The sequence below is a fragment of the Ambystoma mexicanum genome, chromosome 7p (assembly GCF_040938575.1).
Source record: "Ambystoma mexicanum isolate Mex_15411 chromosome 7p, UKY_AmexF1_1, whole genome shotgun sequence".
Classification (NCBI taxonomy): Eukaryota; Metazoa; Chordata; class Amphibia; order Caudata; family Ambystomatidae; genus Ambystoma; species Ambystoma mexicanum.
This window is the reverse complement of record NC_090939.1, coordinates 959,594,723-959,666,811: the sequence shown is the minus strand read 5'-3', so window position 1 is coordinate 959,666,811 and position 72,089 is coordinate 959,594,723.

The window sequence follows — 72,089 nt, the reverse complement described above, 5'->3', positions numbered from 1 at the left end:
CCCAAGAGTCAGCAGAGGCGGGAGTCTGTAAGTGTGTATTTCTGCACTATCGCGAATGAGGGGCACCTTCTAGTTGTTATAAACGAGTTCAGAAGATACCCTGAGGTGGAGCCTGTCAGATCCACTGATGCAGGATCAACCATAAGAGCCCTAGAGAATATCTTCACCACTAATGGCCTGCAAAGGAGTCTCAAAAGCGACAATGGGTCCAGCAGAGAACTGTGGACCTTCCTGGGAAATCTAAACATACTGCACCAGAAAATCACCCTGTGTTGTCCATAAGCCAATGAGGATGCAAATAGATTTATGGGGTTCCTCAAAAAAACAATACGGATTGCCAAAGACCAGCAGCAACCCTGGCTACCAGCGGTATATCGTTTTCTGCAGTCCCATCATCATACCCCAAACACAGCAACGCAAGTGAGACAGCAGTGCTAAGATTCGGAGTGCCAATCCAGACTGAACTTCCACTACATCCCAAATGGATAGCACCCAAAGTGAACAGTGAACAAATCGAACAGCATTGTTGACAAGACAACGAGAAAGAGGGTCATGCCCGAAAGGCCCAACAACAAGAGCTCCAGATGGGGGACACTGTGCTTGTGAAAGACAGATCGCCCCTGAAAAAAATGACAATGCCCTATGTGTCCCGTCCTTGGAACAGTGGTCAAAACCAACCGCTGCATGGTGACGGCAACCAGGGGGACAGAAACAGTCACCCACAATATATCCCACTTCCACAAAGTGCCACCACAAATGTGGAAGGAAAAGACAGCAGAGCAGCCAGAGCAAAACACACCCGGGGTCCACCAGCCAGGAGACCCTGAAAGAGAAAATGGAACCCCTGAAGATGCAAGTGAAACAACTGCTGCTGGTGAACCCTGCAACCTGAGAGAAAGTCCACGTTGCAAAGCAAGTTCACCAGGAACGCCAGGGAGAATGAGGAGACACAATACACACTGACCACAACCCTCGCCCTGACTGAGAGGATCAGGTGAGCCGTGCCCTGATTCCTAAGTATCCTGATATTTGATTTGGCGCATTGTCCTCGTGAGTACAATTACTGCCAGGTAACACCAGAAATCTGATATGCCTGAGAAATTGTCTGCCTGTTTCAGGGCATTATTCCGCAGAGACAGACAATCTTTGGAATTTGGCCGTCCGACACCACAGGAGGGGTCGCCGGCATGTACTCTGTACTGTAAGTACGGCATTGGTAGTATAGTGTTTAGTGATATTTGGCACAGACAAACTAGACATGCTTCCGAACTTCAGTGGCCAATCAATGGTAGCTTTGAGATTTCTCGCATAGAATATTTAGAATCTATATTGTTAAAGAAAAAAGCTAGACCTTCAGCATTTGATGTATTACATAATTGGAAAAAATAAGTTATGCAGCAGCTTAAAAGTAGAGAGAAACAGGCGCGCCAACATATGTCGAACGCCGAGAAAGTGTTATTTTATGATCAACAAAAACAGTCAGAGTCTGCTAGAAACATGGATAGGGCTTTTCAATTTAGCATCCAGAAAATATACTCGTCTAAAGATTTTCATGCATCAGATGAACTGATTGACAAACTTTTAAATGAACGAAGGCCTGGTGCCACTGCGCCACCTCCTTATGTACCTATTCCTGTTGCTTTACCTCTTCCTGCTGCTGTTCCTCCTCCCGTAGTAATTCCTGCACCTCTTATTACTCCTCCACCACTAGCTAGTGCTCCTCTTCCTATTGTTGCTCCTCCACCTGTACCTCCACGTTTGCCTGCTGCCATGGGTCCGGTAGATTTGTCTTTTACACCAGTGATAGCACCTTCGTTACCTATTGTACAAGATGTGTCTACTATTTCTCTTCCAAGTAGTTCTTTTCCGCTTACAGTTGATAAAGGAGCGGGATCAAAAATTGTAACTCGTAATACAGTTTCTAAAGAAAGAAAGCGAGATCTGAATGCATGGGCTAGACAGTGCATGGAGAAAGGTGAACAATCTGATGTTTTTGCTACACTCTCTAATCTAGAAGGTTTTCCTGAGAAAACTGTTTTTATTGAAGGACTGGGAATTCATTTATTTTCAATGTGGAACAAACTGAATGATGAAGATATCCCACAAGGTTTGAGCGATCTGAATGTTTTAGCATATTCAAGAGATACTGTGGAGAAAGTATATGAGCTCGTCGAGAGGCTTTTTGAGTATACAAGGGAGTTGGAAAGGTTACGGAATGATGAAAGAGATGGTGATAGTTTGGGCGCTATGTTTGTACAGAAATGGTTCCTTCCTTTTTGTAAATCGATGAGTGAAGAAACACGAAATTGCACAAGAGATGAACTTAGATGGATTTCAGACAAGTCGATATCTCCCGTAGAATTATATGACACGTACAGTCAGTATACGCCAGAAATGCAGAGGAAAGTGATACAGGTACCTGCGGGATAAATGTATAAAAAGAAAGATTTGTTGTCCTGCAGAATTATTGAATGTCTATAAGAGAGCTTTTTCGTCTGATACTTCTTCAGCTGCTTTAGCGCTCAATTTGGCTCTGTTGCTCAGTAAGCGTTCGGAGTTGCCTTCTTCTCAGTTGCCTATGAGAGAGGTTCCTCCGACATTTGTCCCTAAAGTTGAGGTTCCGGCTAATGCTGCAACGGGTGTAGCCGCCTATGACATTGATGCACATTATGTATCACAGTTTGTTCACGTCCCGTTATCAAGACAGGAGGTGAATACCATTAGACAATCTATCCCAGATATTAGGAAGAATCCAACAGGGTTTTATAAAGAAATGGAATCTGTCTTGCAGTCATCAGTGTTCACTCTGGGTGATATAGACTTGTTATTTCCTGTGCTCCTACCTGCTGATTTGTGTAGACAGATTAGGACAGTAGACCATGTACCAGGGTTAGGGGACACATGGGATAATTTGGCTAGGCAAGATAGAGAAAGGAAAGCTGGTGAGAGACCACCACAGATGATACTGACTTTGCCGGATAGAATAGTGACAAAACTGAAAGCCTTAATTCCTGAGAGAAGGATTGTCTGGGACAAACTTACTGCTTGTATCCAAGGAAAATCTGAGGGTGCTACTGAATTCTTTAATCTGTTTGAAGAAGCATTTTCAGATTTTAGTAGACAAGATTTAAGCACAGACTCTGGAAAATGATTATTTGTAGACACATTTGTGCGTGGATTGTTACCTGACATCCAGTCGCAAATTATGACTTCTGAGAGCGCTTGGCAAGCTAAGTCTCAGTCTGAAGTGTTGCATATGGCTCAGTACTATGAAAACCAAGTCAATAATGAGAAGGAAAGGATTGAAAAGAAAAAGGGAGACTTGAAAACTGAGGTGTTGTCGCAACAGATTGTTAGAGGTCCTAGAGGGGGTAGTACACAGTTTCGGGGACAGTATGTTCCACAGGGTAATGTGCCATTGGGTCCTGTACACGCGAACCAATGTGCTTATTGCAGACAAGAGGGTCATTGGCGAGCACAATGCCCGACCCTCCAGCAGAGGTCGAATAACACATTTGGTATCATGGGTAGACGATCCAGAGGCCGCCCTGGGGTGGAGGGTCTTGGTAGAAGCAAGTCTTCTCAGAATTCTCAGTCTTTTTCACAAGACAATCAGCCACCGAGTATGGATAATAGAAACATTTTTGATCATCCTTCTACTGCTTATCTCTCTGAAGACCTTCCCTTTGACGATATATTGTTTCGCTAGGATTGCCCGAAGCAGGGTTTGGAACCGACGCATATTCCCGTTAATCAGAAAGGTCCCTACGTTGAAATGATAGTCGGAAATAGGAAACATCTACTTTTGATAGATACAGGAGCACAGAAGTGTTCCATTGACCATTCACGGGTTCCAGACATTCCACTGTCCGGGCAAACTAATGTTTCTGTAGGGGTTTCCGGTACGCCAGTGGTTAGTCCAGTTTCTTCACCGGTACCAATTTCACTGGGTCCATTCACGGATCATTGTCAGTTTCTTTTGACATCAAACTGTGGTGAGAATTTGTTGGGGTTGAATCTGTTGAAGGAATTAAATGCATTAATTCATTGTTCTTCGGATGGAGTGCGTTTGACGATTTCACCACAGCAATTTTCTGCCTCACACTTTCTGACTAGACCTTTGAGCCGGAATTTAGTGACGTTCCGGAATCTTTATGGGCGATTCATGACAATTATGTCAGTGTTTTACAGATTGACCCTGTTAAAAAAAATTTGAAACCAGGAGTAAAGCTGCCACGTATTCCACAGTATAAGATTTTGGTTGATGGTGAGCAAGCTTTGAAGTGTATAGTTTCCGATTTTGTACACCGTGGGGTAATTTGTGCAATAGTCCGATTTTACCGGTGTATAAGAAAGGAGATAATGCAATTCCTTTTCGTTTTATTATTGTTTTACGCGCTATCAACAAGATTGTTGCTCCACAATTTCCTATTGTACCTGATGTAACGACGATATTAACGATGATCCGAGCTTCTGCTACTCATTTTAGTGTCGTAGATCTTAAGAATGCCTTCTTTAGCATTCCTATACACAAGGATAGATACTTCTTCGCGTTCACCCTAGGGGGACGCTCGTTTACATTCACCCGTGCGCCACAGGGGTACATGGAAAGTCCGAGCATCTACAGTAGGGCTCTGAAAGAACAGCTTGATACACTTGAGTTGCCTGCTACTTGTACATTGCTTCAATATGTCGACAACCTTCTTTTAGCTGCAGACTCAGAAAGTGCTTGCAAGGAGGGCACCGTGTTGTTGCTTATTCACCTAGCAAAGCATGGACATACAGCTTCACTGAAAAAGTTTCTATATTGTCGACAGGCGGTCGCCTATTTAGGCTATCTCGTGTCAAAGGAGGGAAGAAGATTGACACCTGAACGGATTAAAATCATTTCTAGCAGTTCTGTCCCAAAAACACAGAAGGAAGTCAGAGCCTTGATAGGAATGGCTTCTTACTGTAGGCAGTGGATCCCGAACTTTTCACTAGTGATCAAACCAATGTTGCGTTGACAAAGAAGGGCATTTCTTTGCCATTGCCATGGAACTTGGAACACCAGAAAGCTTTTGATTTGCTCAAGACCGCGTTGTGTTCAACACCGGTTTTGGGCACACCAAATTACGAAAAGGCCTTTGAGTAGTATGTGCATGAACGTGATGGATGTGCTTTGGCTGTGTTAACGCAGCAACATGGGGGGAAGAATAGGCAGTGCGGTTACTTTTCCTCCACCCTTGATCCTGTTGCATGCACTTTGCTGAGATGTCTGAGAGCTGTCGCTGCTGCTGCTGCGTCTGTAAAACAGAGCGAGGGTATGGTCCTAGGCCATGCTTTAACCTTGTTGGTACCTCACTCCGTAGATGTTCTATTAAATAGAACGCAAACACAACATCTAACTTCTGCACGATTAATATGAATTGATCTTGTTTGCACCGCATATCAAAATTAAGATATGTTGTGTATTGAATCCGGCTGAATTATTACATCTTCCGCAAGACACTGCTTGCAGTGATGAAATGTCACATGAGTGCCTTTATACCACAGGGCAAGAAACTAAAGGCAGGATTGATTTGAGAGACACACCTTTGAACGATCCACAAGGGGAGCTGTTTTGCGATGGCTCCTGTTTCAAACTTCCGGATGGTACATCCACTGCTGCTTATGCCATCACTACACTAAGCACGATTGTGGAAACTAAAAGAATTTCACATAACTCCGCGCAGGCCGCAGAGATTATTGCATTGACTCGAGCTTGTGAACTTTCAGAAGGGCTTAGAGTAAACATATATACTGATAGTCAGTATGCTTTTGGGGTAGTTCACAACTTCGGTAGACTTTGGGCAGAACGAGGTTTCTTGACCTCACACGGAACGAAGATCCAATATGGCACCTTGATAGTTCAGCTACTCTCAGTGCTTGCACTTCCCACTCAGTTAGCAATTATGAAGTGCGCGTCACATCAGAAAATTACAGAGGATGTAGGTAAAGGGAACGCTTTCGCTGAGCAGATAGCCAAACAAACTGCTACTGATCTCTATTCAGATATGTACACTACAAGGGAAGCCACAAATGTCTGTACTATAGATGAAGGAATTGATTCTATAAAAAATATCCAAGCAGATGCCACTCTAGAGGAAACTAAGCAATGGGCTGAGGGCTTGGCTGAGGATGGGTGTTGGGTGGATAATTTGGAGGGAAAATGGATGCTGCCAGACGCGTACATCACTATGATGGTTTCAATGGCTCATGGTCCCACTCACATATGAGCTAGGAAAATGTGCAAAATGTTAGAAACTGTCTGGGTAAATGTTAACATCCCAAAAACTGCTGAGCGTTTTGTCCAGAGTTGCATAGTCTGTCTACAGCACAATATGGGGAAGGGTACATCAACATCAAGGGGTAGTTTTGGTCCACCTTCTGTCCCTTTTGAGGTGATTCACTTTGACTTTATTGAAATGGAGGGTTGCAATAATCTGAAATAATCTGAAATACTTCCTGGTTGTTATTTGTGCTTTTAGTAAATGGGTTGAAGCCTTCCCTGTAAAAGATGCCAAAGCAATGACAACGGTGAAAACCATGCTTAAGGAATATTTTCCTAGGTTTGGTTTGCCAAGGGTCATCTGGTCGGACAATGATCCACATTTTATCGCTGCTGTAATTCTACAAATATGTGCAGGATTACAGATCGATAAACGGTTCCATTCGGCCAGACATGCTCAGAGTGCTGGATTGGTAGAACAACACAATGGAATCTTGAAGAACAAACTCGCTAAGACGTGTGCCGGCACCAATTTGAAATGGCCGGACGCCTTACCGATAGTGTTACTCTCCATGCGCACAACCCCACAGACTAAGACTGGGCTCTCCCCTTACGAGGTGGTGATGGGGAGGCCAGCCAACATCTGGAATCTTCCTAAACCTAGGGCTTTGAGGGATATAGAGCACGTACTTCTTTCTGAATATTGTGAACAGTTAACTCAAAATTTGTATTTCATTCATCAACAGGTGCGACAAGCCCTCCCAGCCAAATACGAGGGGCCAGGTCACAGCATCCGACCTGGTGACTGGGTGCTGACCAAATCATTCGAGAGAGCATCCTGTTTCGTACCGATTGGAGAGGGCCCCATCAGGTCCTATTGGCCACACAGACTGCTGTACGAGTAGCGGCGAAGCGCCACTGGATCCACGATTCGCATGTCAAGAGGATACCTTTCCCTTTGCCACATGACGAAGAAGATAAGGAGAAACTTACTTGCTCTGTTTCCAGTGATCATTCAGCATTGAGCAGCACTGAGGGTGCTTCGGAGACACTCCCTGAGCCCGCAGGGCATCCGGAAACGGCTGTTTCGTCTCCACACTCTTCTGCAGATCCTTTTGCATCTTTTTCTGATTCTGCTACAGATTCATCACTTCGATCAGGAAGCAACGACAAACTGTTCACAGATCATACGGTACCAGGAGTCACAAGGTACAATCTGCACCCGCGGCACTAATCACACTGCATGGATACGACTGTGCCCACAGGAAAATAATTACTGAGCATGTCCTTTTTCACTTTCTGCACTGAAGGAAAGTAGGTGGCTGGGGATTGGGAAAGACTAAGAAAACATGTGATCAGGAGATCACCAGCAAACAGACTACAGAGTTTTTTGCAGGAACTTATCAGAGAAGAGCTTTAAGGAACAATGCCTGTTATCGACCCTACTCGTGCGGCACATACAGTCCCGTGTGTGGCCTACAATGACAATGGGCGATCAAATACATGGTCCTTCAAGACGTGTTGTCTTCTTGTAATTGAGTTAACCAGTTTCATAGTATTAGCTGCCTTAGGATTTTGGTATATGGAAGAGGTACGCCCACTTGAAACATTCTTGCCTACTGAGAATGTTCCTACTGTGTCTACACCTTTTGTGCACCTGCACATTCTATCTCTTAGAGACTCTCAACATAGACAGAGCTATCATAATAATACACTACTGCTAATAATGAATGCAACTCATGCCATTTTGAACAGGAAAAACTGCTGGATTCGCTCCCATTTACCGCAACATGGGGAAAAAGGGTTGGGCTGGTATATTCATCCTTTGCCTTTAACTACTGCATGTTATGCTTCTCTATGGGCACTATTATTTGGTCGATGGAATGATAGCATCTCAGGGAACTTTGATGGGACAAATTTGAACAAATTTGAAAGGTGAGTTCTAATGCCTCTGGGATGCTCACTCTTCGCAAATAGGAGCAAGCTCAATGTCGCTTCTATTAGGCCTTCTGATAGATTGTCCCAACCTTTTCAATCTTTGATTTCTTTTAAGATGGCTCCTATAGGCAATAGGGATGCCACACCACCTTCTTACGCTGTTAACCATAGCCCAACTCAGTTTCTTTCTGCATACAAAGGAATGCTACTCAGTCAATGGGCGATTTCAAGGGTTTCACTAGTGTTGCAAACTTGACCAGTGAGGACAGACCTTTGTATGTAGGCGAACCTGTCTACTTCGTTTGCGGAAATGAAGCTTATCCATGGCTACCTAGGGATTGGCTGGGAACTTGGTATTTGGGAATTCTGCTACCTGGGGTATATGTAGCCAGTACCACTGAAATCTCTAGGGCTTGTCCTCGGCGGGACGGGAATGGCGGTACTTCGTCACAAGTTCTGGGTGATGTAGCGAAATCCTTTGTACCCTTTTGGGGGCAGATTATGAATTCCGAGGATATAAGGAGACTAGCAAGAGTACTGGAGAAAACCATCAACCGGACCACTGACATACTCTATAACATGACTCTAGAGCAAAAGGCAATCATATTAGTGGCGCTACAAAACCGAATGGTATTAGACGTCATCTTGGCTGAGCGTGGTGGAGTGTGCAAATTAGTGGGGTCCGCTTGCTGTGTTTTCATACCAGATTCTTCCCCAACTATCTTTAAGGCAATACAAAATCTGCACGTCCTGAGTTCAGAAGTACATGTTCCCGAGGGAAACTGGGATCTTGGTACTTGGTTCTGGGACTTCTTATGATCTTGGGGATGGAAGCTTCTCTCAGTCTTATTGATAATTCTGGGTATTCTGTTGTTCTGATGTTGCTGTATATAATGCCTTCCTGCCATGTGTTCAATGTTAGAGGGATGTTGTGCACAGACTATGGGAACGTTAGGGCCAAAGGTACACGCACCGGAAAGAATGACCAACGGATTTGTGATGAAGGAAATTTCCGCCGCAGATCTTATGGTGATTGATGTATCTGATGAATGTGATTCAGGATGTATGGACATTGAGACGTGGAGTTACTCGTAAAGTGACTCGTTTTTAGTTTAGCACTTGGCTTAGGCCAAAAGGAGGGTTTGTTAAACGGGAAATCATATAGTGCCTCCTTTAGATTTATATTGGTCTAAGCCTAGTCGCTCTATGGGGAAAACCGCGTTGCAAAGTTCTGATTTTGGATCGACTTTGCCGCCGTTTTAGAATCACCTGCCATTTTTATTTCCGTTTGTACATTCTCTGTTCTAAAATGGTGGACTGTTTTTTCAACTTGCAACCAAGCCTCCTGACCTTTGAGTTCTGTTAATGGTTAGACTGTCCAAGGGCTGACTGTTTAGACTAGGTAATGAGACCTTGTATTATACAGGAACTGTTGTCCTAACATTGTTTGCGCACATAAGAGTCATCCCTGTGTAAACGTTGGGACAATGTAGAGTAAATCTCAAGCGTGGACACAGGCCAAACTACATTGTGAAGGGATATAGACTAAGGCTTAACACAGATCCGAGAATATACATCACCATTGTAACATTGATGGAAATGCAAACTCATGTAATCCTTCTGCATATTATTGTATAAGCTGGATATGAACTAGGCACAAACTCTAGACCGCAGATTATTAACATGTAGAGGGGCTGGACAATTTCTGAAAATTGTATAAAAGCTCGAATGTCTAGATGTCAGCCACTCTCTCTCCTCTCTTTGACGGGCTGGTACTCATTGCGGGTGTTGAGAGCCAGATAGCGATCTGTGTTTCTTTGTAACTGTACAGAATAAAGATATGTGAATCTTTCTAGCCCGTGATTGGTGTATTTCCTTTTGTGATACTCAGCCTCGATATTTCCTTGTTTTTACAGTTGCACCCCTGGTGAAGAACCACCTGTGGTTGTTTCATAAATGAAAGTTTGGTAGGAATGTGGTGTTGTGCCTGACTCGCCAGGTCACGTATGAGAAGGGGGAGCCCGACCTCAAGTGACAGGACAAGGAAGACTTGGATAGAGGAAAAATAAAGGCATGCACGCTCCTGAATCAGGGTAGTGCTCTGCAGAACACCAAGCCAGTTACCTTTGTTTCATTCATGCTCCCCCACTGCAGCTGAGGCCTTCCACCATCCCTCAGCCTCTCTCTGCATGACATCAAACTTGGGAGATGCTGTAACACTCCCCATATCATCGAATCCACCATGTTTTTTTTCTTATTTAGTTGATTTAATTAAATTAATGATTTTTACAAACGTAATCGAAATCAAAACGAAGTGAAGAACAAAGAATAAAGCTGAAAAGGGAAGACAAACCAAAGTGAAACCGAAGTGAAACCGAAGAAGAAAGAAAAAAAAAAATCAGCAACAAAGATGAGAAAATAATTCCAAAGAGGCATATAATGTTGGTGGAATTTGGATGTTAAGTAGAACTTAAGTTTTCAAAGAGATAGAATAAACTTAAGAGTCTGTGTGGTAGCGATAGTCCAGGTATTTCTTTCTCCGCTCATCAGGCGTGTCCACCACGTTTCCTCTTCCCTGGTATGTGATGCAGAAAGGTGTGGTAGCAGAAATTTCTCACCTACGGCTCTGGTTCCTGGGCAATTTAAAAGGAGATGGCGTATGGTTTCTACGTGTGTCTCGTTTTTACAAAAACGACACGTGTTCGAGTTACTTTGTCCTCTGAGTTTTAGGATCTCATTTGTCGGCAGTAGATTCAGACGCGCTTTCAAGAACACGTTTCTGGCAGCTTTATTTGGGAACTTGCTCAAGTAGTTCGGAACAATGTTTAGTTTGCTCTGATATGGAGGCAAATGGCTGACTGATTTTGCTTTAGATGCGTTGTTCAAGGTTTCAATCCAGTCGAGCTCACTGATTTTCCTTTTTATTTTTAACGAATAAATCCACCATGTAAATTATTTCTGTGCCAACATTATTTGGCACCATATCTCTTTATATATGGTTTCGTGGAAGGGGCCTGGTGGTCGTTTAGGGCTTCACTAGTTCTGGCGAGATGCAGCAACTCTCCAGAGAGAACACAGAATCGGAAGATTTGTTGACATTCCCCGGTTTTAGCACACTGGTGCAAGCAGACTTGTCCCTTGTGGGCAAATGGCTGAGGAAGCAGGTCGTGGGAAATGTGCTCTCTCCCTTTATTCAGTAGCCTCTGTGGACAGAATGGAGGAGAATGTATTTATAGAGCTTTCCGGCAATTTTAATTCATTTTCTTCTGAATTATTTTGATCTTCGTACCAAATGTTTGATGATTTAGAAGAGAGATTTGAAATTGAAGAAGCACCTGCTAATGAAAATGTTCAACATGACTACAGTCCCACATTGAATATCACTTTAATGAAAAGAAAAACGACGTTTAAATGTATTTGACTAATCATAAAAATGGTGTTGTATTTCTCGAAATACTAATGGTATAAGAAACAGTCCAGAAATAGAGACATTACGTCACCTTTTCATTAAATCAGTACATACATATTTGTTTAAGCAGTGTACATTTTGAAGTTATGTATGAGCAGACATACTGATCAGTGACTGCAATGTGTACAAGTCAATGTCAGTATCTGCGCACACTGATATACTAGCATTGATTTGTAGCACATAAATGAACACATGATTACTTAAATGTAGCTTTAAACTAACTGAAGATGTGTTTTCAGACATGCGTCTTCACCCCTTACGTGTATATGCTTTTTCCGTCCTAATATAATCTACTGCATCTGCAAGCTCAGTGATAGGTAATAACTATGTGCCAACAACAAATGACACAAGATACGTACTCGAGCTGAGAGGATTATTTTTGGATTCGGCACGAGAGCTTGTTACGGGTCATGTAATTACTAGGCAGTTGCCAACAATTATTCACCCTGCTTGTTATTTGAGAAGGAAAAATATCACCCTTTTCCAAAGCGTAGAATAACTGTAAATTAAGCTCAACACGCGTATATTTATTTGTGCACGTGTTCCTTAAAACTGACGCATTTGAAGCATTGGGAGGGATTTATCTGAACAGCATATTTTTGATAATTCCCATTTCATAGCTTTATTTCCATTTCTGAATTCTATAGGAGTCATGCTGTGCTGCATGCAATAATATGGTTTGAAGTATGCTTCCTCTTTCTATTCTCCAGTTAAATTGCAACAAAATCATTGAATTGATGTTAGGAATGTGCCAGATAGATTCGTACTTTGTAAACAGGTTCTTGGGGAACTTAAGCCATCTAGCTTCCCAAGCAGAATATGAGTGAATGCATAATGTCTTCTCCTAATAGATGTATTAAGTAACCACAAATTACAATGCAGTCTATCCTATTTAAATTGAATGGTGTTCTTTCAATAATACAAAGAGATAGGGAATTGTGGGTACACTACAAACACTCTTAAGGTGTACTGCTTCTGTGAAAATGTTTCCACTGAATACAAATGATCATCCTCATGTATATATGTCATTGGGACAGCTATTATAAAACAAGAAGCAATACAAATGATCATCCTAACATTACATTTCTGTCACTGACAAGATAAAATAGAAAGTGTAAAAGTGTAGCCAATTAAAAAGAATACAACTGAAAATTCAAACTCCAAGGCGCTGAAATGCCAAGAGGTTTAATGGTCAAGTACTAAACCCATTCCATTCATCCAGTGATTTTTGTACATTTATCACAGCTTAGTACAAAGTAAAGATAAAAAAAGGAAACCAGTCAACATGCTGCAATGCCAAATGAAGTCTAAGAACAGAGTGTGCAATTCTGCACTTGTACTATTTAATAAATAAAATAATAACTGATAACTGCTGATATCTTTTCATGACAAATAGTCATGCTCTGTTGCCTTTTGCATTCTTGCTTGTTTGTGAAAACTCATTTGTGTATAACCCAGACAATTCTTTCTGTTTTAGTCACCATCTTTTGTAGCCCTCAGTACCCTGTGTGAATCATTTTGTAAGACCTAATTAGTTACTGGTCTTTGTTGGTATTGTTGGGGTGGTGAGGAAAGGTTGCAATGATGAAGAGGGGTTCACGTTGCACGTGTCATATTTGTGACTAGGGGTTCATCAAAGTTGACGCAATGTTACAATTTGATATTTATCCAGTGTAGTTAAATGTGAATGTGATGTGCTACTTCAATTGTTGCATTGTGTTCAAGATGATTAGATTTGCACACGCATAGAAAGATACATTGCCAAAACCGCCAAATGAAATATAAAACACAATCAGATATGGTGTGCAGTGAAGTTCCTAGAGGTTGGGTGGTGAGGAGTTTCTTAATGTGCATGCAAGGGAGGCACCTGGAGGGGGAAAGGTCACAGAGGATCCACTGTAAAGAAGAGACAATGTTCATTAAACATGCAATCACACTGAGATACATACATAGGGAATGTATAACACTATACGTAGTGGGCTTTTATACAATTATTAAACTCTGCAGTAACAAGTTCACAAGGTGAATTTTAAGTGACTGGGAAAATCTAGTTACCTGTTATGGTTAAACTACGATTTGTCCCAAGTATGCACAGGGAAGAAACATAAGACCACTTACCTGGGCTTGAGGTATGAAAGAGACTGGAGTCGGAAGTTTGCATGGTGTTTCTGAGAGCTCCGTGTAGTCCCTTGAAGAGAATAGGAATATCCCTGAGAACCCCTCGATGGGCCGGCTCTAGGCTTGCCCTTCGAGAAGCTCCGAGGGAAACCCTTGTGGGGAATAAAACCCTTGGATGAGCTGCTAGTGTACGTTGTCTTCCTGAGTTGACCAGGTGTGGGAGGCTGGTCTACTTATTCTTCGGGCTGGTTTAAATATTTGGCCTCAGGACTGAACTGTAGCAAGTAGAAAGTAAATAAAGTTAATCCTGGTAAGCCTGCCGGAGTACAAGGAATCCTAAGCTAAGACTCTTGGGTCTTACCATGCGTGAGCATGAAGAATGTGGAATGATAAGGAATCTCCCTTGGGTTTCGCAGAAGGTAAAATTGTACTAAAGAAACGGAATAAGACAGAGAGGATAAGTGGTAGAAAATTAGACTCAACTCTAAGATGGGAGTAATAGCATTAGCCAAGGGAAAAGCCTACCCTTTTACTTTCAAGCCTTTTTGAGCCAGCTTGGAAGGATGAGGTGGCTTGCCTGAGATGTTCCAGAGAAGGGATCTAGCTGTAATGAAAGATTATCTGTAAACAGTGGGCCTCCGACAACCGCGAGGTTGCCGTGAGGAATAGATAGTAGACAGTTAATTACCTAGAGATTCCCTGGAGGGGAGCGCAAACTGTGCTTTCAAAGCACGGGGCTTGCACACGCACTGGCGTAGTTTGCCCAGATTTGCCTTCGGGAATGAACATGAAAGGTACCCAGCTGATTCCTATGATGCAAGAAAGGAATATATGAATGAGGCGCAAGAAATGAATAGAGGGATATTTCGCAGTCCTAACAAAAACGAACTTACGAAGCGTCTGCTGGCTCTTACGAGAGTAGCAACACGTCTTCCTTCTGGAGTTGCCGGGCAATAAGAGAGTAAACAGGAAGTGATGACAGAGGCTTGCGAAGCTTCCTTGGAATGAACAACTATCCTGTGTAATATGATCGGGTTAGGTGCCGAAGCGGCGGCCATCTTGGAATCAGGAACAATTAGATTGCACCGTAGGTTATTTCTAAGTGCAAAAGCGACCGCCATGTTGGAATTAGGCCGAAATGTGAAATTCGTATTGGTGACCATCACATTACCACGGATAGGTGTGCAGGTAGGTGACCAAATGTTTTAATTCATGATCGAAATGGGGAGCAAAACATATTGCATCAAGGAAGGTGCGTTCCCTCTATCAGGTAAAACAACAAACATACAGGAATTCTCTGGGGCTATCCTGTCAGTTCGCTATACTGAAGATCTACGTATTAAGGTAGGTACACAAAATGTATCTGCTCCGTTGTTGTGTTTTACAGATAACATCAGCAAATCTCTTGGGTAGAGATCTCTTAAGCCAGTTTTTAATTTTGATTGCTTCGACAGAGGATGGTATAGTATGCTCGATTACAGGTTTGTATCCGGTAAGAGAAGCAGCGCGTTTGCGTTCATATTATAGTGACAGAACGATAAGGGGTGTGCCTGTACATTCAACTTTGTTTCTTTATTGGGTAATGGTTTTGTTGGGTTCTGGGGATCAGAAACCAGACATGGCGAGTACCGATTGAGTTCTTGTTTCAGCCTGATGTGCCGCAGGAGGTAACACCAGGGACCATTGTTATGATTCTCCTAGAGGCAGAAGTTATCAAGAAGAACATGGTGGTTCTCTCAGAAACAAATGAGCAAGGCAGAGAGTGGTGCACAGTTTTGTGCATCGATCCGACCTTGTCGCTAAGGAATGCATCTGATGGGCACTTGTTCAAAGACACTGAAGACACAGGAGAGATGGGTTTTGAGATTGGGGTGCCTTGCCAGATATCAATAAAGCAACGGGAAGTACGAGTGACCATGCTCATCATTAAATACATATTGCCACTTGGAGGGAGGATTTGGAAAAAGAGACAGACCATTTATGGACCAGCAATCCTCATAATATGAGGCTGCTAAGGAGTGTTGGAGCAGTGCAGATGAAATTGAAACCTGGTGTGATATTACCATGGGTTAAGCAGTACCCCATGTCTAGAGAAGTAGATGCAGGAATTTATGAGACCATTATGGCGTTGTTGAAGCAAGGCATAATACAGCCTTCTGTGTCCCCATGTAACACAGCCATCTACCCTGTGCAGAAAGCAAAGTGGTCCAGTTGGAGCATGGTCCAGGATTTGCACCCCCTCAATGATATTGTTGAGGCAGAATTTCCAGTGGTACCGAATCCTGCCACCATTCTCTGTAATATCCCTACTGGGCAGACCCACTTCATGGTGATTGAGTTAGAAAAATGCATTTTCTCTGTCCCCTTAAACCCTTATTCTCAGTACCTCACAGCATTTACGTATCGTGGTCAGAGATTTGAGCACACAAGGTTGCCCCACGGGTACTGTGAATCTCTGAGTGACGTCAATAGGGTGGTTCAAATGGATTCGGGAATTTACATGTGTCCAGTACAGTAATCCAGTACGTAGATGATTTGCTAGTCTGTAGCATTTCAGAAGAGCAGTGTTGAGGAGATTAGATAATGCTTCTCACCCTGCTTGTGGAGAAGGGGTACAAAGTCAACAAAGAAAAATTGCAGTACTGCCAGACAGAGGTAGTATATTTGGGGCAAGTGATATCACCTGCAGGAAGAAAGGTAATGCCGTAGAGAGCCACCGCATTTCAGAATACGCCTCAGCCAGTCACGGTTAAACAATTGCAGCAGTTTTTGGGACTCTGTAACTATTGTAGATCTTGGATCTTTGACTACTATAGTTACTTGAGGCCCTTACTGCAGGGTCTTAAGGAAGCACAGAATGTGAAAGGTGCTATAGAATGGTCTGAAGAAAGGGTGACTTGCTTCCGGGAACTCAAAGCTGCGATCCGTAATGCTTCGGTCGTGGCGACCCCAAATTACAAGATGACAGCGGTCCTGACTCAGAAAACGTCACTGTGCCATAAACCTTTAGCATATTATATCAGACTCCTAGACCCATTGATACAGAGACAGTTCTCTTATGAGCAAGATTTAATGGCAGCAGCTTTTGCAATTCATAAGTCTTCCACCATTACCATGGGTTGCCCGGAGGCATTGTACGTGGAGCATGCAGTCTTTGCGGTATTGGAAAAGTTCAAGTCGAATTTGAAGACTCAAAGAGTTTTGGGATTCAAGGTTATTTTATCAACTGCATCGATACATCCCATATGGTGCCACCTCGTCAATCCTGCAACATTTGCAGTCGAGCCAGCGAAACCTGATGACTTTGTCTATGATTGTGCAATATATGAGGGAGAAGAGGAAGAGAGGACGAGTGTTAAGGAGGATGCTTTGGTGGGAGGTGAGGGACTTTTTGTTGATGGGTCCTCGATCATCAATCAGGACACTGGTGAGAGGCATACGGATGCAGCCATCATGGGTCTTGTGGATGAGGAATAGCAGGTCAGACTGAAGAAATGGTTTTCTTCACAGAACTCTGTGCCAGCAGTGGAACTAGTGGCACTTCAAGAGGTGCTAGAAATGAGTAGGAGGATGGCGGTCACTATTTATTCTGACTCAGGGCTATGAAGGTGGCAAAGAAAATGGTTTAGGAGATCTGACGGGACCCCTGTCCAGCGTGCTGCATTGCATTGCTATCCCAACTCATTGAAGCTTTAACCCTGTCCACAGAGGTAGGCATTGTAAAATGTGCTGCGCATACTAATCATACTAACTCCATGGCACTTGGAAATGATGCCACAGACAGGGTGGCAAAAGAAGGCGCATATTTGCCATTTACAGATTCCCAGACAATGGAAACTGTGCCCCTGGAGGTACAGTTGCCAGCTCCATTTCCTGGTGCTTCAAATAAAAAAAATGCAAGGAAAGGCACTGAAGGGGAACAGGAGTTTTGGGTAAGGGGAGTGTTGCCTAGGCCCTCTGAGCCATTTCAGGAGCTCCACATAGATTTTGTTGACATGATCGTCAAATGTAATAATTACTGGCACCTTATAAATATAGCTTGTCCATTCTCCGGGTGGCTTGAGGTTTATCCCTGCATATACCCTGATGCTAAGTCTGCAGCAACATTTCCTGGTGAGGGAGATATTTCCACGGTGGGGAATTTGTGAGGTCTTGAAATCCGACAATGGAACCCACTTTTTCAATGCCTTGTTTTCAGAAATATCTTTGCTCTTGAGAACCAAGCATAGGTTGTGTTCGGTGTACCACCCACAGTCCAACGGGATTGTGGAACATCTAGCTGGGGTTGTTAAGGTCAGTTTGGCTAAGATGTGCAACAAATTAAGGAAATCATGGCTGCACTCTATGACCTTGGTGCTATTTTATTTGAAGAATCAGCCAGGGAAAGTACATCACCTCAGCCCTCACAAGATCATGAGGGGGCATGGATTACACACACAGCTCTCACCTGCATGCATTGCATCAGAAGCACATAAGACCGCAGAGGTCCTGGGTGAGGAGTTTACGGCTCTAACCAAAAGTGTCAAGATTATATTTTCACAAGTTGTGTCTTCTCACCAACAGTCTACAGGCGGAAGTGGCAAGGAAACCGATGATCAGCACAAGCACCTACTACTCCCCGGAGACTGGATTTATGTCCGGACCTTCGTACGATGCTGGAATGAGCAGTGTTTCCATGGGATATACCCTATGTTTTACGTGACTCCTACTGCTGTGAAGGTGGAGGGCAACAAGAGCTGGGCTCACATCAGCAATATACGAAGCAATACCAGTCCCCCTCCACTTGCACCAGAGCAGGCTCAAACTTTAGTATGTCCTAAGGATTCACAGTTCATTGAAGTGGAAATAGGGGGTATGGATAGAAAGAAGAAAGAGGAAGAGGAAGAAAACTTTGAATTTATAATGTATATTACAATGATTGTTTATTTGGTTTCTGTGTTTCTTTTGTCATCATGTTCAGAGATGGCAAACAATGTGGATGTGAATGATTTAAATTAAACCAGTCTCATAAAATTTGAGCACATATTATTGCGGGCAAAAGGGAATATTAATGTTGATTTCATGAATAATGAGGATAATGAAAATGGGAACCCAATAGTACTGCACATGTTTTTGCAGCAGATAATGTGTGATACAGCTACATGAGGACGGTTGGGAGAGAGAGGTCTGTAGGATTTTGCAATATCTGCTCTCTCATCCCCCATGCTACTGATGTCACAAGTGTGTTTATCCCAAACGAAATTGAGTTAGCAGATGCAATGTGTCTAGGGCATCTAGCTTTATGCAGGGTACGAGGGCAGTTCATAGCGCAATCAGTCACATCATCTATTTTACCTGTTGACAAAGAATGTTCAGCTACAGATCATACAGAGCAGAAGAAAGTTCGGTGTACGCAAAGAGTCCAATTGAGTTTAGAAGGGGCTATTGTTACCAATAACTGATGGGAGCAAAGGGTGAAGACTTTCAGAGCTGGAGGAATGACACGATTCTCAGAAGAAGGGGTGGCATGGGTAAACCAAGAATGTGGAAATGTGTGGCAAAACTACCTACAACATCTGAAATGGCTCAAGGAGCCATACAAACCTGTTATGGTACAGACACTTCTCTGTGCTTTAAGGGCAATGGCACAGTGCCTGTTGGCTCAAATGGGAACTGCAACTGCATGCTTTGCGTTGCCGACCTGGCTGGAGGTGCAGCTGCTCTTCCAGACATTTTGTGGACTTGCGGTTTGCATGCCTACAGGCAGTTTCTTCCAGCCTGGTGAGATATGTGCAGTTACACCATGTTACATGTGCCTGTCTTTGTCATTCCTGAGGATCATTTGATCCTCGGCTGTCAATTGCTCAAAGCCACATCTGTGCCCCTTTTGTCCCCTGTGCCCCTTGCGTCCCCTTCAACAAAACACATGGACATACCAATGACTCTGTCTGACAATGAAAATGAGGGATTACTGCGACGGACCAAGCAATCTAACTACGTTCCACGGGCATCATCAAAAGACTTAATGAACATCCCTGAACAGTACCGACTATTTAGTCAAACAGATACTTTTTTCTTATCCCTCCTGGCATCTGGTGTCCAACCTGCAGCAAATGCCAAGAGGCTCCAAGTGACCCGGTGTGAACTTTTGCTGTTTGTAAATTGTCTGAATCAGCTTTCAGTGCCATGTAGAAAGAACTGTGTACCCTGAGGCTTATAACTCTACAAAATAGGTATATCCTCAACCTCTTAACAGCCATGGAGGAAGTGATCTGCCAGAAAATAGAGAGCACCTGTTGCACGTTTGTGCCTCACATACTGAGACTGTTGCCACGTTGCATAGTCTCAGACTAATCATGTAGAATGAGACAGAAGTCACAATTTACCCCTGGTTGGACTCTCTTTTTTCTTGGGTCCCGTCTTGGATGCGCCTAGCGTTAAGAAATCTGGGGCCTATTTTTGTCTTTCTTATTATTATTTTTTGCACTTGTCAAATGCACTTAAGATGTTGTTCTGTCCAGTTATCGAAAGCAGTTGACATGATGACTGTGACCTTTCCCAAAGCTAGAACTAGAACGAGTTCCTATCACATGGATACTCAGACTGAAGCTGCCTTGTGTCCTCCACCAAGTTGTGATGATTGTGTAGAACAGTGGGCAGATTACGAAAATGGTGGAGGTATGAGTTGGGTTTTTCCAGCGAAGGAGTATGACTATATTGGGACCAACATGAGAGATTATTGTAGAGTTTCTCCCAGAGAAGATGGTTTTAAAGTCAGGAATATGATTTTTTAGTTTAAGCATTCATTAAAGGAGGGAATGTTGGGGTGGTCAGGAAAGGTCCCAATGATGAAGAGGAGTTCACGTTGCGCGTGCAATATTTGTGACTGGTGCGGCAAAGTTGATGCAATGTCACAATTTTATATGTATCCAGTGTAGTTAAATGTGAATGGGATGTGCTACTTCAAGTGTTACTTTGTGTTCAAAATTGATAAATATTAGATTTACATGCACGTAGAAAGATAAATGCCAAAACCGCCAAATGAAATATAAAACACAATCCAGATGTGGTGTGCGAAAAATTGCCTAGAGGTTGGGTGGCAAGGAGTTTCATAATGCGCATGCGAGGAAGGAGACTGGTCACAGAAAAGAACTGTAAAGAAGAGACAATATTTATTAAACATGCATGCAAACTGAGATACATACACAGGGAATTTATGAATCTATATATAGTGGACTTTTAAACATGTATTAAACACTGCAGTCAGGTGTTTGTGAGGTGAATTTTAAGTGGTTGGGAAAATCTAGATCTGCAAGGTTGGAGGCCGGAAGAGGAGTAAAGATTAACTGAGAAGATGGTCAGCTAGCAAACTGGCCAAGGGTTTATGGTAGTTTCGCAGAAAGCAGATGTAGTGCATGAGAGCTTGCATAGGGGTCCGACCATTTGCGTTTGACCAACAAAAAAACTTGGGAGTGGGTGATGCTTGAGGCCAGAGTAACCGATACTCCCTGGGTTTCTATTGTTTTCTCAGGATTTGGCGAGAGGATTTGGCGAGAGGGCATGAGTGTTGAATTGGTAGTCGTATAAATGAGCATGTTCTAATGATGCCAGTAAAGTTGTGGTGGGTGAAATGGCTATTGTGAGGAACTCATTGTGACAACAAGTAAGAAAGACACAAGTGATCACAGTTCAAGGGTGTTTATTGAACAATGAATGCTGAATGCAGGTTGGAAATATGCCTACCCTAAATCTCAATCAAAGATGGGAGCAAGCGTCAATCATCAAATCAAAAATAAGTCAGTCATAGTGGCATTGTGCCAAAAAACAATATTTTAAGAAACCTATTGACAATCCTCACAACCAATACAAAACAAGGGTGTGGGATAGTTTTCAAGAAAAGAAAGAAGTCTTCTCAAATAATATGTCAGGATGCGGTAGCCTGGGTCTCCCTTCCCCACGTTTTGGACTCAGGGTAAGATGGGAGCTTGGAGCACAGTACAGCCTCAGGTTTCCCTAGCATGAAACGGCAGTTCCAATGGCCTGTGTTCAAATAACAAAAGCAAAAGTTATTTTCATAAATTATCGTTCATTTTCAAAGTTCACTGGGTGACAGCCCCCCTCTTCTGGCACGGACCCTTCTCAATTGTTTATCACAGTTTCACATAGGGTGATGACTTCAACCCTGGGTCTCCACTCTTCTGGGCGCTGACCCTTCTCATTTCGTATTCCAAAATATACCACAGTTCCTTCATTAAACAACTTTGAGTGATAGCTGTACCCTTGGATCTCCCTCGGTCGGGCTCAGACCCCTCTTCTCTTTATCTTCTTGCCTGGATCTCCCTTGGTCAGGATCTGACCCCTCTTGTCTTTTTTGGAATTTCTCCTCCCTCAATTTCTCAATGCCTTTTGCTTGGGTGATGGCTTCACACCTGGATCTCCCTTGGTCGCGTTCAGACCCCTATTTACTTCATATTCAGCATTGTTCAATATCGTTGGGGTTCACTTCTTTTTCTTTCGCAGTGCTTGTATATCAAAGTCTTTCGATTGTATGGGGATTTTGCTTGACCCTCTGTGTGACCACTTTGACCTATTTCGCCGGCCTTCTGGTGCTTGCAGTTTCTCTCATATGGGACTCGACCAGAGTCTCTCGAGTTACCACCCACGTGGTGCCAGTTTCCATCTGCAGCTGGTCTCTCCTTCACACTTTTACAGTTCATTAAAAATTCATCACCTTTGGTTCAAAACTTGCCACTTTGCGATTCTCACTCAACGCAGCCCGGTTCTTATTGGTTCTCCCCTCGACTCATCGGCTGTGATAAACCGCTATGCTTTTGGCTTCTCTGGAATCAGGGCCGGTACTATGGGTGCAGGAGCTTCGCTCGCTCCTGCTTATCGGCATAGGCTTGCCCCGTGTACCATTGACATCTTCTGTAGGACACTTGTGCTATTGTTCATGATCTTAGGCTCTCTTCCATCAAGGTTCTGCAGACCTGGGGCAAAAATGACAAGGTCCCTTCTCTCATGCTACCCTCTCGATTCCTGCCACCTTTCTCCTTCTCTTGAACTGCCTGGTGGTTGCCGTCTCGTTGTGCTGTCTGCTGTACTCGTCTTGCTCATACTGCACTCTCTTTCTTTACCTTTTATCCCTGTGGGGAAAATAAAGGGCTGTTAGGTGTGTGTGATTTGAGTCAATTGGCTGACTTTGTCTGACCCTCGGTTTGGGACTCGTCAGGGACACACGTTTGACATGATAAGTCTGTTGTCTATTGTGTGGTGCGAATGTGGTCATGTTTGAAAGGAAAAGGGTTAAAGTGTCAGGGTATCCTACAGGACATGATGGGGACGAGGTGCTATTATAAGAAGGGGTCAGTTGGTAGATTCAGAAGGACAAAATGGGTACGGTTTGTGAAATGGACAAGAATGACAGGGACTGTGAACAGAACATAGGGGATGATGGGAATTGTAATTGTTGGTCGCTTTCGACTGGGAGTTCCGAAAGTGACAATCAGAGGGACAGGATTGGTAGTGTTTTTGTGGTAAACAGGAATAGTTGGGATCTTGAAATAAACAAGGGAGATTGTGGGAACTGTAGTATTGTACTTGATCTTCTGCAGGAAACAATAATGGCTAGAAGGGTGAAGAAAAGAAGGGCCGAGAGCATGCAGGTTTGAAATCTTAGGGTTTGGGTTCTGTACAGAGGGGTCATTGGATCGAAACAGGAGAGATTTAATAGGAGGAGGTGAGGCAGATGTATTGTAGCATATAAGAGACTCAGATATATCGCTTGCCTCTCCTTCTTCCTCGGCATAGTACCGCGTCCCACCTGGGGCATTCCCCTGAGCATAACCCTGGGCTCCCCCACCCAGGTGATCCTTCCTCGCTTGCCCACCACCAGGGTTGGGATCTGAGAGCGCCAGTGTTAGGGGGAATCACATGCAGTACCCTTTGGGAACACTACATGCAACTAAGACTACAAGTGTAAGCACAATTTCACCTTTGGTACAAGCCTGTACTACACAGTAAAGTGGTAGCGATAGCTGAGCAGCCATACTTATCTTAAGAGTTTAAGTGAGCAGTAGAACAAGTTACAGAAAGGACCAAAAATACAGTGATACAAATATACACTTATTCAAGGTTTATTAGTAAAAGAATATACATTTATTTACTCAGTCAGTTCCAAAACATTACACTAGCAGGAGCAGCTTAACATCACACACTTATAAACCACAAATACTGAAGTGGGAGCAAAATGGCACTTCAAATACTTAATAAACGGGTAGAAAGACAAGGTTATAAGAATAAACAGTCCAAAGACATCCATAGGCAGGGCAAAGGGTTCAGTTAAATACAACCAGCAATTATTCTCAATAGGCCTGTGCCAAAATCAGTGGTTCAGAGTCTTTGTATAGGATAGCACATTCTGGTAGATAAAGTTTAAGTCTTTGCTGCAGAGATTAGAAGAAAAGTTTGACGAATGTTAAGGGGAGGACAAGCCTTCGTAGTTAAGGAATGTTTCACACACTTTCTCGATGGCAGAAAAGATTTCCGGACCACGTTTGTAATGAAGAAGAGCTGTAGCTGAGGCAGTTGTTCCTGGCAGTTCGAGCAGACCTTGCTGTTCCTGTGCTTCAGTCGTGGGGACAAGAAGGAGGACTTCGGGAGGTTCCTGCACTACCCAGGGATGAGGCCAAAAGCTTTAGCAAGACGTCGGTTTAAGGTGTGAGTGCCTTAAAGTCTATGAGCTGGTTTCCTTCCCTCTGGCTACCCGGTTTTCAACAGTACTCTGATGAAAATTCAGCCAGATGGGGACGGTGCGTAGGTGGCTTGCGAGATGGTTGTTCCCACCAAACTCAAGGGAAGAAGCATACCTTGAAGGGCTTCGCTGTCGATGGAGTTTCAGGCAATTCGGACCTGCAGCAGGGCTTCACCGGTCGTCCAGGAGTTGCAGCAGTCCTCTTCCTTCAGCTCATCTTCAGTTCTTTCGTTCCAGTGGTCGACTCTGCTTTCCAAGTCCCAGAGACCTGTTTTTAAACAGTTTTCCCCCATTCATTCCAGCCTGGCTGTCACTCACACAGCAGGGTGGCTGTCCTTGCCGGACAGCCAGCTGGCCAATCACACCAGAGTGCATTCAGGTCTCCTAGGAGACTAAGCACAGGGAGTTTCGGGCACCTCCCTCACATCCTGTCCACCCCAGACACCCTGGTGCCAGAGGAGGGCTTCAGCACTGAAGCCCGCCAAAAGGCCAACGAACAAAGGGTCCAAACCTGGCTTGGCGCGCAGAGACAAACACAAGAAGGACCTTTCCTAAAAGAAATGGCGAAAAACGTTGACCAGAGTATGTTTTTACAGATAGGTCTTGGGCGCCATATTGAAAAAACATGGCTGACCCGATTTTTAGCTACAGTTGTTAGCGGTAGGGAAAAACCATGGCAGTTTGATGTAAACCACTGCCACTAGCCATTTAAAGTAGGAAAGGGTAACATTTGACTGTTACATGAGTGTTTTGACTCAGGGGAAGCTAGGCAACCCCTCCAGCACTCTATAGTAAGATAGTGCCTGCTGGGTCAGTAAATTTAAAGAGACTAGTAAAGTCAATTTAACTTTACATGCTCTGGGAGACATTAGTCAGCCCCAGAAAAAGGTATTTAAACCTTGGGAAGTCTGAAAGATATCCCTGTGCCACTGCACTGAAAGTGATGGTTGACACACAGAAAAATATGATGCCTATGGAGTTTTTTTTAAAACTCCATAGCCAAAGAACACAAAAGTAAAACACACATCAAAATACATGGCAGAGTGGAAAAAAGGATCTCACTCTTCCCAGGTAAACAAATCAAATCCTAGAAAACCAGCTGCAAGGGGTCTCAAAAGGTAAGGGAAATTAGCACATATTGAGAATTCGCCCTAACACTCATCCCCCCGCCAGACTAAGGGACAGGGGGATTTAATCCACTCCTGGATGAATCTCCTTACTCCAGTCGGTCAAACATCCTAGAGAGACCATCAGCATTTTGGTGGTGACACCCAGACCTGTGTTTAATGGTAAAACCAAAGGTAAAATCAAACCCTTGCAGGCTGATTGACCATCTCAGTCGTTTAGGGGTTTCCCCTTTCATTTGCATCAACCATCTCAAGGGTTGGTGGTCAGTCTGAATCACAAAAGTAGGTCCATGCAAGTATGGTCTAAACTTCTTCAGTGAACACACAATAGCAAAACATTCTCTTTCAATGGTTGCCCACCTTGTCTCAGGTTCCTTCAGCTTCCTGCTCATGAAGCAAATGGGGTGCTCCCTACCTTTCTCATTCAGATGAATCAGAACTGCACCTATACCTGTATTTGAAGCATCTGTCTGCACATGAAGATTTGGTTATAGTCATGAGCATTTAGGACTGGAGCTTGACGGAGGTCCTTCTTTAGGCCTTCAAATGCTTGAGTGCATTCCTCATTCCACCTGAACTTTTTAGGGAATTTTGGAGAGCAGATCACATTCAAGGGAGAGGCTAAGGTCCCATAATTCTCAATGAAGTTCCTATAGTACCCAGTGAGGCCTAGGAAGGGTCTCACTTGGGTTTGAATAGTAGGGGTGGCCCAGTTTTGTACTGCTTGTACTTTGCTAGGCAATGGCCTGATTTCACCTCCTCGTACCTCATGTCCAAGGTAGACCGCTTTACCCTGACCAATTTGACATTGCCTAGCCTTTATGGTCAGATGGGCCTGCTCAATAGCCTGCAAAACATATCCTAAGAGGTCAACATGTTCTTTCCAAGTAGGGCTGAACACTGCAATGTTATCCAAGTATGCCATGCAGAAGTCCTCCATCCCATTCAGAACTTGATTAACCATCCTTTGGAATGTAGCAGGGGCATTCTTTAGTCCAAAAGGCATTACCTTAATCTGGTAGAGGCCTGCTGGGGTCGAGAATGCAGTTTTCTCCTTGGCATGGCATGGTCTGTTAGTGCTATTTGCCAATAGCCTGAAGTGAGATCAAATGTACTGAGGTACTTGGCTGAACCAAGTTTGTCCACTAGTTCATTTGTCCTGGGTAAAGGGTGGGCATCAGTCTTGGTGACTGCATTAAGAGCTCTATAGTCCACACAGAAACTCAACTCCTTGGATCCTGCCTTTGGTACTAGAACAACTGGACTAGATCATGGACTGGTAGAGGGCTCTATTACCCCGAGATCAAGCATCCTTTTGACCTCCTCCTTTATGTGGGATCTTACATGATCTGACATCCTGTAACCTCTGCTCTTAACAGGTGAACAGTCACCAGTTTGAATATCATGCTGGACCCAAGGGGTCAAGCTTGGTGATAGGGAAAACAGAGAGGCAAACTGATTTAACAGAAACTTGCACTCCTCCTATTGTTAAGGTGTCAAATTAGAAGAAAGATCAACTCCTTCTATCTTCTCATCTAAAGGCTGGCCTCTGAGTGTGTCAGGTAGAGGTCACTCACCTCCTCCTCTTGAACTGAAGCTAGAAGCAAAGCTCCCATTTCTTGAGACAAAGGCTTTTAGAGAGTTGGTGTGAAAGACTCTGGGAGCCGCCTTAGGATTGCCTAGGTCCACAAGATAGTTGACCTCTCCAGGTTTACCCACAACCTTTAAGGGTCCTATCCACTTGTCGTTTAAGGCCCTCTGCCTTGTGGGTACCATAACTAGAACTAGCTGGTCTTGAGAAAACTGAACCATGTTGGCCTTATGGTCATGCCAATGCTTCACCAGAGCCTGACCTGCTTTCAAGTTATCTGATGCTTCTGCCATCATGTGTGACATTCTCTTTCAGAGACCTATCACATAGTCAGTGACTCTCACTTGCTTGGGGGAAGGAGCACTCTCCAACCCTTCCTTAATTAGGGCCAAGTGGCCTCTAACTGGATGGCCATAAAGAGGTTTGAAGGGACTAAATCCAACTCCCTCCTGAGGGACTTCTCTATAAGCAAATAGAAGGCATGGCAGTAGAAGGTCCCACTTTCTTCTAAGGGGTTCCTATAAAGCACCTATCATGCTCTTCATTGTACGGTTGAACCTCTCTACCAATCCATTTGTCTGAGGATGGTAGGCAGTTGCGAACTTGTAAGTTACTCTTCAGTTTTTCCACATGGCCTGAATGTAGTGGGACATACAATTAAATCCCCTGTCAGAGATAACTTCCTTAGGAAAACCTACCCTGGTACAAAAATACCAAGTAGGGCCTTAGCAATAGCCTGAGCTGTAACAGTTCTCATAGGTATTGCTTCCGGATACCTTTTAGCATGGTCTACTACAACCAGGATAAACCTGTTTCCTGAAGAGGTTGGAGGGTCTAAGGGACCAACAATGTCGATTCCTATGCTCTCAAAAAGGACTCCCACCACTAGGAGAGGCACCAAGGCTGCCACATTCTTGGCTTCACTCTTACCAGAGGTTTGGCAAGTGTGACAGCTCCTACAGTACTTATCTACATCAGACCCTAACTTAGGCCAGTAGAAATATAAAGAGAGCCTTTCCTTGGTCTTCTTAAAACTTAAGTGACCAGCCAAAGGTATCTCATGGGCTAACTGTAGTAACTGGAGTCTGCTTTCAAGAGACACTACACGTCTTCTGCATTCCCCTGGGATAGACTCAGTCGATTCACTGTAGAAGAGGCCATCTTCCCAGTACAACCTATGCTTCCCTGGCTCTTGCCCATCCAGCTGGGAAGCTGCCTGTTGGCGAAGACCTTCAAGAGTAGGACACTCTCTTTGACCTCTGCAGAAGTCTGCCCTACAGGGTCCACCTTCTGCCAGTAAAGACTGCAGCTCAGGATGGTCTGCAGGATCCAGATCTCCAACAGGAGCAAGGACCTCTTCCAGCTCTTATTCCTCATCAGCTGATTCAATCACACAAGGTTGTTCCACACACTCAGCCTCAGCTGATGGAGGAGTCACAGGTGTGACTTTGGACATTCCTCTCGGGGATGTCCTTGTTGGTAGCACAGGAGTGCTGGCTGGTTTCTTCCTGGAGGTTTTAGGTTTCCCCCTTTCCTCTTTCTTCTTTGAAATTGCAGTCAGTAAATCCTGTGGAGTGGGAGTTATAGTTTCCTCTATAATCTCCTCTTGGGAGCCCCTTAAGGTACTCTCTATGGCCTTCCTAGTCTGCTCCTGTTTCCTTTTGCTGGGAGGCCTGGTGGTGCTTGATACAACTCCAAGAATTTTTAAGTCCTTTCCCAACAGGACTCTCCCAGGTGCTTCACTCTGCACACGTACAGGTATCTTGACAGCCATGTCATTGCACTGGATGAGAGCAGGTAACTGTGGAAGCATTTGGACAGGGGCTTCAGCAAGCTTAGTTAGGAATTTGGATGCCTTAGCAACATCCTCTTCCTTGAAAAATTATTCATCAACTACAGTTATGCTGGCCCCAGTGTCTCTGATGGCAGGGGTCTCCTGACCATTCACAAGAACACTGTCTTTGTAATACTTTTTAGTATTGTCTGGAATATAGTTATACACATCTAAGTTATGTTGTTCCCACAGACCTAGGAATACTAAAGAAATCCAGGCTGAGACGTTCATGGGTTCCTCAGCCAGTAAGTGAAAGTTTCCATTTGCCATTGGTACTTCATCCATTGGGGAGACGGCTAAGGAGACAGTGTGGACCCCTGAAGGTTTACCCTGACAGCTGGGATCCCCTTTCACATGGTCAGTTGACCCAAAAGCATAACATTTACCAGATGTCTTTATGAATGGGGGTTTGTTCTGACGTCCTTCTGGTTTGTCACCAGAAGGTACAATAGCCTGATTTGGTTTCCCCTGTGGCTTACCCTTGTTGTGTTTGGGGCCCTCTTTTGGAGTGGAAGTATTAGAATTCTCTTTATTGTCTTTCTTGTGCTGCTGTCCCTCCTCCTCCTTCTTCTGAGTTACCCAATAATCCTTGTGAGTAGCCCTGTTGGAGAGCAGGCATCATAAATAAACTCCAACATAAACAGATTTATTATACCTTCATAAATGTTAACTCTGTAACCCTTAACCCCTCCATCTACGTTTTTCAAACATCCAGTCACCCAGGTAGCCCATGGGGTACCATCATGCTTTTTGAGGGTTCTAAAACTCTTAAGATACTGAGAAGGGGTATTCCCAAATCTAGCTATCAAAGCTAGCTTCACAGTTTCATACTCTGTCTATATCCCCCAACTCCATTCCCACATCAGTTGCAACAGAGGGTAGCCTAGAAAAAAGCCAATGAATCAACTGATTCCCTGTAATGTCTTGAATCCCATGGTTATATTCAAAAGCAGCCAACCAATCAAAAATATCAAGCTTAACCTCATATATACTTACAGCATCTTTGGGCATGCAAGACCTCTTAGGACTGGAAGACCTAGAAGACTCTGGGAGAGAACCAGTTTCAAGAGACAACTTTTTCATTTCAAGTGCATGATTCAACTCCATTTCTCTGAGTTTAAGTTCTTGATGTTTAGTTTCAGTTTGAGCTTGGATTCTTTTAAACTCTAACTCAAGTCTCATCCTTTCAAGTGAGACAAATTCAGGACTTAGGTTTGGACCTGATGGAGTCCCTGTGGTCAAAGGTTGAGGCCTATGAACAGGTAGAGGTAAGACAGGGCCTACATTCTGAGACTCTTCTGCCTCATCTAACTCATCCACAATATTAGAGCTGGGCTCTGACATATTATCATCCTCATCAACATTTTCCACATTTGCTGCAGGTGGGGGGGTTTCAGACCTACTCCTCAGACTTTGGTATTCTAACAACTTTTCTATCAATTCAACCTTTTTGCCTTTTACAGTGAGATTCCTAGGTTTACACATATCTCTCAATTGATCAACAGTTAAAGCCACTAGGGTCTCCTGTCTGTAGCTTTCCATATCAGTTATGATAAAACAATTGCTTTACTAGTATTGCTTAGCCTTGTGAGGGTTATTCGAACAAAGGTAAAAGTAGCACTCAAAATGTAACAACTATACTTTATCCTCACCGCTGTACACCAGTGTTAGGCAAAATCACATGCAGTAACCTTTGGGAATACTACATGCAATTAAGACTACATGTGTAAGCACAATTTTACCTTTGGTACAAGCCTGTACTACACAGTAAAGTGGTAGCGATGGCTGAGCAGCCAGACGTATCTCAAGAGTTTAAGCGAGCAGTGGAACAAGTTACACAAAGGACCAACAAATACAGTGATTCAAATATACACTTACTCAAGGTTTCTTGGTAAAACAATATACATTTATTTACTCAGTCATTTCCAAAACATTGCACTAGCAAGAGCACCTCAATATCACACACTAATAAACCACAAATACACAACCGGTAAGTAAATGAACAAGTTCAGCTCCCCCGAAGTGGGAGCAAAATGGCACTTCAAATACTTAATAAATGGGTAAAAAGAAAAGGTTATAAGAATGGACAGTGCAAATACATTTATATGCAGGGCAAAGGGTTTTTAGTTAAATAGAACCAGCAATTCTTCTCAATAGGTCTGGGCCAAAGTCAATGGTTCAGAGTCTTTGTATAGGATAGCACAGTTCTGGTAGATAACAGTTAAGTCTTTGCCAAGGAAATTAGAAAGATTTGGCTAGGCAAAAAGTTTGACAAATGTTAAGGGAAGGACAAGCATTTGTAGTTGAGGAAAGTTTCACGCACTTTCTTGATGTCCGAAAAGATTTCGGGACCGCGTTTGCACAGTACCTTGTCAATGAAGAAGAGCTGTTGCTGAGGCAGTTGTTCCTGGCAATTCGAGCAGATCTCGCTGTTCCTGTGCTTCAGTCATGGGGACAAGAAGGAGGATGTCCGGAGGTTCCTGCACTGCCCAGGGATGAGGCCAAAAGCTTTAGCAAGACGTTGGTTTAAGGTGTGAGTGCCTTAAAGTCCACAAGCTGGTTTCTTTCCCTCTCCCTATCCGGTTTTCAACAGCACTCTGATGAAAATTCGACCAGATGGGGACGGTGTCCAGGTGGCTTGCGAGTTGGTTGTTCCCACTGTGATGCTGGAAATGCATCGGAGGGACAGGGCCTCCGTATCCCTGTCCTTTACTGCTTTTGTGTTTCCCGTGCAGGAGTTCATGTGGGACTCCTGGCGTTGCAGCTCTCTCTCTTTTGGTTTGGTGAACAGACCCGTGGGATACCCTTATGCACCCATGGGTAGGAGTGCAACCCTGTGCCCCTAGTGTATGTTTTTAGGCACCTGTGTGTGACCCACAGAGCAGAGTACGGGCTGGTGGCAGCTCCGTGCTGAAATGACTGGTGCCCTGAGCGTCCTCCATTTTGGGATGCTCAGGCCCTGTCATTGGAATCGGTAGATTCCTGATGGAGACAAAATGGCCCCTGTGGCCTCTTGCCTTCCATCACCGGTAACCTTGATCTTCCCGAAGTCCCGGGAAGCCCTGCCTCTGTCCCTTCCCCCTGACTGGCTGTTGGGTGGAAGTTCCATATATGGTAGTGTGGGGAAGTGCCGACCAGACTGGCTGGGGCCTTCTCAACGACCGTATGTTGTGGGTCCGCCTGTGGGTGGGACCTGGGTGAATGGAGTGTGTGACGAATATGCATTCTATGTTGTGGCAGTCTAGTATCTGGTGTTTGACACAATGGTGGAGACAGCCCTGCCCGAAACCGGTATGAATGCAGCTTGGAGTGTTGAATGGCTTGGTACTTGTCCCAATACACATAACTTATTGTGAGTGTCTGGAGAGAAGTGAATGGCCTGAATGCCCCGTGTGCCTGATTGGCTGCCTGATGCATGAATGCCCGTAGTCGTGATTGGATGCTTGAGTGTGACCCAACGGAATGAATGGGAGATCAACAGTATATCTGGGGACCTCTCACTGCTAGGAATCGTGTTCAGAAGCTGAAGTACACTACGACGAGTAACTGGAGTAACTGAAGCTTAACCTTGAGCCCTGCTGGACGAGAAGAATTGCCGTTTCGACGCACCGAGGAGCATCCACCGGTGGGTTTCCCGCCACCCAAAGACCACAGAGACACCGACGACTCGACGCCCTTGCTGGGCCACAGTTGTTCAGCTCTTTGCGGTCCAGAACTATCGCCTCTTCCTTGCAGGACGTTTACACTTCCCCGTCAATGAGCACCGCTAGGAGCGACGCGGCCACTTCACCGTCGTAGCTCACTCTGTTCTCCATCGGACGTTCGATGACCCGTGACTCCTGCCTGAAAGGGAGGACACTCAAGAAGGGCTGTCGATTCCCCGACGCGGAACGCTACAATGCCAAGGTACTTAGGGGTTGCAGAACTATTGGAAAGTCTAGTGTGAACAATATATGGACTGGGCTTGTATCATTCTTCTACAGGTTTCCCAGTTGGGAGGATCTCCACACAGAACTGTGTTTAACGGTAGTTACCCGTATTCTGCCTATTGCTCAACCACCATGCTTTCCTTCCTCTCTCTACTGCTGGTTTCCTCTTTATTTTGATCTGTGTGTCATTTTGACCGTATGCACTTTAATGAGATATGATAACGTTAGTGGTACCACTTGAGAATTGTATATATTTACAATTGTTGATTTTCGGAGTACAAAATAAGTTTTTATGAAGATCGTGTACATGACTTTGAATATTAATTATATAAACTCTGTTTTATAACCGATACATTGTGTGGACATTCCTTCGTGGGTGCTTGGGGACTACACAGTACTTAAGAACCAGCTTGCATCACCTCCTGAGAAGCTAGGCCTTGATTGCTCGACTACGTCTACCAATACTAGAGAATCTTGGCAGGGGGCTCTGTGTCTCTCCTCTACCAAATAGAGAGCAGAAATACAGACCCCCCCTCCGGTCTTTACAGCTGGTGGCAGCCGTGGGATGCTTATGGTTTTAAGACTCAGTGTATAACCATGCCACTTACGAAGGATATCTGCACTTTATTAAATTGAGGTTTAGTTGTATACAAGATAACTGCATTATAAGCAATGGAATCTATTGCGAATGGTAAATTGACTTGGATGAGCTTAGAGGCTCTCCAGAGTGCTTGTGAAGCCAGGGACTTAGACTTTGTGGATAAGTCTAGGGCTGAGCTGATAGCTGCCCTGGTGGACTACCAGATCGATTGTGAAACTCTTGAAGGGGGGATGCAACCAATGAGGACTCTACCCCGGGGGTTGTCACCTAGTCCGATTCTGGGAATATCGCCATTCCTGCTGCCTCTGTTCTGAACCCCAGCAGTTCTTTAGAGCTTGAGTTATTAAGGATGAAGTTGGCCTTTGAATATCACAAGTTGGAAATAGATGCTGAGCTTAAGAAAGAGGAGTTGGCACAACAAGTGGAACTCAAAAGTAGGGATCTTGAACTCAAAGATAACAAGACTGAATGTCAGTGAATCCAGCTAGAGAAAGCTTGAGTGGAGACTTCAGTGAAAACAGTTGAGAGTGTCAGGTCCCCAGCAACAAAATTTATGAAAGATTTGGTTGGTGTGTATGCATAGGGTTCTGATATCCTCCAACGGATTGAAGCGTTTGAGATGGCTTGTGCAATTCATGATATTGATAAGAGAGATTGGGCTAAGTGTTTGTTAAGCAGAGTGCCTCAAACTTGATATGACTGTATTCTGAAACTGAGTGTGGAAGAAAGGGGTCAGTATGAGTGCATGAAGTCTGCTTTAATTGCCAAGTTTGGCAAGACGCCTACCCAATATCCTAAACGGTTCAGGGATTTTAAGAAACGAGAGAATGTGTCTTGGATTGACTGGGTGAGTGCTGCGCACATGAACATGATGGAGTGGATGGATGGTTACAAAGTAAAAATGTTTGTTGAATTGTCTCACCTCTTGTTTTTTTTAGCATTTTTCGGAAGCCTTTTCGCCAGAGCTGCGTCACTATGTTGCTGCCCAGAACATTTTGTACCCCTTTAAGCTTGCTAGGCTGGCTGACAAGTGGGTCTCCCACCGAGTGTCCCCTAAGGAAGGACAAGGACAAAGAAAAGGGGGCCTCTCAGAAAGCTGAGGAGTCCCAAAAGCAGTCACAGTCGGGTAAACCAAAACCTTCCTCTCCGAAGACCCAAAAACCTAGTGGGGATTAGTCTGTTGTGGGTGGGAGTAAGAGTAGTGGTCCACCTGCTGCAAAGCAGGGTCCCAGTGGCTCCAGTACCATACCTTACACTCCTGGCACTTGTTGGGATTGTGGGGCTCTGGACCACCGAAGGGGTGACCCCAAGTGTAAGGGTACGGCACTTGGAGTCCAGGCTACCAGCCTGACCTACCCCTACTCCGTACCTGAGGTGGAGGCCACTGTCCTCCCCTCCTCTACTGGAATCACCTTCGGTGCTCCCGTAGAGATTTCCTTAGTGTCCCTTGGGGCCTGGGACCAGTACACAGAAGTACTGGTGACTATCCCACAAAACACTCGTAGGTTTTTGAGAAGTGTCCTCTTGAATGGCCAGCCTTCTTCTGGTTTGAGAAACACTGGGGCAAGCATGACAGTGGTGGACAGGACCCTGCTCAAGCCAGAGGACTATGTAGGTGCTCCTCTGAGAACCACCAGGTTAGCTGGTGGGCCTCCCAAATTATCGCCTGTAGCCTTAGTCAACATAACGATTGGAGACAAGACAGCAAAGCTTCCGGTCCTGGTTCAGGACAACGTGCCTGCAAACATTTTGTTGGGAAACGATTTGGTCAAGTTGGGGATGATCATGGATGGTCTACCCATGGCTGCTGTGGCGGTCACCCGATCGCAGGTCACACAGTGTCCGGCAGCGAGCCCGGTACCCTTGCCGGTGGGGAAACCCAAGGCACGAAAGAAACAGAGGAGTAAGAAGGCCGCCTCTGTGGAGGGAGCCCCTGCTCTTCCCGCTGTTCCGACAGCACCCATTGGGATCCATGCTCCGGACAGGCTGGGTCCAGTGGTGAATCCCATCTCAACTCCTGTGGGAGAAGAGGCAGAAGACTTTCCAGTGGGAGAGGCTCTTAACCCGGAGGATCATACCAACCTTCAATGCTTGTTAGCTGAAGGGGGACCCTCCCGGGCGGACTTCTGTAAGGGATAGAGAGAGTGCCACTCTCTCGAGGGTCTGAGGACACAGGCCCTGTCCCAGGCACAAGGAGAAGTGCCTAGGATAGTTTGGATTTATTGGGGGGGTGAGCTCCTTGTTAGTGAGCCCACTAAGCCTGAACATAGTGCCCTCAAGAGGTTGGTGGTACCCCAGGTTTACAGGCCCTTCCTGCTGCAGTTGGCGCATGAGGTGCCCTTGGCTGGTCATCTTGGTACCAAGAAGACTAAGCAGAGGCTCTCTGCCCATTTCTACTGGCCCCGGATGGGAGTAGAAGTGGAGTCCCACTGCAGGACCTGCCCAACTTGTCAGTTGTCTGGTAAGACTGGAGGCAGAGTCATTGCCCCACTGCAACCATTGCCAGTGTTTGGCACACCGTTTGTGAGGGTGGGCATCGACATCATCGGTCCCCTTAACCCTCCCACGTCGGGTGGACATCGGTTCATCCTGGTCTTGGTAGATCATGCCGCCAGGTACCCTGAGGCTATACCCCTTCGGTCGGTTATGGCCAAGGTGGTTGCCATGGCTCTCCTGGGCATTTTCACCCATGTTCGATTCCCTAAGGAGGTTGTCTCCGATAGAGGATCCAACTTCATGTCGAGTTACATGAAAACCATGTGGAAAGAATGCGGAGTAACTTACAAGTTCTCCACCTCTTACCATCCCCAGACCAACGGTTTGGTTGAGAGATTTAACAAAACTCCCAAGGGGATGTTAGGTGCTTTGGAAGAGCCCCTCAGGAAGAAGTGGGATCTTCTCCTGCCATGCCTGCTATTTGCCTACCGAGAGGTACCTCAAGAGGGTGTTGGTTTCAGCCCCTTTGAGTTACTCTTTGGACATCCCGTGAGGGGGACCCTTGCCTTGATCCGAGAAGGTTGGGAGGCCACCCCTCAGGTCCCACCAAGCAAGTGGGGGACTATGTGTTAGGCCTCAGACGGAGGATGACACAGATGATGGGTCAGGCAACAGCAAATCTTAAGGCCAGCCAGGAATTTAATAAGTACTGGCATGACCTTAAAGCATCGCAAGTGGATTGGACTCCGGGACAGGAGGTCTTCGTGATGGAGCCTACCAAGCCTCGGGCTTTGGCAGATAAATGGGCTGGACCCTTCAGGATAATCTCCAAGACGGGCAAGGTCAATTATCTGGTTGACATGGGAGCCTCGGGGGTCGCCCCTCAGGTATTCCATGTCAACAGGCTCAAGCCTTTCCACAGGCGAGCCGAGGTCTCATGTTTCTTGCTACCTTCAGGGCAAGAAGAGGGTGAGAGTTAGCCCCTTCCTGATTTGCTGCATAGCAACCCTCAGGATGGCTCTGTGGAGGGAGTTCATCTTGTTAGGGAGAATGTTCTTATAAGGCTAATTTCCCAAACCTAGTGAGTCCCCCAGTGGCTTTGCTGGATTTTTGGGGTTTGTTTTTTTCTCCTGCTAAGAGTGAGACTCTTTTACTCCCACTCTTAGGCATGATTTGAGGTATGTCTCTGACTATTTGTGTGCGTGTGGGCTATGGGGTCCTTTACTCCATAGGGTATCATCTATTTTTTGTGTATGTGTTACACAGCACCCTCAGTGCAGTAACACAGGGGTGTCAGAGTAACCCCCAAACATAGACTCCATACCCCGGCACTGACTAATGTCTCCCAGGGCATGTAAAGTCACCATTGACTTTACTAGTCCTAAATTGTGAACAGAACCAGTACAAACCATCATATTGTGGAAGTACTGGAAGGGGTTAATTATATTGCCCCTGGGTCTGTTTTCAAGGGGGCACTGTCCAGTGCCCCCTTGTCGAGTTTCTGGCTGGTGGCAGTGGTTACCACACAAAATATTCCACCGGAATATTTCCTATGGGATTTTCCCATTGATTTTAAACGCACCACTTTTTGGTGCAAAGTTAAAGATACCGCCGGTTTATTTATTTAATATTAAAACCACGGTTGGGTCTTTTTGCCAGAACTCTTTTCTAAAATGGCGTTTGTGTCCGTCTCTGTAACTCTGACCAAGGTTGAGCTCTTTGTTCCACTTTTTGGCGGGCTTCTCCGCAGAAGACTATGGAACCATAGCTGCACCCCTGACAGCTCTGACTTCGCCCAAGCAACCGAGGAAGGTTAATTGGACGGAAGACTGTCAGAGGGCCTTTGATGGCATGAAAGAAAGTCTGTGTAGGGCACCCGTGTTGTGTGCGCCTGATTACAGCAAGCCTTTTATCGTTCAAACTGACGCCTGCAACACTGGAATTGGAGCTGTCTTGTCCCAGTTAGATGACAAAGGAAGAGAACATCCGATCATATTCATCAGTAGACAACTTAAGGGTAGGGAACTTAGGTGGGCTACTGTTGAAAAGGAATGTTTTAATATAGTTCGGAACCTTAGGCATTTTAGACCCTACCTTAGCGGGTCTACCTTCAAGGTCCAAACCGATCACAAGCCCCTTAAGTGGCTTATGCAGATGAAGGGTGAAAACCCGAAACTGCTGAGGTGGTCCATTAGTCTGCAAGGGCTAGACTTTACCATTGAGCACAGACCAGGGAAGAGTCACGATAATGCAGATGGCCTTTGCAGAATGTATGTTGACCGTCTGGATGAGGGTGTCTATCACGTGGGAGATTAGGCACCCTAACCTCAGTCTGGGGGGGGGGGGCGACTGTGATGCTGGAAATGCATCGGAGGGACAGGGCCTCCGTATCCTTGTCCTTTACTGCTTTTTATCGTGTGTTCTGTCGTGTTTCCTACTCAGGAGTTCATGTGGGACTCCTGGCGGTGCAGCTCTCTATCTTTTGGTTTGGTGAACAGACCCGTGGGATAACCTTTATGGCACCCATGGGTAAGGGTGCAACCCTGTGCCCCTAGTGTATGTTTTTGGGCACCTGTGTGTGACCCACAGAGCAGGGTACGGGCTGGTGGCAGCTCTGTGCTGATATGACTGGTGACCTTAGCGTCCTCCATTTTGGGGGTGCCCAGGCCCCGTCATTGGAATCAGTAGATTCCAGATGGAGACAAAATGGCCCCCGTGGCCTCTTGCCTTCCATCACCTGTTACCTTGATCTTCCCCAAGTCCTGGGAAGCCCTGCCTCTGTCCCTTCCCCCTGACTGGCTGTTGGGTGGAAGTTCTGTATATTGTAGTGTGGGGGAAGTGCCGACCAGACTGGCTGGAGCCTTCTCAACAACCGTATGTTGTGGTTACGCCTGTGGGTGGGCCCTGGGTGAATGGAGTGTGTGACGAATATGCATTCTATGTTGTGGCTGTCTAGCATCTGGTGTTTGACACAATAGTTGAGACAGCCCTGCCTGAAACTGGTATGAATGCAGCTTGGAGTGTTGAATGGCTCGGTACTTGTCCCAATACACCTAACTTGTTGTGAGTGTCTGGAGAGAAGTGAATGGCCTGAATGCCCTGTGTGCCTGATTGGCTGCCTGCCTGCATGAATGCCCGTAGTCGTGATTGGATGCTTTAGTGTCACCCAGCGGATTGCATGGGAGATCAACAGTATTTCTGGGGACCTCTCACTGCTAGGAATCGTGTTCGGAAGCTGAAGTCCACTACAACGAGTAACTGGAGTAACTGAAGCTTAACCTTGAGCCCTGCTGGACGAGAAGAATTGTCATCGCTCTCCTCTGCAATCTGAAAGCTGCTGTGCTGCAAGGACTGACCCAGAGAGGACCTGGTAAGGCGCCCTCTTCTCGAGCTACGAGGGACCATCGTGCACAGCTGATCTTTGCCTAAGCTCCCTGGTAGACAGACCTTCGACAGGCTGCTGACCCGATACAGGGATTGCTGAGGAACTTCAAGGAGAAGCGCCCGGACTGTTGTCCACTGTCCACTGTCCACCACTGTTGCCGACCGCCGTCGCCGACTGGAGCCGCCGTGCTCCCGTTTTGCCTAAGAACTTAATTGATCCAAGGACGCTCTCGTCCGCATCGTTGACGCTGTATCCTGCTTGAGAAGGCCTGACCGTCGACGCATCGAGGAGCATCCACTGGTGGGTTTCCTGCCACCCAAAGACCACAGAGACGCCGATGACTCGACGCCCTTGCTGGGCCACAGTTCTTCAACTCTTTGCGGTCCAGAACTATCGACACCGAGGTCCCCCGCGCGCCTCTTCCTTGCAGGACGTTTACGCTTCCCCGTCAACGAGCACCGCTAGGAACGACGCGGCCACTTCACCGTTGTAGCTCACCATGTTCTCCATCAGACAATTTGACGACCCCTGACCCCTGCCTGAAAGGGAGGACACTCAAGAAGGCCTGTCGATTCCCCGACGTGGAACGCTACAACGCCAAGGTACTTTGGGGTTGCAGAACTATTGGAAAGTCTAGTGTGAACAATATATGGACTGGGCTTGTATCTTTCTTCTACAGGTTGCCCAGGTGGGGGGATCTCCACACAGAACTGTGTCTAACGGTAGTTACTAGTATTCTGCCTATTGCTCAACCACCTTGCTTTCCTTCCTCTCTCTACTACTGGTTTCCTCTTTATTTTCATCTGTGTGTCATTCTGACCGTATGCACTTTAATGAGATCTGATAACGTTAGTGGTGCTACTTTAGAATTGTATATATTTACCATTGTTGATTTTTGGAGTACAAAGTGAGTTATCGTGATCGTGTACATGACTTTGAATATTAATTATATAAAGACTGTGTTTTAACCGATACAGTGTGTGGACATTCCTTCGTGGGTGCTTAGGGACTACACTGTACTTAAGAACCAGCTCGCATCACCTCCTGAGAAGCTAGGCCTTAATTGGTTGACTATGTCTACCAATACTAGAGAATCTTGGCAGGGGTCTCTGTGTCTCTCCTCTACCAAATAGAGAGCGGAAGTACAGACCCCCCTCTGGTTTTTACACCCACCAATCTCAAGGGAAGAAGTTAACCTTGAAGGGCTTCTCTGTCAATGGAGTTTCAGGCAATTCGGACCTGCAGCAGGGCTTCACCAGTCATCCAGGAGTTGCAGCAGTCCTCTTCCTACAGCTCGTCTTCGGTTCATTCGTTCCAGTGGTCGACTCTGCTTTCCAAGTCCCAGAGACCTGCCTTTAAACAGTTTTCCCCCATTCATTCCAGCCTGGATGTCATTCACACAGTAGGGTGGCTGTCCTTGCCGGACAGCTAGCTGGCCAATCACACCAGAGTGCATTCAGGTGTCCTAGGAGACTAAGCACAGGGAGTTTCGGGCACCTCCCTCACATCCTGTCCACCCCAGACACCCTGGCGCCAGAGGAGGGCTTCAGCACTGAAGCCCACCAAAAGGCCAACGAACAAAGGGTCCAAACCTGGCTTGGCACGCAGAGACAAACACAAGAAGGACCTTTCCTAAAAGAAATGGCGAAAAACGTTGACCAGAGTATGTTTTTACAGATAGGTCTTGGGCGCCATATTGAAAAAACATGGCTGACCCGATTTTTAGCTACCGTTGTTAGCGGTAGGGAAAAATCATGGCAGTTTGATGTAAACCACTGCCACTAGCCATTTAAAGTAGGAAAGGGTAACATTTGACTGTTACATGAGTGTTTTGACTCAGGGGAAGCTAGGCAACCGCTCCAGCACTCTATAGAAAGATAGTGTTTGCTGGGTCCGTAAATTTAAAGAGACTAGTAAAGTCAATTTAACTTTACATGCTCTGAGAGACAGTAGTCAGTCCCAGAGAAGGTATTTAAACCTTGGGAAGTCTGAAAGATATCCCTGTGCCATTGCACTGAAGGTGCTGTGTGACACCCAGAAAAAGATGATGCCTATGGAGTTGTTTTTATACTCCATAGCCAAAGAACACAAAACATAAACAAAATACATGGAAGAGTGGGAGAAAAGGCTCTCACTCTTCCCAGGTAAAAAAAATAAAATCCTAGAAATCCAGCAAAGTTTCTGGGGGTCTTAAAAGGTAAGGGAAATTGAGAATTCTCCCTAACAGCCAGCACTCCCCTGGCCTCCTGAATAGGGATTCTCAAGGTCTATTTGGAAGGATACCCTCAGGTTTCTTAAATGCCCTTCCCCCATGCTTGTTGGACTGTGATGTGTAATGGGGAGATTCCACCATGGAACATCCAGATTGCATTGTTGGGGCTCTTGACCCTCTTCTGGTCAAGCAGGGCATGCCCAGAGGATGGGTTCAAGAGTTCTTTCACCTCCCTTTCTCTTTCCATTTTTCCTTCCCTTTATTGGGCTTATATTAGCTACCCTTTAAATTGTCAGGGCAGATCTCCATAGTGTTGGCCCACTCTCCAGAGAATAGGCACTGTTCAAAATGAGATGGTTGTGACTCTTCTAGAGATACCGTAGATATTGACTCTCTCTTGTTCTTATTCACAGGGCTAAAACAATTTCCAGGGTGTTATAGTTTTTTTTATCCTCTTGTCCTTTTTTTATCCTCCCATTTAAATTTCTCACCTTATTTGTTCATCCTCGTAGGATTTTATTCTCTGTAGAAGGGGTTTTCAACTCCGATATTATGGGAAATGGATTTTTAGATAAGAGGGAGGGATACTCTATCGGAGGCTTATTAAACCCACCTGGGGTTTGTCCAGAGGTAGTTTCCCACAGATGTTCATATATAAGGGTCCCCAGTATCCCCACTCGAGAAAATATCTCTAGGAGTATGAGAAAAATTAAGAATAACAAATTTCATCTCATTTCCACAAGATATTATGGGAAATATCTCCATACCCATTTTCCTGTAAGGTACCACGTAGATGGCTTAGGTGGTAAAGTAACCTATCTATAAGCCCAGAGGGCTTACAATGTTATCTTTCTTTGGGATATGATGGCTATAGGGACATCAGAGATAATAACCATTTCCTTCTATCATTTTTCGATCGGGGGAAATAGCTTGTGAGGCTACGGGGAAGAATTGGACTCCCATTTTCTGTTCTAAGGGTTGGAAGGGAGGTGCTATGCTCTCCGTTGATTTCTCACCATTGAGGGAAAAGGGAGTTTTGTTTTGTGATTGTAACATTTCTGGGGATAGTGCATGGACATTTTTATTTGGATTCTCAACACGTAAGTGGGCTCTTCAACTATTATCCATTGGATCATATCCTACTCTTAACACCATATGTTAGGAACTCATGGTGACAACAAGTGAGACAGACACAAGTGATCACTCTTTACTTCATATTCACCATTGTTCAATATCTTTGGGATTCACTTCCTTTTCTTTCACAGTGCTTGTAGATCAAAGCCTTTCGACTGTACAGGGATTTTGCTTGACCCTCTGTATGACCACCTTGACCTATTTCGCTGGCATTCCTATGGCCTTCTGGTACTTGCAGTTTCTCTCATATGGGGCTCGACCAGAGTCTCTCGAGTTAGCACCCACGTGGTGCCGATTTCCCACTGCAGTTGGGCTCTCCTTCACACTTTTACAATTCATTGAAAGTTCATCAACTTTGGTTCAAAACTTGCCACTTTGTGATTCCCTCTCAACGCAGCCCGGTTCTTATTGGTTTTCCCCTCGATTTACCGGCTGTGATGAACCGCTAGGCTTTTGGCTTCTCTGGAGTCAAGGCTGATACCAAGGGCGCGGGAGCTCCCCTCGCTCCTGCTTATCGGCATAGGCTCACCCTGTGTACCGTCGACATCTTTTGCAGGACACTTGTGCTATTGTTTGCGGTCTTAGGCTCTTTTCACAAAGGTTCCGTGGATCTGGGATGAAAAGGGCAAGGTCACTCCTCTCCTCGCCACCCTCTCGATTCCTGCCGCCTTTCTCTGTCTTTTGAACTGCCGGGTGGTTGCCGTCTCGTCGTGCTGTCTGCTGTACTCGTCTTTCTCATACTGCGCTCTCTTTCACCACCTTTTATGCCTGTGAGGAAAAGGAAGGGGTGTCAGGTGTGTATTGTTTGAGTCAATTGCCTGACTTTGACTGACCAGATTTAACATTACAAGTCTGTTGTCTATTGTTTGGTGCGAAGGTGTTTGTGTTTGAAAGGAAAATGGTTGAAGTGTCAGGGAATCCTACGGGACGTGATGGGAGAAGAGGTGCTATTATAAGAAAGGGGTCGGTTGGTAGATTGAGAAGGAAGAAATGGGTACCGATGACGGGACTGTGAACAGAACATAGTGGATGATCGGAATTATAATTGTTGGTCACTTTCGACTGGGAGTTCTGAAAGTGGCAATCAGAGGGACAGGATTGGTAGGGTTTGCGTGGTAAACGGGAATAATTGGGATCTTGAAATAAACAAGGGGGATTGTGGGAACTGTAGAATTTTATTTGATCTTGTTGGGAGTGTGGGAAACAATGATGACTAGAAGGGTGCAGGAAAGAAGCACCGGGAGCATGCAGGTTTGAAATCTTTGGGGCTGGGTTCTGTACGGAGGGAACATTGGATCAAAACAGGAGAGATTCAATGGGAGGAGGTGAGGCAGATGTATTGTGGCATATAAAAGCCTCAGATATCTCGCTTTCTTCTCCTTCTTCCTCTGCATAGTATTGCATCTCACCTGGGGCACTCCCCTGAACATAACCCCAGGCTCCCCTACCCTACTCCCTCGCTCATCCACCCCCAAGGTTGGGATCTGAGAGCACCAGCCTCCCCTGGCCACCTGAATAAGCAATTCTCGAGGTCTATTTTGAAGAATACCCTCAGGTTTCTTACACCATTGACAGTTCAAAGAGAACCTGTTTATTCTGCTCTTCCTCATGTTGTTTGAAGTATTTGTGCAAACTATGTGCAATTACATTTAGGATTAAGAGGTCTCCAGCCAGCCGGGACTTGTAATGAATTGTTTCTGTATGTGAATGTGTAACTGTATGATGATGTCATGACCTACCACGGACAAATCCTAAATAGGGGTGTGCTATGAATATGACCTGAAGATGGCAGTTAAGATTATCATGGCCAATGGGAGATTTGTAGAAAGATTGGATTTCTTTTGTATATGGCTTGTCCAATCACATTTGGGGGGGGGGGATTGTAATAAAATATATGGGAGTGTTTTAACTGTTGCAAACATTTATATAATGTGTCAAATTATGTGGTTCGGTTAGTTTGACTCTACAGCGTTATCTAGCTCCTCCCTGGAATATTGTACAATAAACTTGCTTTACATACAAAACGTGCACTTGCTTCCACTTGCTTCTTAAGTGGTGGGCCTGCTTTGGATGAAGGTGATTAAAGGCACATCTGTACACTATTGTCTATTGTGTTAGACCTTTCTAAGAATAAGATAATTTAAATTAGGCAGTCTGGCTGAGAATTGGAGGAGGAAGAGGGGGTTGGATTCTTCTAGAATTAGGATATTGATTGCCAGTGGGATGCTCCAGAGGAACATGTCTTATCTTTTCTGGTTGTGGGCCCTGTATGTGCCAGACACTCACAGTAAGAGCAGGTGTAGTCTGAGATGGGCAAACCATTCGGATGTTGGCGCAGGAAAAGGCGAAGAGACATGGCTTTTGTAGAGTTTGTCACTGTCACAGCGGGAGGAGATGGGGACGGAAGGGCTGACAATGCCATAGGAGGAGATGGCCGAATGGGCAGCAGGCATGATATGAATGGGATAACGAAAAGGGAATTGATCAACTATGCAGCAATTAACTTTGGAGTTTGAGATTTGACTTTGAGAGTTCATGGTGGGAACTAAAGGAGAGAGTTCACTAAAGGCATCAGGCTGCCTGGTGTGAGGCGAACATAGGGTGTACCAGAGGGGATGGAACAGCAAGAACTGCAATAGACAGCGGTGGTCCCCCAGCAGGGTCTCGAGAAGAGGAAGAGGCTGACACATCTGTACCCAAGTCTCCTCTTGTAGAAAGGACAAGACAGGCACATATATCTCTTGTCAAATGTCAGCCAATGCGCACCTTGTCAAGGAAGCACCAAAGGATGCTGGAGAAGAGTGCAGTGAGAGCGAAGGAAGGCACTGTGATATACAGCCTATGTAGAACACCAGTGAAGCGGGGAACACCAAAGAAGGCTTGATCTTGATGACACCAAACAAAAACACATTCTGAATAATCCTGAAAGAAGGTAACCTTCTACTGAACTCTTTATCACACCCTCTAGTGGAGGAGGAAGACGTGATGACACAGCTGCGCATCTCCATTCTTAGACAGCCACACTGGCACAATCAGCCTTCAGACTCCACACGATCAGCCAGCCAAAGCACCTCTGCTCTCCCTAAATACTTTGCCATTGACACCATCCACTAGCAGGGAATTGTTACCCCTGAGATCACCACACCACTGCAGCTTGATGATATTTATAGCACTGTGGGTGGGCCACTATTTCGGGTGCCACAAAGGGAGCACATGATGTGTCATACTGTCGGTTCTGCCTGCATTGCCAGATGACTATCATTCTAGGGAAGCTGAACAACACTGCAGTGATGGGTGCTGTAGTAGGACAAATAAATCCACTGGAACCTTCTTTCCCTTTTGTAGGTGACTTAATGGGTACTGGGCAAGAGGCTAAGAAAAGGACAGTATGTGTGACTGCACTCACAGACACAAGAATAGTTGCCAAATATTGTTGGAGTCACTACCCATGTTTTGAAGACAATCATAATGAATTTCAGAAGCTGCTACGTTCCCCCACTGCCAGCAGATCTGAATAATGAGTGAAATTAGTTTAAAAAATGGTGTTAGGAGTTGATTGGAGTGAAAGAACATAGTCCAAACCTGAATCCAATTAATAGACCAGAAGTTGCTCCACATAGTTCCTGGGAAGCCACCATAACATCTTCAGAAGTCTAAAATGAAAAGAATTAAGTTCAACCTCTTCTTACATTGTTCTCCTGCAGCATGTAACATACTGCCATCTAGGAATGGATCCCTTGCAGTAGTCAATCCTCTGTTTGAAAATGTTGAAAATGGACACAGAGATTTAACTGCGTGCCCTACTGGAATGTGGTGCATCTTGTGAATAGTTTTGACTCATATAGCTCTGCAGAGATGTTGTACTCAAATTGGTTCAAGAACTCTCTGACACCGAGTTTTATTACTGTAGGTGACAAAGATGATGTTCTTTGTCTTGAACTAAGAAGAACTTCTAAATGTTTGGACTATCTTGCTGGGGAAAGAGGTTATCTCCTTCAATGCTCTTCTGGTTGCTAAGGTGTTAAGACGTGGCTGGAGGTAGTGGAGTTGATGCTGTTGTTGGCACACGCTGATGTGCTGTACTTTTATAACTGAAAAGCTGCATTTGGGAAAAGGCTGTACAGAGGTTGAAGAGTAGGTTTGCCCTTCTCTCCTAAACTGTGGCATTATAATCCTACTTCTCCCCCTCTGTGTTATTGTTTTCCAAAATGATGTGCTTTGGGGTCTCGACTCAGATGGGCACCCTCTTTATGTTGGTCCTCTTCTTCATTTTTGAACCTCAAATTCATCCTTATTTGGTGGAGATGGACAAAAGGAAGATTTCACATTATGCATCTCTGCACATAATCCTCCTGGCTATATCTGTAGCATCTTGACCTTTTTCTGCCCGAGAGAGTGTGGCTGGACCTTCTCTGCATGCCTATCTCTCCCTCAGGATGGCCACTTCTAAGAATCCACAAGAAGGTCGAACATTTGAAACTCAGTGCCCCTGATGGAAGTGCATTCTGTACACAGGAGTGGCTTTTCCATTATGGGAGAGGGGGCACTGACCTGCCGGTACCCTTGCCAATCATGTAGGAGCTGGGCAAGCCCAGTGGAAACACGGAATGCTCCCTCAGCCTTTGGTGCAAGCGGATAGCTCCAAAAGGGGCACCAAGATGTTAAATGATTCATGGAAGAGCCCTCATGATTTGCACGGAAACGGGGTTTCACTTTGACAGTTTAGTACCCCAGGGCATTTTACTTGCCCAGCCTTGCATGGCCCATTGGGGATGCAGACTGGGGAATTGCATGTTTGAATGTGCAAGGGGGAGCTCCTGTGCCTCTAAACATGTTCAACAGATTGGGGTGCTGTCAATGGAGTGTCTCGTGCCTGCAAGCATTTGAAGTAACCAGAAAGTGCTCTCTGCGTTCCTCATCATGCTGCACAGGAGCTGGAAGGCTTTTGCTGATGTAGCAGAGTGGAGTCTGGACCAGAGCTGCATGCAGGACAGACATTTTTTTTCTGACTTGTAATTATGTGTGCATGAGTGAGTGAGTGCTGTGTGTGAATGAGCGAGTGAATGTTGTGTGAATGTGTTTGCACTTGGGTTTGTGCTGGGCTGATTTACGTGTGGGGGTTGGGGGAATGGAGAGGCACGGCAACAACAACATTTTTTACTGGTCATTTATTATAGAGGGCCAGTAAAAAATGCTGCTGCCAAAACAAGGCTGATGTGTGTTATTACATGGCTTTTGGTGTAGCCAGTCCAGCCAGTTCTTACTCTGGCATGACATTTTTACTGGGCATCTATGAGAAAGCAAGCATGATAAATTGGATTACACAGCTAGACTGGCATGTTGGTTCAGCCAGTCTAGCTATTTCTTACTGTGGGATGGTATTTTATTATGTGCATCTATGATAATGTACCCATGATATTGTTCATACACGGCTAGACTGGCATTTTGTTGCAGCCAGTCTTGCTATTTCGATGGCATTTTTTACTAGGCATAACAGGTAAAGGTAAACATGATAAGTATTGTTACAAGTCTGGACTGGTCTACATTGTGCATTCAGTTGGACGGGTTTTCTTAATGTGGCATAGACAAGATCACCACATAGCTGTTCCAGCCAACAGCACACGTAGGAGGTAAGAATCCATGTCACCCCAAACCGCTGCACTATTAGATACGGTGCTTGGTTTACCTTCGCAGAATATAATGCTGCCTTTCATTTTGTCTAGCGACACGCCACCCCTATATATGCAGCGATCCCGTGTGCCCCAATACACCCCACCCACTGCCAGCAGGCCACAGGTATGTTTTCTTTTGCTCAAAATTTCCGATTTCCTTAAAAAATTAAAAATAAGTCATTAGAAACACCAGTGACTAACAATCATTGATAATGTCTAGCAGCACTAAAATACGTTGCTTCATCAGAGCAAAGCTTAAGTGCAGCATGTACAGCACTCTCCTTCCTTCCATTGTCCCTTTTACAGAGTGAACCCAGGACCACAAGACATTCCTTGGTCTGAGACTGAGTCCCCGCAATCATGGTGGACAACACAGCAACAACAGATACCTGGTAGTATACACAGAGGAACAATACCAATACTGTGCCACCCTTCTGGGTGTTGATACAAGGTCAGTCGTGCACTAGTAAGAAAAATACACTTTTTCTTAGCATTTTAGTTGTTTTAACCACTTATCCAACCCTACACAAGTCCACCCTTTAGATTCACTTTCTAGTTTTCACCATACTGTATACTTCTGTGCTCTAGAGAGACATGGGGCCTCATTACACGGTAGGCGGTAGCCATGTCGCTATTAGCGCCATGGCTACCCCCTTACCGCATTCCGGGTCCGTGTTCCCGGAATAGGGACTTACCGGGTCATTCCGACTTTGGAGGACCCGGTAAGTCCCCATTCCGGGAACCATTCCCCATTCCCATTTGAGCCCCCATAGGGCTCAATGGGAATGGGGAGGGAGTTAATAATGGGCCCGCTATGAGCGGGCCCGTTATTAGCTCTGAAGTCCCTCAACGGGTCCCTTCCTTAACGCCTGGTAAAACCAGGTGTTAGGGAAGGGACCCGCTAAGGGACCTCGTAGTAGGGCGGTAAGGGATTACCGGCACCGGTGCCCTTACCGGTGCCGGTAATCCCTTACCGCCTACTGTGTAATGAGGCCCATGATCTGAGGCCCAGAAGAAGGTATCCTTTAATGCACCAGAAACGTCTATGGACAGAGCAACTATCTGTTCACAGAGTCCATATAACATTGAGGGAACCATACCCCGACGTAGACCCAGGATTGATCTTTTTTAATCTGCAGAAAAACATAAAACACATACAAATTCATTAATGTTATTGATGTGTTGCACTATGTTTAAAACGCTAAGTTCCGTGTTATAATAATTGTTTTACAACAAAACATTATGTACCAGCACTGAAGTGCAAACACGATGTATGTGCGGTTTAATTTATTGTTACCCGTGTTTGTATCACCATTGTACACTTTGCCTGGAATGCACAATTATGTTTTAGAAAAATTGCTGTTAAAAAATGCTGAAAAAAGTTAACAGCAGTATGAGAAAAAACTGCTTGAGATGAATGCAAGAAAGTAATTTACCAATGGAGTACATGGTAAACACCAATAAAAGTGGATTGACCAACTTTGAAAAGGTCTAATTGCATGGAAATGTAGTGCAATATATATACTTCACTTGGATAACTATTATCCATCGTTACTGTAGGGTTATCATGGGGCTGACCTATTCCAGCCACTCTTACGAAGAATTGTTTCATACATGATTTATAGTATGTCAAATTTGCAAGTGGGAGGACTTCTTTAATTTCCTTATCCTTTTTGTGTCATGGCATTTTTAAAGTCAAAGCCAACAGGAGTATGTGAATAAGTGGGGATGCTTGCATACATTGGCAGAGTTAGGGTGAACATGTTTTCTAAAAGTATAATTACTGGCATTATGCACAAAGCAAACATGAGTACGTTCTCATATAGGAATACTGGCATATGCTGGTGCAGCCAGCATGGACATGTATGTGCACTGCCAAAGCAAAAGTATTTTTATATTTTCATACTGTGATATACTGTGGCTAAAGTATAAATGTGTTGGAAAATGCTCCTGTGCTCTGTTGGTAACTTGCATCTATTTAAATTTTGGATTGGATTTACTCTACAAACCTAATTGCAAACTGTCTCGCGTTTTACCCAATTTTATTAAGAACGTGTGTTGTATAATGCTAGGCTGTGTCACTCTGGACATATTTGTGGGAATATTTATATCCCTTCAATTAAAAAGTTCACCAGCCACCACTGCCTGCACACAAAAATCATGAGACATTTTCTCTGAAATTAGTATCTGCTATGGCCACTAAGAGCCATTAAACTCAGTTACAATTGTCCTATAGTGTACCAATATATATGAGACTTGGTCTGTGCAATTCATATTTGGTCTGGGCACTACAATACAACATAGTCACGTACATCCACTAAATATAATCTCCTGCCCTACACACATTATAAGACATGTTATCTGCAACTGGTATTTGTTATGTCTAGCAAAACACAACACACTCAGTTACTGCCACTGAATATAATCTCATCCTGCCTGCAAACAAATATAAGACTGTTCTCTCCAGCTATCATTTATTATGGCAACTGAACAAGCACACACTCAGTTGAAGCTACTGTGTAACATGTCCTGCCAATCAAGCATTTAAGAAAATTAGTAACTAGTATTTGGCATAGCCACTAACTAAATGATGGTTCAGTAACTCAGAGCTACTGAATATAATATGGCTTCTGGGTAGAGAATCATGATTATTTTAAGGAGCCTAGAGGGTAGGATTATGGATTTCTTGTATAACACTTCTGAGAATTCAGTAGCAGCTTACCAAACAATATACATAAAAAAACCATCACAACGGTTGTTGTCACAGACCTACTGCAGTTACATATGTCTACTGTACCATGACAGAATGCTTCTTTTGGGAAGCCAGCACAGAATTAATTGCACCGTGTCCCAGTCTTACAAGAAAGGTAGATGCCTAAAAGGAGTGCAAGGTCACAGTCCACATCCAGTAGAACATAAGGATGAGGAAAGATAGAGAGGTAAAAGGGTGAGGCAGGGTGTGATAATTCTTGCCACAGTGTCCTTAATAAAATAATGTTTTTTTTACCCATAGAGGGAGAATCTATATTTTATAGCATAACATGGATGCTTGCATTATTCAAGTTCTAATCCTTGCACCCACTAAAGATAAATCACCTTGTATAGGTTAATTGTAAAAATGCTTCATCATTGGCTCTGATACCCTGCCCACAGCCTTCTTAATGTCTGACAGGCTGCCCCTGCCAGAGAAAGATTTGATGGCTGTAGCACGTAGAGTAATGTACACAAAAATTGATGTGTCAATGTGTACTCCTTGCAGGTCATGTTGTATCCACCTTATGAGCGTGGGGGTAAAGGGTCAAAACTGGCCTGATGAGCCTGTTGAATTGTGCCTGTAGAATTAGTGGGCCGACCTGCACACAAATCGCCATGAACAGTTACCCATGGACACTTAAAGAAATGGTTGGAATTCAGGTCACAGGACAGTCTTGGAGCAACGAGACAGGTAGAAACATGCTTCTTTCAGCGAGTATGTCCTCGCAGGAACATCCAGACCTGTAATATATGCCATTTGTTTGTTGAAAATCAATTACAGCGAGGTTTTAGGTTAACAAGTCGAGTCCTTAACATCGGCCATGTTGCCAGGCCAGCATCGAAGGACATGAAGGAGCACTTTGATGTACCACAGCGAGGAGTAGTGAGTTAGAGAAGTCTTCAGATGTAAATGATTTATTGTAGTCTACACTCTTCTGTGTCCTGACCAGTTTTCAGGCCAGCTAGGTGGCAACAACTTGCCAATATTTATGACCAATGTACAATGATAATATGTTTCCATTTGCCATCCAAGAAGAGGCTGGACAGAAAGATTGTGACCTCTAGAACAAGAGCTGAAACAGGATCAATATCTCAATAAATACACTAGCTATTCCAGGTAGGCCAAGAGGCAAAGCCGTTTCTTTTACCATTCCCCTTTCCCTAGAGAAACAGATGAGGTCCTGAGTTGGAGTAGAAGGACCTGCCTGTCAGGTAGATTTTTAATTTTGTATGCCAAATCCCCTATACCTGTGAGACTTCAGGCACTTTTTGCTGAACCTCTGAACCTTTTCTTGTTCTCCTGAATGACGGGAGCCTTTTCCCCTCATGCATTCTTTTTGCTCTGACAATGAGAACCTTGTTCATTTTGTTTTTACTTTGTTTTATGGAGCTATGCTTCGCTCCATACTTTTTAAAGTCATCTTTGTTTTACTTTTGCAGCACACAGCACCGTTTCTGCAGTGTTGCTGGGAGCCCTTTGGGCTCTCCTTTTTATATTCTTTTATTGTCCTTAAGAACTACTGTTCTCAAGGTTAGGAGGATACTTTTTATGCTTCTTAGTTTTTTCTTTTGTGAGATCGGCACACACCACCCTGTGTGGAGTGGTGAGGGGCTACCTTGTATCCCCTTTCTCATTGCTCCTATAACATTACAGTGACAAGCATTCACGTATGGCTGGTGGCAGTGGACATGTTCTACCAAATTTTGTGCAATTTTTACTCGCAGGCTGTTTCCACAGCTGCGGTTATGCTCAAAAGGGTCAACATTGACCCAAAATGGTAGCTTCCTTCTTTTATTGCCATTTCTTGTATGCTTGTCCTTTCTTGGTCCTGCTTCTATCATTCAGGGTGGGGGTGGTTCTGGTTTGAGTTTTGTCTTTCACAGGAATCCTTTGCAAAGTCTTCCGGGTATCCATTGGGTCTGCGAGGACAGGAAACAGGGGAAGATCCTGAAACTCTACTATCCTTTGTCTTCTGATGTGCCTCAGAGAAATCAGTTTACACTGGGGTGCGGGGGGGCAGGCTGTCCTGACCTGGACAGCCACCTGCCCATTTCTGTAAATTCCAGGGAGTGTTTTCAGAGGATGAGTGAGAATTCCTGATAAAAGGCGAGGATCCTGAGGAAGAAAAGTTGACCACTGGAACAGAAGAACCGAAGAAGAAGATGACCAGAAACGCCTGCAGCCCCTTCCAGCAACTGCAAAGAGACCACTTGCTGTCCTGACCCTGTTTTCTAACTGACAGAGGAGCTCAAACGAGGATGACTCCATGCCTTTGGCTGGTGGGACCAATCAGCCATAAGATGACCTGCAAGTCCAGTCATCCCACGACTTGCTGCAATCTCATTGGGCTGCAAACCGGTGACTATATTGCAGTGCATCATCTTCCCGTGAACAAATCCTTCCACAACTTTGGTGGACTCCTGTTGGACCTCCTGAGTCAAGATCCACCTTCTCAAAGTCCACTCACCAGAGTGCTGGACCAAATAATCGAGGCAGATTGACCGGGCGGTAAACGTTCATCCTTGGAGTCTGTGAAAAAGCACCAAAACTGCAGATCGATATTGGAGTATGAAGAATCCTTTGCTGGGAGTCCTTTCTCTCGACTGCTGCTGGAACATACTTTCGGGAATCCCTCCTTTCGTCACCACGAACAAGGAGCAGGAGACCAGGTACACCGCTGATGCACTGTGAAAGAATCCAGCTGCATCTTCTTCACCACTCCTCAGGTACTGTCAGACTTGTGGTAGCACATACCTTGAGTCATTCTGTCGCTCCTTTCATGCTGGAGTGCTGATTCCGGTGTTTGGGTGTTCGCCTCATACTGCTCACCCAAGCCTAATATTTGTGTGCCCATAGGTAGCCTTTCCCAAGGTCCCTGCAACCTTTTTGACCAACAAAAGTAATTTACTTACTTGTTATTGAAGAATCCTCTGGAACTCTGCCTTTTCTTCATATGTGCCTTACCTGCTTTACCTCAATCTGACTTCGAAGCACTCATACCTACATAGGGATGGACTTCTAAAGCCTTAAGGCCTCTGAAAAGTAATACAGGTCTTTAAAAGTACTGAGCTGATATTGTTGGTGTTGCTTAACCTTTTTATTCCTACAAAATATAATTTTCTGAGTTGCTATAACAAGTGCTTTTACTCACCTTTGAACTGTGTTCATTACATGTATAATTCTTAACTGATGGTTTACTCACCTGAACATTGATTGTATATTGTGTTACTTAGTTTGAAATAGTACTTACTCAACTGAGGCTTAGCTTTAACCTTGTGTATATACAATAAATCACTATTTTACTATAATTGCAAGTGTGCAAGAGTTTCTTTGGGCCTATGTGTTTACTTAATTCATTTTGCTTACCTACAGCTCGTATCACCCTCCTAAAATAAGCCTGGCTGCTCTGCCATACTACCAAAACTTGAGTAGTACCGACTTATACTAGAAGTTGGGGCCTGTATAGCAAGGGGTAGTTTTATAAAGTCTTACTATGGGTAGACTTTAGGAAATCTCCCATTACACTGGTGTTCGAGCTAGTGGGATTGAGTACTATAGGATTACATAGACTCATGGTTGTACCTGTGTCCAGAGAATACAACCACAAGGCTGGTACTACCTAAAACAGTAACTACTAAATAGCTGGAATATGGACAACTTTAAAACAGAGGCTATTGTAATTATTACATTAGAAACAACTCGAGATGTGCACATCAAGAGTCCTCAGTTGTAAAGAGAAAAATGTGACTTGATTCAAACCTTGTTGGATCACCAACCCTCAGTGAGTAGGCCTGTCACCCTTACACCAAATATTGATTTGTGTGAAGATAATCCAGGTCAAGATATAGACCTTAGTCCTCACCTACCGGACGGTGAAGAATCACAGGAAGAGATAGCAATTCCTAGTAGTCCTCCTCCAACTCTTACACCCATACCTACCATACCTTCTAACATGTCCTCAGAAGTTCTTCTAGAGATCGAAAGAATGAAACTCCAGCTGGAATCCAGGAAACTGGAAATGCAATCTGAAATAAGAGAGAAAGTATAAAAAAAAATAGATCAAAGAAGGTGCAGCATGAGTATAACATTATGAAGTTGTCCCTTGACTCCGCTTCCCTTTCAAGGTCCTCTATGCTAGATGCCTCCAGGATCAGGGTGCCATGTTTGCCCAAAGACTTGGTGAGTGTGTATGATCTGAAGGTCGTGTGAGAGCCTGAAAAGAACTTAGAAATCTTGCCATGTTAGAAAGCATTTTGTGTGCCTGTTCCCCAGAGCTGAGACAGCATCTGGCTGACCCTAAAGAACTCGATCCCAAGCCAACAGGGCTACTCACAATGATTCTGGGGCTCCTCACAAGAAGGAGATGGGGATGAAGCATAAGAAAGATCGGAAAGATCACTCCAGCAATACCACACCAAAAGAGGCCCCCAAACATCATATGGGTAAATCTACCCCACAAAGTTCATAGGGCTGGTGAACCCTCTGGAGTCAAACCATAGGGTGGTTACCAGAAACCCCCATTCCAAAGAACGTTGGCAAATTTGTGGTTTGTGGGTCTGGTGACCATATGAAGGGGGATACCAAATGTAAGGGTAAACCTTCAGGGATCCTATCTGTCTCCTTGGCCTTCACCGATGAGGGAGAAGCTACAATGACAGCTGCCAGCCTTCACAGATAATGAAACTGCATTAAATAATTGAAAGAATACAGGTACCCACATTTCAGGCACACTCTTAAAAGGTCAATTGGTATTGAATCTTGGTCAGGTGCCTTTCCCCACTAATGTCTTCCATTGTGAAACTCAATACAGGGAAATCCCTTCATGGTTTGTAGGATAAATCCTGTCACTTTCCTGTCCACCACAATTTTACCACAGGATCTTAGCTAGACATCTACAGACCTTGTACTGTGCATTTATATTTTAGATGAACCAACAACAAACCAGACGCCATAAGTAAGCACTACACACTTTCACAGTTACACTTGCTTATACATATATTAATCAAAAAGAACAGATGTATAACCAAACCAGTTAATAAATATGGAAACATTTGTGCTAAGTGTTTGCATTAGACACATCTGAGAAATCAGGAAAACACCATTTGCATCAATAATTATTTTACATTGGATCATCATAGCACCTGAAACAGTGATTTCCTTACAACCTGAGACATCCTAGTTGCCACTTTTTGGCTATGAAAGCAATGCACTACAAATACAATTTTAGCTCTCATTTACTTCCCTACCCTATCTAACATGGTATTAGTGACAAGGTTACGTTATTGTGAGATTACAAGATTAGGAGATTGTGACCTCCTCTACGTGAATTGAGAAACTCCTGGTTAATACATTGGATTCTGGCTACTTTGTTAATCCTTTGGTACCAGAAGGATTGGAAACGTTCTACCTTCTGTGCCCAGTTGCACACTTTGACAATTACAATACCCTGCAGAACTGGGTCCTAATTGATTATTGTTTCCCTATATATACTCACACTGGGGTCTTTGCTTTTTCCGAATAATCACCTTGCCGTGGCTGACCAAGCCCCTTCTGCTGGGACACTGCCCCTGTTTCAAACTGTGTCCTTCAAGAACTCCCTGGAGCTACACCGGGCATCAGCCCAGCAGACCAGGAAGAACCCCTCCTTCCTCCTTTCACCCTCTTTTAAACCTTTCAGTGGGACGGCCTCTTATGCTATGTCCTTGTATATCTCATTTATCATTTTCTAGCCTCTTTCGATGTCGTCATCTGTCATCTGTCACACCATGTGTCATAACTTTCCATCCCCTATCCTGTCCCCTCTCATTACACTTTTGCAATTTCAGCCCCTGGCTTCATGGCCTTTGGACAGTATTCTGCATACCACAGCCCCCCAATAATGTTGCATATCTTTCCCGTCTTCCTGATTCATACAATGAACATTTATTCTCAAGGCCCATCATGCTGTTACACTGTACTCTCTGCCTCACAAAACAATACTGCCCAGCTGTCAATTTTACATTATTTCTGAAACTAGCAATGATTAGTCAGTGGTGTTCGTGCGCCTGCTGCACATTAGTACACTCGTAGCCTGTGGCCTAACAAATCGGGCCCACTCCATTCAACCACATACTAAATGTATGTAACCAATGTCACCACCTTGTCCTCAATACTAAATGTTAGTAACCCATGTACTACACTACACACACAATACAATATGCCGCACAAATTCTTTAGCACATAACCTTTCCTACACAGCTGAAGAACCCATTGGTGTCCCTGGGTCTCTGGGAACAACAGAATATAGATGTCTATAATTCCATCTCTGATAACACTAAAGAAAATTATAAGGACAGTGGGACTCATAACAAGTCCGGGGTAACCTTACCGGTGCTACCGGCGGCTTGCCGCCGGATTTGTAATATTCTACTGGCGCCTGACTTCCCGGTGCCACTGGGAGATTCCAAATCTGGCGGCTCGGGAAGTAAGCCGCTTGTAAAATTTAAGTCCCCATTCCCATATGTGGGAACAGAGGCCATGGCCGCTGTGCCCGACAGGTCTGAATGCTTGGTAGACCCTTCATGGAAGTGCCAGTACCGTTAACAACGGTGCTGGCGCTTCCAAGTCCCCACTCCCATAGTGTCCTATGGGACTCGGGACTTGGAAGCGCCAGCACCGTTGTTAACGGTACTGGCGCTTCCATGAAGGGTCTACCAAGCATTCAGACCTGTCGGGCACAGCGGCCATGGCACGCAAACACATAGTGTCTGGAAAAAAGGGTGCCAGTGACCTTACCGGCACCCTTGTTTCTGGACCGGCAAACCTGTAATGAGGCCCAGTTTACCTGTAAATGGCCTGGAAACCCCTGCCATCAGAGACACTGGGGCAAGCATTACTGTGGTGGATTTAAGTTTATTCAACCCTCAAGATGTAGCTGAGGCATCCAAAAGGCCCACAAAGCTTGCAGGAGGCTCTGTCCGAATGTGCCCCATAATGCCAGCCATCATTATGTGCACTGATATGACTATTAAAATTATTGTCAGTGTTCAGTCTGAAGTGCCAGGTAGGGTACTGTTAGGAAATCATCTGAAGACCCTGGGCGTAGTCTCCAGCACACACAAGCCTCCTAGCAAGAAGAAAAAGGAGCCGACTATTAGGAGTGACTGTGTATACCAGGGGTTCCCAACCTTTTGTGTGCAGTGAGCAAAATGTGCATATGAAATGAAATGCTGAGCAACAGCCATTCTTCGACAATACATATCAGCGCTGAGTTGGCGTAAAAATGATTGCAACACAAATTAGAAATGTAATAAACTTTAAGAATGCTAACAGAACATTTTAATTTGCAGTACTTAATTATCAAGACCACGTGCAATTCTAATAAAGTAAAGTTGCAAGGCCTTTAATTTCATTTGACATTAAGTGGTGGTTTACAGGAAATGCTAAGGAAATTGAGTGGTCAGTAGGACATTTTAAGACGGATAGGACCAGTCAGGTTGTTGAAAAATAGTGTAGGATTAAATCAATATTACCAGGGGCTTCAGGTTCTCGAGCTAAATATTTGTAAGAAATGTAGTGCAGATAATTGGACAGTAAAACTGGTCACAAATGGAACATTGATTTTCATGTGTACTTTGGCATTCTGCCCAGGGATTGTTTTGTGATCCTTAGTGGCAAATGGTACATTCCTAAGCATACACAACTAGCAATACCGTTTCGGAGTAATTGATTACTGTATTGTGAACTGTTTTTTATTCAGGAATGTTATGACATTTTGCATTTCAGATTGAACAGGGAGTGATCACTATCCACTTGAGTTAATTTCCCAATCAATGGCATGAGTTGGCACCAAGATGTCCGACAGCCAGAGGGGCTGGTTTTTGGTTGAAACTATCTGGGACAGCGCTATTGGGAAATGGCGTCCCGCATGGTTTGATTCAGAATGTAGAATCTCGAATAGAAAATTGAATCACCATTTAATGAGTGATGTGTACATAGCTGGCCAGATCTATAGTTTCAAATGGGCTTATAAAAACTGCTAAAAGACAAAAACAAAAAAAATAATATATTGAGATACAATGGGATTTAGTTCGAATGACACCACATTGCTTAATGCAATTGTCAGGACAGGCATTGGACCACCCTCCTCCCATCCTTATAGGCCAATTTCCTTACTCGACTTTGACAGTAAGATATTTTCCAAATGTTTGTTGCTCAGACTAGAGGAGTAGGCTCAGAGTAACAATATCGTGAAGCCATCCCAAACAGGTTTCATAGGAGAGCTTAGTAGAGTGGACAACTGCTTCCCTCTGAAAATCATCATGTAGAAATACGGTAAGGTCAAGGGTTGGTTTTGAGGGTAGAAAGAGTGCAGGTAGGGTGGGCATAGAGAGAGTGTCAGTAGACTGTGTGGTTGGACACAGAGAGAGTAGAATTGGGGTGAGTGGTGGTAAAGAGAGTGGGGTTAGGGTAGGTGGATAGGGGTCAAGAGATTGGGGAGGATGGGGTATAGAGACTGGGGGTAGGGTGGGTGGGTGGGGTTAGAGCAAATGCGGCTAGGGCGTGTAGGGTTAGAGAGAGTGAGGGTGGGTGGGTGAGGTTAGAGAGAGTAGGGTTAGAGTATGCAGGGTAGAGAGAGTGGGAATAGGGTAGGTTGTTTGGGAAAATAAATAAGGGGTATGGTATGTGGGTGGGGGTAGAGATTGGGGGTATGGCTGGCGAATGTAGAGAGAGCAAAGGTAAGGTAGATGGGTGGGGATAGAGAGAGTGAAGGTAGGGTGAGTGGGGGTAGAGAGTATAGGGGTAGGTTGGGTGGATGGGGGTAGAGGGAGTGGGTTAGGGTAAAGTGCGCGGGTAGGATGCATAGGTATATAGTGAGCAGGAGTAAGGTCAGTGGGGTAGAGAAAGTAAATGTTGTGAAGGTGGGTGCTGTTAGGGAGAATTCTCAAGAATGTGCTCATTTCCCTTACCTTTTGAGACCCCCAGCAACTTTGCTGGATTTCTAGGATTTGATTTTTTACCTGAAAAGAGTGTGAGCCTTTTTTCCCACTCTTCCATGTATTTTGATATGTGTATTACTTTTGTGTTCTTTGGTTATGGAGTTTTAAAACAACTCCATAGGAATCATCTTTTTCTGTGTGTCACACAGCACCTTCAGTGCAGTGGCACAGGGATGTCTTTCAGACTTCCCAAGGTTTAAATATCTTCTCTGGGACTAACTACTGTCTCCCAGAGCATGTAAAGTTAAATTGACTTTACTAGTCTCTTTAAATGCACAGACCTGGCACACACTAACTTCCTATAGAGTGCTGGAGGGGTTGCCTAGCATCCCCTGAGTCAAAACACTCATGTAACAGTCAAATGTTACCCTTTCATACTTGAAATGACTGGTAGCAGTGGGTTAGATCAAACAACCATGATTTTCCCCGACAGCGAACAATGGTAGCTAAAAATCGGGTCAGCCATGTTTTTCAATATGGCGCCCAAATCCTATCTGCAAAAAACAGACTCCGGTCAACTTTTTTTGCCATTTCTTTTAGGAAAGGTCCTTCTTGTGTTTGTCTCTGCGTGCCAAACCAGGCTCGGTCCCTTTGTTCATTGACCTTTGACAGGCTTCAGTGCTGAAGCCCTCCTCAGGCGCCAGGGTGTCTGGGATGGACAGGATGTGAGGGAGGTGCCCGAAACTCCCTGTGCTTAGTCTCCTAGGAGACCTGAATGCACTCTGGCGTGATTGGCCGGCTGGCTGACCGCCAAGGACAGCCACCCTGCTGGGTGATTGACAGCCAGGCTAGAATGAATGGGGGAAAACTGTTTTAAAGCAGGTCACTGGGACTTGGAAAGTCGACCACTGGAACGAAAGAACCGAAGACGAGCTGAAGGAAGAGGACTGCTGCAAATCCTGGACGACCGGTGAAGCCCTGCTGCAGGTCCGAATTGCCTGAAACTCCATCGACAGAGAAGCCCTTCAAAGTTAACTTCTTCCCGTGAGTTTGGTGGGAACAACCAACTCGCAAGCCACCTGGACACCGTCCCCATCCTGGTCGAATTTTCTTCAGAGCGCTGTTGAAAACCGGATAGCTAGGGGGAAGGAAACCAGTTAGTGGACTTTAAGGCACTCACACCTTAAACCAATGTTTTGCCAAGCTTGTGGCCTCTTCCCTGGGCAGTCAGGAACCTCCCGACGTCCTCATTCTTGTCCCTACGACTGACGCTCAGGAACAGCGAAATCTGCTCGAACTGCCAGGAACAACTGCCTCAGCTAAAGCTCTTCTTCACTTTAAAGGTACTGTCCAAACGTGGTCCGGAAATCCTTTCGGCCATGGTGAAAGTTTGTGAAACTTTCCCAACTTCAAAGGCTTGTACTTCCCGAAACATTCGTCTAACTTTTCGCCTGACCAAATTCTTCTAAGATCCGTGGCAAAGACTTAACCGTTTACTACCAGAACTGTGCTATCCCATACAAAGACTCTGAACCATTGACTTTGGCCCAGGCCTATGAACTGAATTGCTGGTTGTAGTTTACTGAAACCCTTTGCCCTACCTATGAAAGTATTTGTACTGTTGCGTCTTATAACCTTGTCTTTTTACCGCTTTTTAAAGTATCTGAAGTGCCATTTTCCTCCCACTTCAGGGGAGCTGAACTTGTTCAGTAACTTATTGGTTGTGTATTTGTAGTATATTAGTATATGAAATTGAGCTGCTCTTGCTAGTCTAATGTTTTCAAACTGACTATGTAAATAAATGTATATTCTTTTACCAAGAAACCTTGAGTAAGTGTTTGTTTGAATCACTGTATTTGTTGGCCCTTTGCGTAACTTGTTCTACTGCTCACTCAACTCTTGAGATAAGTCTGTCTGCTCAGCCATTTCTACCACATTACTGTGTAGTACATGCTTGTACCAAAGGTGAAATTGTACTGACACTTGTAGTCTTAATTGCATGTAGTGGAACCCAAGGGTACTGCATGTGATTCTGCCTAACAGGTGGGGGTAGAGAGTGTGGGGTAGGGTGTTTGGGTGGTGGTAGAGAGAGTGGTAGTAGGGTGTTTTTGTTGGCATAGAGAGCGTGGAGGTAGGGTGGATGGGGTAAAGAGTATGGGGGTAGGGTGGGTGAGTGGAGTAGAGAATGGGGGTGGGATGGGTGGGTGTAAAGAGAGTAGGGATAGGGTTGGTGGGTTATTGTAGAGAGAGTGGGGGGTTGGGGTTCGGTGGGTATGTGTGGTTAGAGAGGGTGGGTGTACTGTGGGAGTTTGTGGTTAGGTAGAGTGGAGGTTGGGTGGGGGTAGAGTGAGTGGAGGTTGAGTCGTTGGGTGGGTTAGAGAGTAGGCATAGGGTGGTTGGGGTAGATATTGTGAAGGTAGGGTGGGTGGGGATAGAGAAAGTGAAGGTAGGGTGAGTGGAGGTACAGAGTATAGGGGTAGGTTGGGTGAATGGGATAGAGTGAGTGGGTTAGGGTAAAGTGTGTGGGTAGGGTGCATAGGTGTATAGTGAGCAGGGGTAGGGTCAGTGGGGTAGAGAAAGTAAAGGTTGTGAAGGTGGGTGGGGGTAGAGAGTGTGGGGTAGGGTTTTTGGGTGGTGGTAGAGAGAGTGGTAGTAGGGTGTTTTTGTTGGCATAGAGCGTGTGGAGGTAGGGTGGATGGGGTAAAGATTATGGGGGTAGGGTGGGTGGGTGGAGTAGAGAATGGGGGTTTGATGGGTGGGTGTAAAGAGAGTAGGGATGGTGCTGGTGGGTTATTGTAGAGAGAGTGGGGGTATGTTGCATGGGGGTGGAGAGGGTTGGGGTTCGGTGAGTAGGTGTGGTTAGAGAGGGTGGGTGTAGTGTGAGAGTTTGTGGTTAGATAGAGTCGGGGTTGGGTGGGGTAGAGTGAGTGGAGGTAGAGTCGGTGGGTGGGTTAGAGAGTAGGCATAGGGTGGTGGGGTAGATAGTGTGAAGGTAGGGTGGGTGGTGATAGAGAGAGTGGAGGTTGTAGAGAGAGTGGAGGTAGGGTGGGTGGGGTAGAGAGTGTGGAGGTAGGGTGGGTGAGTGGGGGTAGATTGAGTGGGGGTAGGGTGAATGGGTGTAGAGCGAGTGTGGGTGGGGTGGATGGGGTAGAGAAAAGGAAGGTAGTGATGGTGGGTAAGGGTACAGAGAGTGGAGGTATGGTGGGTGTAGAGAGAATGGAAGTAGGGTGTGTGTGTGGGCATAGAGAGAGTGTGCTTAGAGAAAGTGGGGCTGAGAGGGTAGTGGTTGGCTGGGTAGGTAGGGTTAGTGAGATTGACTAAAGGGTGGGAGTGTGGGGTTAGATAGAGTGTGTTGGGTGGCAGTAGAGAGAGTGGAGGTTGGGTGGGTGGGAGACTGGGGTAGAGCAAGCTGAGGTAGGGTGATTGGATATGGTTGAGAGTGGAGGTAGGGTGGTTGGGGTTGAAAGTTTGGAGGTAGAGTTGGTAGGGGTAGAGAGCATGATGGTAGGGTGGGTAGGTGGGGGTAGAGCGAGTGAAGGTGGTGTAAGTGTAGGTAGAGGGAGTGGAGGTTGTAGAGAGGAGAGGTAGGGTGGATAGGGGCAGAGAAAGTGGAGGTAGTGAGGGTGGGTGGGGTAGAGAGTGGGGTTTGCTGAGTGGCTGGGGTAGAGTGAGTCAGAGTAGGTAGGGTGGCTTAGGGTAAAGAGAGTGGAGGTTGGGTCCATGGGTATAGAGTGAGTGGGAGTAGGGTGGGTGAGGGTAGAGAAACGGAAGGTAGTGAGCGTGGGTGGGTTAGAGAGTGTCAGTCGGGTGTACAGGTGGGCCAGAGAGAGTAGAGGTGGGGTGAGTGCTGGCAAAGAGAGTGGTGTTAGGGTAGGTGGATAGGGGTCAAGAGATTGGGGAGGATGTGGTAAAGAGAGAGTGGGGGTAGGGTGGGTAGATGGGGTAGAGAAAGTCAGGTAAGGTAGGTTGGTGGGCGTAGAGAGAGTTGAGGGATGGCAGGTGGTTGAGTGTAAAGAGAGCAGAGGTAAGGTATGTGGGGGTAGAGGGAATAGGGGTAGAGTAAGTAGGGTAGAGGGAATGGGCATAGGGTCAGTTGTTTGGGACAATAAATAAGGGGTTTTGGTATGTGGGTGGGGTAGAGAGTGGAGACATGTTGCATGGGGTGGATAGGGTTAGGGATGGGTGTGTTGTGTGGTTAGAGAGGGTGGGTGTAGTGTGGGAGTGTGTTTTTAGATAGTGGGAGTAGAGAGTAGAGGTAGGGTGGGTGGGTGTAGAGCGAGTACAGGCAAAGTTTGTGTGTGGGGTTAGAAAAAGAAGGTAGTGATGGTGGGTAAGGGTACAGAGAGCGGAAGTATGGTGGGTGTAGAGAGAATGGAAGTAGGGTGTGTGTGTGGGCATAGAGAGAGTGTAGTTAGAGAAAGTGGGGCTGGAGAGGGTAGGGGTTGGGTGGGTAGGTAGGGTTAGTGAGATTGGCTATAGGGTGGGAGTGTGGGGTTAGATAGAGTGTGTTGGGTGGCAGTAGAGAGAGTGGAGGTTGGGTGGGTGGGAGACTGGGGTAGAGCGAATGGAGGTAAGGTGATTGGGTAGGGTTAGAGAGTGGAGGTAGGGTGGTTGGTGTTAAAAGTTTGCAGGTAGAGTTGGTAGGGGTAGAGAGCATGATGGTAGGGTGGGTTGGTGGGGGTAGAGCGAGTGAAGGTGGTGTAAGTGGAGGTAGAGGCAGTGGAGGTTATAGAGAGTTGAGGTGTGGTGGGTAGGAGCAGAGAAAGTGGAGGTAGTGAGGGTGGGTGGGGTAGAGAGTGTGGTTTGCTGAGTGGCTGGGGTAGAGTGAGTCAGAGTAGGTAGGGTGGCTTAGGGTAAAAAGAGTGGAGGTTGGGTCCATGGGTATAGAGTGAGTGGGAGTAGGGTGGGTGGGGGTAGAGAAAGGGGAGGTAGTGAGCGTCGGTGGGTTAGAGAGTGTCAGTTGGGTGTACAGGTGGGCCAGAGAGAGTAGAGGTGGGGTGAGTGGTGGTAAAGAGAGTGGTGTTAGGGTAGGTGGATAGGGGTCAAGAGATTGGGGAGGATGTGGTAAAGAGAGAGTGGGGGTAGGGTGGGTGGATGGGGTAGAGAAAGTCAGGTAAGGTAGGTTGGTGGGAGTAGAGAGAGTTGAGGGATGGCAGGTGGTTGAGTGTAAAGAGAGCAGAGGTAGGGTATGTGGTGGTGGAGAGAATAGGGGTAGAGTAAGTAGGGTAGAGGGAATGGGCATAGGGTAGGTTGTTTGGGACAATAAATAAGGGGTTTTGGTATGTGGGTGGGGTAGAGAGTGGAGACATGTTGCATGGGGTGGAGAGGGTTAGGGATGGGTGTGTTGGTGTGGTTAGAGAGGGTGGGTGTAGTGTGGGAGTGTGTTTTTAGATAGTGGGAGTAGAGAGTAGAGGTAGGGTGGGTGGGTATAGAGCGAGTACAGGCAAAGTTTGTGTGTGGGGTTAGAGAGCAGAGGTAGGGTGGTTGGGGTAGATAGTGTGAAGGTAGGGTGAGTAGGGGGTATAGCATGGAGGTAGGGTGGGTGCAGAGAGGGTGGATGTAGGGTGGGTAGGGGTGATGAAAGTGAAGGTAGTAAGGGCCAGTGGTGGTAGGGAAGGTGGAGGTAGGGTGGGTGGGGGTAGAGAGTGCGGAGGTAGAGTCGGTGGGTGGGTTAGAGAGTAGGCATAGGGTGGTTGGGGTAGATATTGTGAAGGTAGGGTGGGTGGGGATAGAGAGAGTGGAGGTAGTGTGAGTGGTGATAGAGAGAGTGGAGGTTGTAGAGAGAGTGGAGGTAGGGTGGGTGGGGTAGAGAGTGTGGAGGTAGGGTGGGTGAGTGGGGGTAGATTGAGTGGGGGTAGGGTGAATGGGTGTAGAGAGAGTGTGGGTGGGGTAGAGAAAATGAAGGTAGTGATGGTGGGTAAGGGTACAGAGAGTGGATGTATGATGGGTGTAGAGAGAATGGAAGTAGGGTGTGTGTGGGGCATAGAGAGAGTGTGGTTAGAGAAAGTGGGGCTGGAGAGGGTAGGGGTTGGGTGGGTAGGTAGGGTTAGTGAGATTGGGTATAGGGTGGGAGTGTGAGGTTAGATAGAGTGTGTTGGGTGGCAGTAGAGAGAGTGGAGGTTGGGTGGGTGGGAGACTGGGGTAGAGCGAGCGGAGGTAGGGTGATTGGGTAGGGTTAGAGAGTGGAGGTAGGGTGGGTGGGGTTGAAAGTTTGGAGGTAGAGTTGGTAGGGGTAGAGAGCATGAAGGTAGGGTGGGTAGGTTGGGGGTAGAGCGAGTGAAGGTGGTGTAAGTGTAGGTAGAGGGAGTGGAGGTTGTAGAGATGGGAGAGGTAGGGTGGGTAGGGGCAGAGAAAGTGGAGGTAGTGGGGGTGGGTGGGGTAGAGAGTGGGGGTTGCTGAGTGGCTGGGGTAGAGTGAGTCAGAGTAGGTAGGGTGGCTTAGGGTAAAGAGAGTGGAGGTTGGGTCCATGGGTATAGAGTGAGTGGGAGTAGGGTGGGTGGGGATAGAGAAAGGGAAGGTAGTGAGCGTGGGTGGGGTAGAGAGTGTCAGTAGAGTGTACAGGTGGGCCAGAGAGAGTAGAGGTGGGGTGAGTGTTGGTAAAGAGAGTGGGGTTAGGGTAGGTGGATAGGGGTCAAGAGATTGGGGAGGATGTGGTAAAGAGAGAGTGGGGGTAGGGTGGGTGGATGGGGTAGAGAAAGTCAGGTAAGATAAGTTGGTGGGAGTAGAGAGAGTTGAGGTATGGCAGGTGGTTGAGTGTAAAGAGAGCAGAGGTAAGGTATGTGGGGGTAGAGAGAATAGGGGTAGAGTAAGTAGGGTAGAGGGAATGGGCATAGGGTAGGTTGTTTGGGACAATAAATAAGGGGTTTTGGTATGTGGGTGGGGTAGAGAGTGGAGGCATGTTGCATGGGGTGGGGAGGGTTAGGGATGGGTGTGTTGGTTTGGTTATAGAGGGTGGGTGTAGAGTGGGAGTGTGTTTTTAGATAGTGGGAGTAGAGAGTAGAGGTAGGGTGGGTGGGTGTAGAGCGAGTACAGGCAGAGTTTGTGTGTGGGGTTAGAGAGCGGAGGTAGGGTGATTGGGGTAGATAGTGTGAAGGTAGGGTGAGTAGGGGGTAGAGCATGGAGGTAGGGTGGGTGCAGAGAGGGTGGAGGTAGGGTGGGTAGGGGTGATGAAAGTGAAGGTAGTAAGGACCAAAGGTGGTAGGGAAGGAGGAGGTAGGGTGGGTGGGGGTAGAGAGTGTGGAGGTAAGGTGGGTGCGGGTAGAGGGTGTGGAGGTAGGGTAGGTGGGTGGGGGTAGAGAGTGTGGAGGTAGGGTGGGTGGGGGTAGGGAGTGTGAAGGTAGGTAGGGTGATGGGGTAGAGATTGTGGAGGTAGAGTGGGTTGGTGGGAGGGCATAGAGAGTTCTGGGTATAGGTTGGGTGGGTGTGGGTAGAGAGTGTAGAGATAGAGGGGGTGGGTGGGGATAGAGAGTGTGGAGGTATAGTGGGTGGCTGGGGGTAGAGAGTGTGGAGGTAGGGTTTGTGGGTGGGGGTAGAGAGTGTGGAGGTAGAGTGGGTTGGTGGGAGGGAATAGAGACTGTGGGGGTAGGGTCATGGGTGCAGGTACAGAGTGTGTAGGTATATTGGGTGGGTGTAGCGAGTGTGGAGGTAGTGTGGGTAGTGATAGATAGTGTGAAGATAGGGTGGGTAGGTGTGGAGAGCATGGAGGTAGGGTGGGTGCAGAGAAAGTGGAGGTAGGGTGGGTGGGGGTGAAGAAAGTAAAGGTGGGTGGGCGTAGAGAGTGTGGAGGTAGGGTGGGTGTGTGTAGAGAGTGTGGAAGTAGGGTTGGTGTGTTTAGAGAGTGTGGAGGTAGAGTGGGTGGGTAGGGGTAGAGCGTGTGGAGGTTGGGTGGGTGGATGTAGAGAGTGTATAGGTAGGATTAGTGGGGGTAGACAGTGTGGAGGTAAGGTGGGTGGGGGTAGAGAGTGTGGTGGTATTTGAGGTAGAGAGTGTGGCAGTAGGGTGGGTGGTTTGTGGTAGAGAGTGTGGAGGTAGGGTGGGTGGGTTGGGGTAGAGAGTGTGGAGGTAGGGTGGGTGGGTTGGGGTAGAGAGTGTGGAGGTAGGGTGGGTGGGTTGGGGTAGAGAGTGTGGAGGTAGGGTGGGTGGGTTGGGGTAGAGAGTGTGCAGGTAGGGTGGGTGAGTGGGGGTAGAGAGTGTGGTGGTAGGGAAGGGTGGGTGGATTTGGTAGAGAGTATGGAGGTAGGGTGGGTAGGGGTAGAGTGATTGAGGGTATGGTGGGTGGGTTGGTATAGAGAGAGTGTGGGTACAGTGGGTGTGAGTAGAGAAAGTAAAGGTAAAGATGGTGGGTGGGGATAGAGAGTGTGGTGGTAGAGTAGGTGGGATGGGATACAGAGAGTGGATGTAGGGTGGGTGCAGAGAGTGGTGGTAGGGTGTGTGGGGATAGAGATGGTGAGAGTAGTGTGGCTGGATAGGGTAGATAGATTGGGGTGGATGCTTGGGTGTAGAGAGAGTGGGGTAGAGGAAGTTGTGGTATGGTGGGTGGGGGTGAAGAGAGATTGGGGTACAGTGTTTGGGGTAGAGAGAGTGGGCTAGGGTGGGTTGTTTTGGAAAAGAGAGAGTAAGGGTATGGTATGTAGGTGGGGGTAGAGAATGGGGGTACAGTGGTTGGGATTAGAGAGAGTGGAGGTAGGGTGGGTGGCGGTAGAGGGCATGGAAGTAGGGTAGCTGGTGGATGAGAGAGTGAAGGTAGTATGGGTGGGGGTAGCAAGAGTGGAGGTGGGGGAGTGGTTGTAGAGAGTGGAGGTTGTAGAGATAGTGTAGGTAGAGTGGGCGGGGGTAGAGAAAGTAAAGTTAGTGACAATGTGTGGGTGTAAAGCATATGGGGTGGTTGGGTGGGGGTAGAGACAGTGAGGGAAGGGTGGATGGGTGTAAAGAGAGTAAGGTAGGGTGGGTGGGTTAGGAAAGAGATGGTGGAGGCAAGGTGTGTGGGGGTGGAGAGGGTAGGTATTGGGTGGGTAGGTTTAGCTAGAGAGAGTGGGTATAACTTGACTGATTGCGGGTTGGGTGAGGGTAGAGAGAGTAGAGGTATGGAGGGTGGGTGAGGTGGAGAGAGTGGAGGTAGCATGGGTGAGTGTGGTGAGAGAGTGGCTGTCGGGTGGTTGGTGGAAAAGATTGTAGATGTAGGGTGGGTAGTGGTAGAGAGCATAGAGGTAGGTAGATGGGCAATGAGAGTGAGTGAAGGTAGCAGTGTCGGGTGGAGAGAGTAGAGGTGGGGTGAGTGGTGGTAGAGAGTTGAGGTTGCAGAGAAAGTGGCCGTAGGGTGGGTGGGGGTAGAGAAAGTGAAGTTGGTGAGGGTGGTTTAGGGTAGAGAGAGTGGAGCAAGGGTGGGTGGGCAATTGGGGTAGAGAGAGTAGAGGTAGGGTGGGTGTGAGGGGGTAAAGAGAGTGGGGGGTGGGTGGGTTAGGGTAGCGAGAGTGGGGGTAGGGTGGGTGGGTGTAGAGAGAGTGGGTGAGGGTGAAGAGGGTGGGGTTAGATAGAGTGGGGGCTATACAGAGAGTGTACGTAGGGTGGGTGGGGATAGATAAAATGATGGCAGTGACATTAGGTGGGGTAGAGTGGGTGGGTAGGGTAGAGGAAGTGGGGGTAGGGTGATTGAGTTTAAAGAGATTAGGGGTAGGGTTGCTAGGTTAATGCAGAGAGACTGGGAGTAGGGTAAGTGGGTATAGAGAGGGCAGAGTTAGGGTGGGTAGGTTGGAGAGGGTAGGGGCTGGGTCAGTAGGTAGGGTAAGAGATTGGATGTAGAGTGGGAGGGTGGGGGTAGAGAGAGTGGAGGTTGGGTGGTTGGGGTAGACAGAGTAGAACTAGGGTTGGTGGGTTGTCAGTAGGGAGAATGGAGGTAGGGTGGGACTGGGTGGAGAGAGTAGAGCTAGGGAGGGTGGGTAGGGCTAGAGAGTATGGGGTAGAGAGAGTGTGGATAGGGTGTGTGATTGGTCTGGTGGGGTAGAGAGAGTGGCGGTAGGGTGGGTGGGGTAAAGAGGGTGGTAGGGTGCGTAGGTGGTGTTAGATTGGGCGTAGGGTGGGTGGGGCTAGAGAGAGTGGTTGGGGTTTTAGACAGGCCAGGACTGGCCTATAGGGCAATAGGCCCATGGCCAAACCAAAAACACAAAATGCTGCTGTGGGCCGGTTTCTTGAGTCACTATTTAGGCCAATGTGGGCCAGTTTGATGAGTTACTATGCAGCTAGTAGTTTTGACCAGTGTTGTTGAATAAATATTCCTTAAAATGCACTATTTGCAACATATTGTATCAAAAAGCTTGTGTACTATCCAAACAGTGCCACAAAAGGAATAAATAGCCATTTGCAACTGTGGGCCACTTTTTCATTGCTAAACAAATCCAAAGCTGTGTATTGCTACACAGCAAGCCCAGATGCACTCAACAGGGACAATAAGTATCCTCTATTTTAAATCAAAATTCATTTAAACATTTGGTGCCAACAGGGCGTAAATTCTACGGTGTACAAGCACCGCCTAAGTTTCTCTAGTTTGCAAAAGAAAATGTCATTACACAATTTAACGGTGTTAATAAGGATAAATTGTAAACACAGGTGTAAAATGAATGGAACAATCAGAACCAAGACATTAGAGTTAACTTTTGGATTTTAATCCTCTTAATCCAATAAATCGTACAAGAATAAACAAAAAGTAGTACGATCAGTGTACTCTATTTACATATGGAGAGAGCACTTGTGGGTGTTCCATATAACACAAGTAGGAACAAACGGCGTAGATAGAAAACAGCTTGTATAGAGCAGCACAATTGCAAATCTGTATAGCAGTTTACAGTTTACAAAGCTCTAAATGCATAGGTTCAACCATTCAACAATTTACAAATGAAGTCTCATATTTAGATATAACAAATGAGGCCAACGCGTTTCGGTTCAAAGAACCATCTTCAGGGGATAGACTTCATTTTTCATATTCATAACCATTAAGTCATAGCACAGTCTCTGTGGAGTAGTAAAAGAAACAAGATTTTTCAGTAGAACTCTTCAGTTTGTAAGAAATCCATTATCAAAGTGAAAAGAGTCAAAGTCACTAACCTTGCTGATACAGGAGCCGAGACACAGAAAAGAAATCCAGTCAAAAAGCAATGGGTAGCCGAATGCCACAGATTGCTAGGATATCTGTGGGGGTAAGATTAAAAGACCATCCATTTAGAAAAGCCAGATGGCTAACAGTCCATAGTAGAACAATCAAGTAGAAAAGTAAACGGGCGGCAAAAGTACCAAATTAGGGGCGATATAAGTGCAGTAACAAATGAAGGCCCATACATGCAAACCGTAACGAGTAACTGAGGTAGAGACATCAAGTAAGCCACACATGTGGAGAAATGCATGAAGTTTAGTGGTAGCTGCACGCCAACTCGAAAAGTGTACATCAGAAACGAGCACACTAACACAGTCAGCAAATCTCTTCAGAGCGAGTAACGTGAACCGGGATATTCCGAGTGTGACAAGTAATAGAGGGAAACAGATAGCTTACCTTCGGATGCGTGAGAAATCAGATCATCTCGCCGCAGCCGTGCGCGCGAATTGACTCTGTTCACACAATCCAAACACAAGCGTCGCCTTGGTAAAGTCACGCATGCGCGTGAGTGCACCAAGGCGACATCCATCTTGGTATGGGAAAAAACGAGTGTGGCGTAACCATGGAGATGATGAAATAAACTACAGTGACAATGTCACCGAGACAGAGCGGTCAGTGGGCCGGGCAGTATCGCATTGGAGGAAAACAAAGGGACGCAAAATAAGTCATCAGGAAGGTATGGAAAGAGTGTAAAGGGAACGCGCGCGTGGGGGCAGCAACCGTAGCTCAGAGGAACTACGGGGTGCCCCCACGGCACGGAGGTAAACACAGTTCAAAGATCTATCAGAAGCCGTCAGCCAGCAAGTGTAAAAGGCAGCACATAGGTCTAAGGTCCAACTAGGAAC